The 72,089-nt window shown below is 42.4% G+C and overlaps 4 protein-coding genes across 5 annotated transcripts in view; 2 read left to right on the top strand and 2 right to left on the bottom strand.

Annotated features, from left to right (window-relative positions):
• Nucleotides 1–10,278: 10,278 nt before the first annotated feature.
• slc22a23 (solute carrier family 22 member 23) lies at nt 10,279–36,018 on the top strand. Its single transcript, XM_079504903.1, has 10 exons — nt 10,279–11,496; nt 13,947–14,050; nt 15,840–15,994; nt 28,192–28,378; nt 28,659–28,789; nt 29,839–29,941; nt 30,189–30,415; nt 31,242–31,274; nt 31,785–31,908; nt 33,451–36,018. The coding sequence occupies exons 1-10, from the start codon at nt 11,065–11,067 to the stop codon at nt 33,881–33,883; spliced, it is 1,929 nt and encodes a 642-aa protein (XP_079361029.1). The 5' UTR covers nt 10,279–11,064; the 3' UTR covers nt 33,884–36,018.
• psmg4 (proteasome (prosome, macropain) assembly chaperone 4) lies at nt 35,945–38,125 on the bottom strand. The gene is made up of 3 exons (XM_079504904.1): nt 37,838–38,125; nt 37,587–37,662; nt 35,945–36,331 (listed from the first exon to the last, which is right to left on the bottom strand). The coding sequence occupies exons 1-3, from the start codon at nt 38,012–38,014 to the stop codon at nt 36,210–36,212; spliced, it is 375 nt and encodes a 124-aa protein (XP_079361030.1). The 5' UTR covers nt 38,015–38,125; the 3' UTR covers nt 35,945–36,209.
• A 22,191-nt stretch (nt 38,126–60,316) lies between these two features.
• mdp1 (magnesium dependent phosphatase 1) lies at nt 60,317–64,940 on the bottom strand. Its single transcript, XM_079506775.1, has 6 exons — nt 64,723–64,940; nt 64,568–64,631; nt 63,900–64,007; nt 62,699–62,806; nt 61,217–61,302; nt 60,317–61,023 (listed from the first exon to the last, which is right to left on the bottom strand). The coding sequence occupies exons 1-6, from the start codon at nt 64,754–64,756 to the stop codon at nt 60,935–60,937; spliced, it is 489 nt and encodes a 162-aa protein (XP_079362901.1). The 5' UTR covers nt 64,757–64,940; the 3' UTR covers nt 60,317–60,934.
• LOC306927112 (dual specificity protein phosphatase 22-B-like) overlaps nt 64,486–72,089 on the top strand; it is a 44,825-nt gene continuing 37,221 nt past the window's right edge. The window contains exons 1-2 of one of the 2 annotated variants that reach the window (XM_079506773.1): nt 64,486–64,842; nt 65,927–66,396. In XM_079506773.1, the coding sequence (XP_079362899.1) occupies nt 66,124–66,396 (273 nt within the window). In that variant the 5' untranslated portion in view covers nt 64,486–64,842; nt 65,927–66,123. The remainder of the gene's footprint in view (nt 64,843–65,926; nt 66,397–72,089) is intronic. The other variant, XM_079506772.1, reaches the window with a different exon arrangement.

Raw genomic sequence — 72,089 nt, forward strand, 5'->3', positions numbered from 1 at the left:
TGATGTGTCATCAATGCTACAAACTCAGATTAATGTTCAGAAATATTCTGAACATGATAGTTCCTTTACTGTGTAAGACAATGTGTGTGCATTTTATGTGTTGAATTGTTGTTTTCCATTTTCTTTATGAAAAAATATAATACATGCAAAGTTGGAATATATAGCTGGAATATAATGCGTTATCAGTGTAGAGACAATAAAACGGGGGATGCAATATAGGCTACTGTAATTGCTTGAAAACATATTGTCATTAAGGGTTGTCATTAGATAAAACATGACTTGCAACTGGTTTTTAATGTAGGACTTTCTGTTCTGTGACATATCCTTTATCCTATTTGCATTTTGCTGTGACAATAGGCATCATGCCAAAACTCTGCAGTGAAATAGGCAATGCGTCATCCGTTATTGGAGCCAATAAAACATTTGCAACAGAAATGTCTATTGTGAAAATTGGGTAGGCTATATTTGACAGATATGAATTAAGTTTTGGTTAAAGTCTGAGCTTTTGAAATAACTTTCGAAATAGCTTTTGAAACACTTAAATAAGAATATGGTGATAGTTTATTGGCTGTAATAGCCTACGGTCATAACCTGGACAACGGAAAGTCTGGTTAATATTGCATGGGAGCGAATTTGCGTGTTTCCTACAGGTAACTATGAGCAACAGGTGGCACTGAATACAAACAAAAACAATCAAAAATACAGATAGCAACAATAAACTGAACAACAGTTCTGGGACAGTAGAGCTCTTCTTGATCCAAATTAAAAAAGTAATCCTACCCTCCTCCGAATCCGCCTCCCCCAGATGTCTTTGAAAAGTTAAAGGCGTATCCTTCGGAGTAGGGGTCCGGAGGTCCGTATCCATTACCGCCGCCCTGGAAGTCACTCCGGGCATAGTAGCCTCCCCCTCCCGCAGTCAGATCTCCCCTGGATCCGGATCTGCGACCGGTGTTCACCGGTCTACCCAAGGAATGGGAACTCATTTTGGGTTCAAAACGGTGATGGCAGCTGTTTAGAAAATAAAGTAAACTACATTTAGGAAAAGCGATGCAACGCGAAGCAGCTCGTGTTTTGACGCTCTCCCCACCTGCGGCCTGCCTGCCTCGAGCGTCCCGGTGCAGACTGGTACTCACAAAGAGGAGAATGTCAGTTTGGGGAATACAAAACCACACCTCTCTCGTCTCGGACCTGCTCGGCAAATGGGATTTTCTTAAAAATGGCCCTCCCCTTCCAAGTTCCAACTCATCTTCGTGTCACTGTGTGTGTGTGTGTGTGTGTGTGTGTGTGTGTGTGTGTGTGTGTGTGTGTGTGTGTGTGTGTTCTTAGTCTAGAATAGGCTTGTTCAGTGTAGTTCTATACATTTGTAGCAGGTTTGCTCAGTTTTTTAAAAGACTTACCGGTAGCTATTCATTTTGATTCCCTTTTAAATAATATGTATTTATTGGTCATTTGTCACTGGTGTCATTCAAAAAAAGTCAGAAAAAGCATTGTGCAATTAAAAACTCAATCAACAAAATATCACCCTAAATACTATAGCTTATATCATATTAAATGAAATTATGAAGGCCATTTCCCGTGATTTCAGTACGTATAAAAATGTCATTTTAGTTTAGTTTTGTGAACACTCCAGAAGACTTGCTCCTGGTCCTGTGTGCATATCGGTCTGAAGTCCAGATATCAACATGTTGCATGATGCATCACGGCTGCCCTGATATTCGGTACACTGCCAGAGCCAGAACTAAAGCAGGGTTTAATTGGACTACTTCAGCTCCAAGAGACTAGTGGACTGACCCAGGGGGTTATGCAGCTCTTGCTGAGGCTGGGGACCTGCATGGGGTTCACCAAAAGTGTGCAGATGATTGCCAATGCGTAGGAGAGGACTTGTGGACTGTGTTCAACCCATCACAAAATAAAGCAGTCTCTCCAAAACTCCATAGAAAATGGACTAGGCCATGCACTGTGCTGCAAATTCTCTGTCGTGGTCTATTAGGGTCTCCAGGGGGTCTGACTCCTTGGGGGGGTTCCACGGGATCCTAAGCAAAAATAGCTAATATTGCATCAAAACCATGATACTGTCATTTTATATACAGTACCTGCTGCATTATTAAACGATGTATATGTTTTCCTGTCTTTATGTAGTTTAAAAGACATGGCACTACATTGTAGTGCCATGTCTTTTAATTCTTCTAACTGGACATTATATTCGTATTTGATTTTATTTATCTCCTATTCTGTGTTCCTTTCTTCTCTTTCTTTCCCTATTCTAACTGGCAGCCATAGCTGAATGGATATAGGGAGGCCACCTGGAAAACAGAAGGTGTCATGCAGGTAAGGGCCCTGGCTATATCAAGGTGTCCATAAGCAATGCACTTTGACCTGCTCCACCCTGATCACTCACCAGAACCATCTGAGCAGCCATGAGAAGGGTGAAGCTGAAAAATGAATTTCCCAAGTCTCCCCTTTCCTAATTCCACCTGAGTCCTGTAACTGGAATGTAGCAACCTTGAACAGAAAAGCATTAATATATAGTTAATAAACTATAAATACACCCGTGTGAATTATGTTGATCCAGATTCTTTGTGGGTGTGGGTTAACAGTTAAACCCCTCAGGATCCGTGTAGTGTCCTGGGGTGTGTCAACTCAGCTTTGAAGGATTTCCCAGCATGCCCACACTTATGTTTTAGTGTTGCATTATACTAATTGGGCTTGTTATTTGAGTTAGAGAGTGGTTTTGTTTAATGTTCGTTCCATTTGGAGGCATGGGCGATGGGGGTGGCTGCAGTGGGCTCCTCTTTTTCTGTTGCTGCTGGGCTGAGCTTTGTTGGAGACATATTTTCCTCATATCAAGACGTTGCCATGTCTGTTCCTGATCATCTTCTCTTAACTTCATGGTAATGGTGATGGCTACAGTTGCTAGTTGACTGGTAATGCATGGGCCTTTAAGGCCATATATGTTTTGTATTACTGTTGCAGTCACTTAGACGTGTCATTATTATTAGACTGGAAAATTAAAACTTGCACTCCTCTCACAATGTCTGGACTGTATTTGAAATGCAAAGTGCCACACGCGTGTGCGCACACAGCGCACACAGCGCGCACGCACGCACGCACGCACGTACGTACGTACGCACGCACGCACGCACGCACGCACGCACGCACGCACGCACGCACGCACGCATGCACGCACGCATGCACGCACGCACGCACACACGCATGCATGCACGCACGCACACATGCACACATGCACACATGCACACACACACACACAGTAAACAAATAGTAAAGTTGTACACACATTTACAGTATAGAAATATCAACCATGTGCCTCCAGCCAAGATTGTGGGAGGTGTTCACAGGAAAAAACACGTTTGACAGAACATCTTTGCCCGTTGCAAAACTTTAACTTACTATCACTCTCTCATACATGCTACTGTAGTATTTTCTTTGACTATGCAATAAAAAAGAAAAGAAAATGTGACCAATTTACAGTCTTTTGTGAAATGTAATGTCTCACACACAATTTAAAATTTAAATTCACACACACACACACACACACACACACACACACATGCGCGCGCGCCTGTATGTAGCCTACGTTAAATATACAGTGCTGTTAATTAGCTAAACAGTGATCAATTACAGTATAGGCCTACAGTAGCCTTATATGCACCACGAGTTGAAGTCAAGAGTTAATCCTTTGGTATTTTTCATTTTCTGGGGTCAAAACAAGTTGTGTCTTTACAAGCATACCACAATGTAAGAACTGCACATCCATGGTAATGCTTTCCCAGCTTGACACTGACTTAATGGAATGTATCTGCACAAACTCAGCCGCTGTGGAATCTAATCTCTGTGTGTGTGTGCGTGCTTGCATGCATGTGTACATGCACGCGCGCGCGTGTGTGTGTGTGTGTGTGTGTGTGTGTGTGTGTGTGTGTGTGTGTGTGTGTGTGTGTGTGTGTGTGTGTGTGTGTGTGTGTGTGTGTGTGTGTGTGTGTGTGTGTGTGTGTGTTTGAGAGAGAGAGAGAGAGAGAGAGAGAGAGAGAGAGAGATGCCATCAAGTGAGACAAAGGAACAGAAAGTGGTTAGAAGGGGTTTAGGGGTTTATCTGTGTCTTTGTAATTTATCATTTCTGTGCAGCTGTTATCCATTTGCTCAAACTGAAATTGCAGGCTTGCTCTCCACTGTCAATAACAGTGGCCCATGAGTGGAGGTTATGTTAATGATTATGATTCCAGTTTATATACTCCATGCACTGCATGTGTGTTAACTCATGAGCGGGAAAAGAGTCAACATTTTAGCCTTGGGAATAAATGTGAGATTGCAATGATTTATGAATGATAAGGGCGCCTTATTCGTTCCCAAACAGTTTTTCTCACCCCCCAAAAAAGCGTTGGTCCCACCCTTACTTCATAGATATGCCCTGCAGCGTACAACGTACTTGTCATTCATTTTAGATACACGCCCGTACCTGTTAGAATTCACAAATGCTGTAGAAAGCACACCGATACCCACCTTTTGCCAACCTGGCATTCCAGTGCTGCTCTCCACTCTGTGATGTGTTGGCATGCTCTGTGGTGGTGTGATGAGTGCAATGCATTGACAGAGCAGTGACTCCTCTATGACCAGTGACACTTTTATGATGATGCTCTGCAGAACTTGAACTTAACATGTCCCGTGTATGCCTCAGGTGAGGTACTGTATGCAACAGATTATCAGGCAGACTGGTACAATCGCTGTGCTTACAGTATGTATTGTATATACAGTATCTGTCAGAAGAACCATACCCACCAATTACCGCATGCAACATCATTTTGCACTCGCGTGTGTGTGTGTGTGTGTGTGTGTGTGTGTGTGTGTGTGTGTGTGTGTGTGTGTGTGTGTGTGTGTGTGTGTGTGTGTGTGTGTGTGTGTGTGTGTGTGTGTGAGAGAGAGTTTTGGGTGTATATGTATGTACCTTGGCTGAACCAGGTGTGTGCTCAGTACTATGCCTTGAGGTATGGGTGTGTATTTCAGACATGAAGGTGGAGTGACCCCCACAGCCACACCTCTCTCTCTCTTTCTCTCTCTCTCGCTCTCTCTCTCTCTCTCTGTCTGTCAAAGAGACACGATGAGGCATGCAGACTTTAATGAGAATCTGGAGTCTCACAAATCGTACTGTATGTTCTCAATCTACTGTACTTCTATACTATACCCAGACATGTTGTACAGCACTTTGGTTAACATTGGTTGTTTTAAAATGTGCTTTATAAAGAAAATTGACTTGACTTGATGTAAGGACACTGTTTTTATTTTGTATAGGCTTTCAAATGTGGAGCTATTCTATGGCTAACACCAGGCTTATACAAAATGTATTTGGTATTTATTTTATTTTATAGATATTGCATGCATGCGTGAGTGAATGAATGTGTGTGAATGCATGAATAAATACAGTGTATTACAGTGTTCGTCAACCATGGGCCTGTCATGACACATTTCAAACCTGATAGATACACTATCTTCTTGCACTTTACTGCACTTTCTCATGGTGTTTGACAGGACCGGTCCGGTCCCCCATGCAGTCACCGTGCCAACAGGCTCCTCCCTGCTAGACCTCCTCAAGCCTGACTGTCCCGAAAGCTGAGGTGAGACCATGGAAGAATAGGCCTGTGCTCGTCACAGATAAACATCCTCAAGGGTTTGATCTTTGAAGTGAAAGTTAATCATCCCACTGTACACATACAGAGAGAGAGAGAGAGAGAGAGAACTGCATCTTTTTCCCCACTTTGCTGTGCTGACTCAGAGAGTTGTGAGAGATTAAAAACTTAGCTTAATTATTTTCAGGGAGTGGAACTGTTTGTTCTGTCTTTGAATGCTCTAGGCCTGTCATCATCCTGTCAATTGAAATGGTCATGAACCATGACCATTTCATGGTCATGAAATGGTCATGAACACACATGCATGTGCAGTTGTTGCAAATTGCAATATAGTTGCAAGTATTTGCACATGTGTGCATGAATGTATACTGTACACAAATGTATACATGCATGATTGTGAATGCATAAAGTGTTTGTATGTGTTTGCATGTGTCGAAAGGGAAAGTTGTGTGTGGATTGTAAGTGAGGATTAGGTATGCATTTAACGACTGTCTGTCAGGGTGTGTCTGTCTTTTGGCAGACACATACACAGTCTATCCATAGTGGTTCTCATGGTCTGAAGCCATCACAGGAAATCAGAAGCATGCAGACTGACTGTTATGCTGTGCATGTGTCAAGTTACAACTGCGGTAATACTATTTGAGTCACATTGGAAGAAACCCTGAACCTTTTTGAATAGTTTTTATATACTCTCATACAGGTGTGGTCCTGTAGTGCCTGTGCAAAAAAAGAAGAAAAAACACCCTAAGGCTATTGGCACTTTGATCGAACATCCATGCCTGCACATGCGTGAATGAGTCAGTGTGTGTGTGTGTGTGTGTGTGTGTGTGCGTGCGTGCGTGCGTGCGTGCGTGCGTGCGTGCGTGCGTGCGTGCGTGCGTGCGTGCGTGCGTGCGTGCGTGCGTGCGATAGTGGGTGGGGGTGCATAAGAGAAGCAGAGTGAGAGGTATAGACAACAGTGGAATGACAGACAGTAACAGAGACAGTATTATTGTTTGTGGGAACCTGTTAATTGGTGTGAGAAATAAAACGCTTTGAGCCTGTGACGGGAATCAATGAGCTATAGTGTGACTATCACACTATGCACTATCGACACCATACAATAGCTGTGTCTCTTCAAGTCCTCTTCATATGTCCCTCCTCGTTCCTATACAGGTGCTGAGTTGTCAAGATCTTGTTGTATTTGAAGAGACCTATAGTGGGTGTTATATTGTATACAGTACATGTCAAATGTATAGAACATAGAGGATGCAGCTAGCCATCATGCAGGTGCATGGAGGTGAGGAGGTAGAAGGCTGCAGTTTGTGTCTCAATGATCATGTGACAGTAGCCTACCTGTGTGAGAGCAGCAGTGTGACATGGATATGTCCCCTGGGGGGAGAGAGAGAGAGAGAGAGGAGGGAGGGGTTATAGTTGTCACTTGAAACCTTGAACAGATCTGGGTCATTGTTCATTGTGATAAGTGAAGCTATCTTGCAGTCAAATACACCTGATAAATTCTTTGACAATATAAGGGGCTGTGTCATTGCAGATGCTGCAGTGCTTTTGTTCAGAACAATTTATGGTATGGTAAGAAGAAAATCAATAGACTTTGGTTTTGCTTGCCATATGTTTGTTCAAATATAGCTACTACAAACAACCCATGGTGGTAAATTTCATTATTATTTATAATTATGCAACGTTATTGGAAAACGATTTGATATATAGGCCTATGATAATGTGTTACATAAGACAACCCTGGAGGTTTGGGAGGTGATGGTATGTGTGGGCTAACCTGTACCTGCGCTCATCCCCGCGCAAGTGTGTGTCTTTTGGGTGTGATGACACATGACAGGGGTGTGGTCGGTAGACGTTGATTTATCACACTGTTTCTCAACGTCAGGTCCATGGACCACCAGGGGTCCAAATGGACCTTTACGAGTCTGTTACTCTGAGAGATTGGGGTCTGTAGATTGGGCTCCCAGCTATAAAAAAAATCAATTATCAAATGGGAATCCATGGCTTCATGCATATCAACCCGGGGGTGAATGAAAGGAAAAATGTTGACAATCACTGCTACAACACACCTATCCACTTTCTCCACTACCCCTCCTTCCTCTTTCTCCTGTATCTTTTTAAAGATAGGCTATATCTTTTTTTGGCTTTTTCTGCCTTTATTGATAGTAGACTGACAGGAAATGGGGAGAGAGATAGGTGGGAAGACACGCGGCAGAGACCATCGGGATCAGGAGTCGAACCCGCGGCACGCCGTCAGGCTGGCTCGGCAGCCTAGGTGCCCAGACGGTTGAGCTAACCGCCCGGGCCCTTTCTCCTGTATCTTTAATTAGAATGTCTGGCAGTGGCAGTGACAGGGCAGAGGCAGAAGGTGTCGTGTACGTGAGAGATGGGCGAGAGCACAGCACATGTTCTCGCTTCTCTGTTACAGACTCGTCAACTGCACCCCGAATAATCAGCCTGTGTTATTCTAGGAGCAACTGCCATCCTACCAATAATATCAGTAATACATTGTCATAAATGTCACCAGACTCACACGTGGCACACACTCTCTCTCTCTGTCTCTGCATCTCTCTGTCCCTGTCGCTGTTTCTCTCTGTCTGTTACTGTCTAAATTCAATTCAATTCAATTCAATTGGACTAAATTGGCATGAGAAAACATAGGCCTACATTTTCATTGCCAAAACAAAAGTGTAACAAAACAGTCAAAACAAAATATTGTATGTACAATTGAAAGGGAATATAGAAAGGTGTAAACACAGGTGTTACATTGCAAATTGAGGAAGCTATATATAGCTTACACAACCATACATTTGCTGTCAGAAATAGTAGTTTTATATAGACACGTACTGTAGGTAAGGTTAGCTTGGAAACAATTGACAGCAATATGTAAATGTTTTGCATCCTCTTGGTATAAAACCTGAGGGACAAATAGCAGCAACATTTTCAAACGTATTTAGAATTGTGCAAAAGTAATGGTAGTTTGTCGGTACAGTAAGATATATGTTGAGGTCACTTGATGCAGACAGTGCAGGAACACACATGATTAACTTCTCGTTGCCTACGAGCCACACCAACCAACCAACTGCTGGTCCTTGCTGGAATCGCCCCAGCAGAGGTCAGGCGAGAAGCAGCCACGCTGGCCCTCGCTCGGAAGGCAAAGTTGAGCGAATCTCACCTCCTCCACAAGGCCGTCACGGAGACACCACAGCGTACACGTCTCCACACAGTCTTGCCACACAGGCCCAGGAACTGCTCCGCACAACACCAGCCGACACCTCCAAGGCTTCCTGGGTGAAGGGAAGATGGAGGGACCAGTGGAAGGCAGCAGAACCTTCCAGGCTTCACCACTACATCGAGGATCCCACAGATGTTCCTGGCCAGCACCTCCCCCGCAGGGAGTGGACAATCCTGGATGGCTGTGGGACGCTTTGGTGCATCCATGCAGAAGTGGGGTCTCACAGAAAGTGCCCACTGCGAATGTGGGGATCCATTACAGACTGTGGAACACGTGCTGACCAGCTGCCCCATATACCGGCTACCAAATGGTGATCAAGGCTTAATTGACCTCCTAGACAATGACACACTGGACTGGCTTGCTGCAACGGAGCTGAAGGTCTAAGGACATACGACAGACGAAGAATCTCATTTCACGTTGCAGAAGTCTGTGTGCACTGTGCAGGATCTGTGTTTATCCCATTTCTCAAGATCTTGGTTGGCAAGTGCATGGTCACCAGATCTGCAACTACAGAGGGAAATTGGTTCTATCAGAGTCCAATATTTTTGGGTTTGATGTTTTATATTTTGATGTCTCTCTCTCACACACTGACACACACGGGCAGTCGGGCACGTGCACACACACACACACACACACATGCACGCGCGCACGCACGCACGCACGCACACACGCACACACACACACACACACACACACACACACACACACACACACACACACACACACAATCTGTAGGAAAAGAGACCAGAGAACCAGTCCGTCCGTACATTGTGTTTCATTTCAAGGTCATATAGTCGTATAGTACTCTATAGATATAGTAGGGTAGCCAACCCGTAGGCTATACAGAAACATGGTCTATAGCAGCCTGTCAGATCTCAATTCCAGCCATGCTAATCTGTGAATTCCGCGCGACTATAGTCTAATCTACAGTAACATTTATGATGAAATATGTCAAAATGGGAGACTGTAAAATGAGACAGACTGATGAGAAAGCCTAAAGTGTGATCACTTTGCGCCCCCTGGAGGCTGAAAGGGCTTCACATTATTGGTGCTCGCCTCTGTTCCCCATTCCCATTGTCTCCAGCAAAAGGAAAAACTAATCTCCGGCTTTAGGCCTATTTATGTGGTCATGAAAATCTGATGTGAGGTGAAATAGATTAGGAATGCATTGCATTGCGGGACCTCCGGTAAAGGCATTGGCACAAATCCGCCGAACGCTTCGAAAGAACAATGTTATGTTCTAAATTAATCTCTCTAAATCTCCCTTAATCGAGAGAAAGGCATATAGTATTTCTGGTCGACCCTATTATTCTTTCGAGTCGAGAGGGCAGAGGGTGCACAAAGGAGATCTTTGTTGCCTACAGATGCCCATCAGTGGTGCAGTAGTCGCCCTTTGAACGCGCTCTCCAATCACAGCGCATCGCACGGCCGACGGAGGGCGGGGTCTGCTCTCCCTCAGCCTCTGTGTTCGAAGCGCATCTTTGGAAGGAACGGTGTTCCATTGATTACCCAGCCGGCGGAAAAAACGAACATGATTTTAACCGAGCTACACGGAGGACTCTTCTAATGGAACCATGGATTTATAAATAATAATACTGCATGACTTGTTGTACGATGAGCATCTCGCCTTTGACAGGTCAAAATTTGGACAGGTATAATACCTGTGGCGCGCACGAATGGAGGGATAATTGATTGTTTTAGTGGCCTCCCGGTGTATCGGATTGTAATGCAATCAGATTTATTAGGCATGTTATTATTTTTTTCCACGCACGCATATTGCCAGGGCTTGATTCAATCACAGGTGAATGGATTCCGCAATAGGACATTTATCCATGGAACACAAAATCCACGCTGGTGATCGTGCCCGTCTATCTGAGCCCACGTCTCTCTGGGAGCATTGCACGAGCCCCCCTCTCCTGACTGAACCCCACCTGGACATCACTCAGTCTCGGTCACATCCAACTCGTCATGAGGGCCACTACGCGGTGATCCCCGGCACGTCTGCACGCGTTCTCAGTCTATAGGACCCCTAGTACCCCCTGTTCTGCTTTGTTGACTACCCAAAGGGGTTTAGTGCGCTCTGGGTTTCCTTTGTGTCAACGGGTTTTACGCTGAGTGGACGGCAGCAGCAGGACTGGGGCTTTGCGGAGCTCACAGCTATTGCGCCCAGAAGCTTTCTTTGAGGCCGGGGTCGTAATGGCAGCCGGTCGTCCGGAGCCGCAGGATCACCCGCCCGAGAACGGCTTTACGCCGCTGGAGCACACTGCATCAGCACCCAAGCTCCTGCCACACATCGACGGCTCGGTCCTGCCGTCTCTCGGCGGATTTGGGAGACACCAGAAGCAGCTCGTGGTGCTGACTTGGATCCCGGCGTTATTCATAGGATTCAGCCAGTTCTCGGATTATTTTCTACTCGCGCAACCCCGCGGCACGTGCATACAGCCCATCGGGAATGGGAGCAACTGGACCGAGGCTTCCCTGCCCGTGGCCGGTGGCACGGCCGCGTTTCACCTCCAAGCCGACAATGACAGCTACTACAACGGGGTAGACGCCAGCAGTTTGCTGTGCGCCTGCAAGGAGTGGAAGCTAGAGCTGCAGACGGGACTTAGTCAGAATGTGGTTACCAAGGTAACGCGTGTGCACCAGATAAGCCAATAGAGTACATATCCCAGAGTGTTCATCTAACGCAGTGACAGTGATTATCACCCCTTTTCAGTGTACAAATGGAACAAAATGGAGCCATACGGGTTCCACAAGGCTCCATTTGTACGCTTATATAGAGTTACAAACCTGCAAGGGTCCATTTGATTCCTAACTGCCAGTCATTTAGCTGGGGACCCCCTGGAACCCCCTCAAGGACCCCATGGGGGTCCCTGGACCCCACGTTGAGAACCAGTGATCAAACTCATTATCCTCATCAGTCATCATCATCATCATCACCTCCACCATCATCATCTCCCCACCCCACTAATGTGTGTGTATTTTTTTCTAAGTCTGTTCTCTCTGCTCTGTCAGACAGTTGGACAAAAACACAGTGGCAGTAAAGCACTGTGACTGACCTCATTATAAGAAGTAGCTTACTAACTATAGCTACTAACCAACTAACTGTGTATTTGTCTGTGGTTGCTGACAGGCAAGTGTGTAGTGCTTAGGGGTAACTAGAAATTTGGGAGCTGTAGACCTCCCCGGGGGGTGGGGGTGGGTGGCACACTCAGTCAGTAGACAAGTAGAGTGACGTCTGTACTGTGCCAGGTATCTGTTTTTGTCAGAAAGGATAATGCTGGTCATTCACTTTTTACCAGAGGCCATTCCACCACTAAAACAGATCAATCATAACCAATAAGCATGTTCCCCTTTTCTCTGTGTCTGTCTCTCTCTCTCCTCACTCTCCTCTCACTCTCTCGCCCTATGTTCTAGTACACAGTTGGATGCACAGTGGGGTGTACTGTAATTCATGGTGGAACAATGATACTATTTCACACACACGCACAACAGCTGCATCAGGGATCTGGAATCCTTTTCTGTGTGCACACAAGTGTAGTAATACAAGTGCACACACAGGGACATTTGGCCCTCACAAGTATTCAAGCGTGCGCACACACATGTCCTTGATTGAGAGCTGTGGAGAACTGCGGTACTCTGTGCACTGACCCATGGGCTGTGAGGAAAGGGTGACAAACTATTGATTTCATGACAGACATAGCCACGATCACACAAAACCACACACACACATTCTGCTTGCTCTCATTCTCTCCTTCTTTCCCTCATCATGTACATTGTGAATATTTCACAAGTGAGTCGAGCATGTTCGCACACTCAACCTTCATGAATTATCAAAGTAGCACACACATGCAAGATTTCTTTCAGGAGTTGTTTTCTCTTGTAGTCGTGTGTGTGTGTGTGTCTTTAATATTGACCTGGAATTAGGTCAATGCATAGTTGGTCTGTGCATAGCTCTGGTCCATAGCCTTACTGCTTCTATGATTCTGCCCTGCATTAAGGCTCTGTTACTTTCGCTTTTAAATCTCACATGGAACTCAGACCAGCCTCTCCTCTTTAGCGTAAATAAAAATAACGTTTTTGCTACTCACCAAAACAAAGGTGGGTTGTGTCATTAGAAAGCCTACTTTCCTTAGTGGGAGCACTCTGAGCCCCCCAGCACACGTATAAACGGTACTTTTGGGCCAAAAAGGGATTTTGTTTCCACCGGGAAAAAAACACTTTGTTACTCCAATGCGCCCTCTACCGATATTGCCCAGAGAATTGCCTCATAGAGAATATCTTTCCTCCGGTGAAAAAAAATCCCTTTCTGGCCAAAAAGTACCGTTTATACGTGTGGTGGGGGGCTCAGAGTGCGTCCACTAAGGAAAGTAGGCTTTCTAATGACACAACCCGTCTTTGTATTAGTGAGTAAGTCAAACGTTCTTGAGATTTCCACTAAAGAGGAGAGGCTGGTCTGAGTTCCATGTGAGATTTAAAAGCGAAAGTAGCAGAGCCTTACTGCAGCAGTAAGGCTATGGACCAGAGCTAGTCTGTGCATAGTAGTGCTGCCAGAATCAGCCAAAAATGATATTCGAATATTCCACTTACACCACATGTATTCAAACAATTTTCGAATGATTTCGAATGTCGAATGTATATGATTTTAATATGAATATGATATGAATATTGCAGAATAATATGCTGTAAAAACTTTCTCTTTCTTTATCTATATGGTCCAGTCCTGTATGGGCTGCGGTTTGTGCTGAGAAATGCACTCTCTTGAGTCTTGCAAGATCAAATGAATGATTCATAAGTATCTTAATAGCCTAATTTTTCTATAATGTTTTAGTTTACGTGGCACAGTCTCGCCAGAACTCACACAGCAATTTTATTGTTATTTTTTTTTTATTCGAATCTTAATTTAAAATATTTGATTATTCTTTAATTTTTTACATTCAAATATTCATTCGAATATGGAATATTCGTTGGCAGCACTAGTGCATAGTTTCTACAAAAGAAACTCTTTCTTACTGATGGTGAATTTTGATCTTTGCTTTTCCTCTGTGTGTCTGTTGCTCTGTCTTTGTCTCTTACAGTGGAATTTGGTGTGTGACTCTGCCTGGAAGGTGCACATCGCCAAGTTCTCATTGTTGGTGGGCTCCATTTTTGGGTACCTAGTGATGGGTGTCATGGCCGACTGGTATGCTACTTCCCCCTTTTCATTGTGTGTGTGTTTGTGTGTGTGTGTGACTGTGTACCTGAGTAGTGTCCTCTTAAAATTTCAGACACTCAAGTCACCTTCAAATGCAGTTCCCCGATACAGTGTACTTGTACTGTATGTAGTATTTATATTATAATTGTACCGGTATATTCCCAATCTTTCCCACAAGCTTTGTCACATCAGTTGATCCTTGTTTGGATTTATCACATACCCATAGGCGCCTCATTTATTAACAAAGTCAATGAGAAAATAGCATTGAGCATTCGATCAATACTTTAATGGAATACATAGATTAATATGACTTTGAATGTACTGCCCCTGTGGGAGGTGATGGAGCTCTAATAATGGCCATCCAATCTCTGTACGGCCAAAGAGCTGTTGCCCGTGTCCTCGGCAGCAAGTCTGACTCGTTCTCGGTGGGCGTTCGCCTCCACAAGTGCTGCGCCTTGTCACCTGTCCTGTGTGGGATATTCATGGCCAGGATCTCGAGGCACAGTTGTGGAGGAGAGAGTTTACAGTTCAGTGAGCTGAGATTGCATCACTGCTTTTATATAGCCCTGATGGGCAGTGATGGCATCGTGTGTGTGTGTGTGTGTGTGTGTGTGTGTGTGTGTGTGTGTGTGTGTGTGTGTGTGTGTGTGTGTGTGTGTGTGTGTGTGTGTGTGTGTGTGTGTGTGTGTGTGTGTGTGTGTGTGTGTGTGTGTGTGTGTGTGTGTGTGTGTGTGTGTGTGTGTGTGTGTGTGTGTGTGTGTGTGTGTGTGTGTGTGTGTGTGTGTGTGACTTGTAGCCTACATGATATCAAATCAGTTAGAACTACAACTACAGAACAAAAACAACTTGCATAGGTAAATTCACCCAGACATGGTTGAGTGCAGCCTATTTGATAAACATATTGGTTGTTATTGATTGGACAGATTGCATATTGTGCAGCAAGCATCCAGGCTCGTTACCATAATTCATCTGATATTCATGGCCAGCCATCCACGGGTCAGGTGTAATAATAATTCAAATTACTTCAATCATTGAAAGAATGGGGGGGGGGGGGGGGGCAAAGGTCCCCTGGTCTCCACTGGTGTGAAGTAGCTATGATGATGATTGGCATCTCTAAATGGTTCTCAGCAGGAAACCGGTGGATTATCCACTCCAGGTAGGGAAATGACTCCTTACCCCAAAGTGAAGTAGTTTGAGTATCAAGGCGAGGATGGCGGGGAGATCAGCTGGAGAATAGGAACAGCATGAGTGGTATTGTGTTTGCTATAAACGTTCCCCCGGCTGGCTAATGTGGCCAGGGAAATGTGTATATTGACAAACAGCGCGCACTGCTCCTAATAGTTAGGATAGGTCAAATGCAGAGGGTAAATTTCACCTATGTACAGTCACAAAAATACCCCAAAGGTAATAATTATTATAATATGTATATGTAGACACATTAAAGTAGTATACATTCCTGGGCCTACATTGCTTTTTATAATTGAGCGGCTGACCAGTGAAAAAGAACAATGATACGTTGATGTGGTGGGATCAGTGCTAGCTATGGAAACAATGTGAAGAAAAGTGCAGGCTAGTGAGGCGACAGCTGTGACGTGACCCCAGTGACCTACTCCCCCTGAAACCAGGAAGTGCAAAGAATGGGACGGAAACGATAAGAAAATGATCAGTGGTCTTCTCCACTACAGCAAAGGCGCCATCTCCTTTTGTTTGACAATATATTTTCCGTTGTATGACCCCTTACCAACCCACCCTGACCTCTTTCTCTGTCCCTGCTCAGGTTTGGCCGGCACCCAGTGATGATTCTGTCGGCGCTGTTTGTGCTGGTGTTTGGTCTGAGTGTGGCCTTCTCCGACAACATCACCACGTTCAGCACCTTGCGTTTCTTCGAGGGCTGCTGCCTCGCAGGTCTCACTCTCTCCCTCTACGTGCTCAGTAAGTAGTAGATATCTCCTTGTATACATGGCTGTTCTCCTCCCAGCTGAAATCCGTGTTTAGCTGTCGCACACGCTCTCCCCTATAGCCTGTTTTTTCCCACGCTCCCTGTTGTAAATTATATCCCTTTATTTGTCGATTTTCTCCTCTGTAAATCTCTCTGCTTTCTCTCTCCCTGTCCTGCAACTCTTTGCCCTGTGGGTTCGTCCCCAGGCAGCCCTCTCTTGCTCTCTGTGTCTGTGTTGTTAGTGCTGTGGTGACAGTATTGTCCCCGCTGCCCTGTCCTTTTGTTGTCACAGCATCAGGCAGCAACCCCCAAAACCCCACCCCCAGCCTACACTAGCACTGTGTTGTCACCGATCTAATCAGCGAGGACCGGAAGAGACGGGGCAAAGTTTGGTTTGGCCAGGCCATGGGGGTTGACAGTGACACTCCAACAAGCCCTGCCTGGAAGGTCGTACCGCCTCCCGATCTCTCTCTGTCCCCTCCTCCTCCGCTGGCCTCCTCTTTAGGACCCCTCTCTTTCACCATGCCTAGTAGAGATTAGTCATACATTATGTGAAGTCCAGGGGCAGAATTTGTGGTTGGGTGGAGGGGGGCTCTTTTGTTCCTCCCAGCAGGGGGTCTCCTGATACAGTAAATCTCTGCTGGGAAGAGAAAAAACTAAACTAAACCAAATGAATGCCTCTTATCTGGCGAGAGATGAGAGAGTTGAACTATCCCCAGGCTAGGGCAGCGGCAGAGAAAGTACAAATGTTAGTGTAAATGTGTAAGTGTGTCAACTATCAAAGTGGGGATTTATTTCTTTGGCGCTGTTCTTAAGAAGCAGACAATACTCATGGCAAGACAGTCAGATGTTAGGAATGTCCAGGCTCATGTCTCTGTATATCATCTGTGGGTATGTTGATGAGCTGAGACTGCGTGAGTGGTGGTAGCCATGATGCAATCATGTGTTCAGAAAACATTTGTTCCATAACATGCATTTCTGTCATATTTTGCACATGTTTATGTGCGTAAAAGTTTTTGTCTGTCTGCCTGGCTGGCTGGCTGTAATGTACGTGTGTTTGTGTGTGTGCATGTTTGGACATTGCTTCCCTTCCTCCAAGGGGAAGCTGACAAAGCCGTTCCATTTCATTTCCAGTGGTGGTACTTGAGGGGGGAAATAGTTTTGCTAGCCGTTTTTTCGCTCGATTGCGTTCAGACTGCATCAGCATTTTACAGGCTTCACTCGGCTTTAACACAAGCTCTCTCTCCTCTTGGCTTCTCTCTCTTTCTCTCCCTCACCTGCACATTCTATCTTTCTAGCTTTCTTGCTCTCATTTCTTTCTTTTCATCTATTTTTTCCCTCTTGTTGGCTCACACACATTCATAGTACTCACTCACAGAAATGGCGCTTGGCAAATTCTGTTTTGAAAAATGGGGAGAAGTTTTGATTGTTTATGTGTACTCTTTGTCAGACAGAGACACATTTGTATGTTTATACTGTCATACCTGTATGTGTATGTATGTTAGAGACCACAGTAGACGGTATTATGCTTGTTATTATGTTGTATCACATGGCTTTCCTCTGAGCGGAGGGAGTGTGTGTAGATTTGTAGAATGACCGGCTCACCTCACTTTGAAGCTCATACTGTGACAGGTAACACCAGACAGTAAAGCCAATGCTGTCCTATTTACAGTATGGGAAGTATTGAGCCATACACCCTATAATGGGAACATGCTCAAAGCTTCCAGTCCACAGATGAAAGACATGATACATTACATTGTAAATGGTCAGGGAAATATAATTGTTTCTGTCACACAGTGGATAAAATAATCACACCTGTGTGAAATGAGGGGTGCTCTTTTTATCATACATTATCATACATCATCACATTCCGTGCTCAGCCAATCAAATCATCACAAATGTGGTACACATTCCGTGCTCAGCCAATCAAATCATCACAAATGTGGTACACACAAAGCTGGGAATAGGAAGGGATAGTGCCCCTCAAAAACATATGTGTGTGTGTCAGTTTAGAGATAATGGGTTCTGGTCAAAGTGGCAATAATGTTCAGAATCCTAGTCTAGAGCTTGCTGTACAGTCCCGTTGATCTCCTCATCAGGTTAGGGGTCATGACCCTGTTGAATATAGACTCCAACAGAGTTGTGTTCATTAAGACACATATTGATATGCTGACTGGTTGTAGTCAGCCTGCTGTGTGCTAATAAAATCTGTAGTGAGAACCACGAACCAGTAGTTGAAATTCTTCCCCACATCGATCCCAACGCCCCACAGTCCCACACACACACTGGATTAATGTTTGTCTGTCCACATGATTCGATTTTTATTTGGATCTCTTTTAGCCTTTCGGCTAATCTTCCAAGAGTCCAGAAATAAATTAAAACATTACAGAATACATTATATTACATTACAAACTAGTACATTGCATTTCAAAAATACATTACAAATTACACTGATGCTAAAAGACAACAGTGAGTCAAGTATTACAGCATAACAAAAGTACCTATAGGCTACCTCTAATCCTCTACTCATACAACCGCACCCACACACAGGCACAGAATATGCCTGCCCACAGACAGATACAGTACATTCACCTATCTATAGTGGACTATGCATGGCAGGGTCGTCCTCTTCCCTGAGCCAGCTGAAAACCTGACCGCATACCAACACAGAAACTAAAACAAAGCTAAACACAAATCACAACATAGCAATGAATCAATAGAAGCAATCCCAGCTATAATGACGAGTTCCATAATTGAACTGCCCTAAAAATAAAAGATGGGCTTTCCATACTAGTTTTTATTTTTGGTAGAACATTTATCTTTGTGTCTTGATCTTGTGTTGACCTGATGTTTCTCGCAAACTAATGTTAATTTATTCTTTGTTTACTGGTTTATTAGATGTTTTTATTTTAGAAATCAATGCAAGAGACTGTTTTCTCACGCACTCAAGTGCTGTGGGCAATCCCATTCTGTTATGCAGTTCACCCGTGTCTGTTTCATACCCACATCTTAAGACCATTCTAGCTGCCTTGTTTAGTGTGATCTGCAGTCTTCTCATATCGGTCTGAGCTGCGTTGCCCCATACTGCACAGTAATAGTTTACGTGACTATAAATCAGACTACGGGATATTGGCCTCAACGTCTCTTATTTTAGAAGCCCTGCAATTCGCCCAACCATTCCTGCCATTTGCATTACCGTTTTAGAGATGAGCTGTCCATGATAAATTGTTTTGTATTTTAATTCCTAGTAGTATGACTTCTGTGACCTCATTTATCTGTAGGCCTACCCCTCCATAAGATAAGTTCCATGGCCCTAACCTATTCCTTTTTCTGTTGGTGCATATGACCATATTCTTAGTTTTATCAGTATATTCAATTCAGTACTAATTTGTTATTCTCTACCCTAACGTGTTTAAAATCATTCGCCAGGTGTTTGTGCAACTGAGTTTGTGATTCAGCTACTGCAGTGATGGTTGTGTCGTCAGCAAACATGTGTGCATTTGAGTTGGTTAGTACATATACAGACTGCTTTCTGCCATACAGATAGGATTTCATCCAATTGATAGAATTCCGACTGAAGCCATAATGATTAATTTTTTTTAGAAGAATTGTGTGGTCAATCAGATCGAAAGCGGCAGTGAAATCTAGAAGTAAAATGGATGCAAGTTTACCTTGGTCGAGAGCATTCAGCCAGGTATCCATCATATCAATGATTTTTACGGTATGCATGTTGGGCATGAGTTAATAGGTTATTTGTTTCCATGTATTTCCATATATAGTCACTAACTACTTTCTCCAAGATTTTACTTAGGGAGGAAAGTAGGCTGATTGGTCGGCTATTTGGGGCAGTAAAAGCGGATTTACTATCCTTAGGAATAGGGCAAATGTTTGCATATTGTCGGAAACTTGCCTTGTTGCAGAGAAATATCAAATGAGTATTTCACAGGACTAGCGATAAATGGGGCAGCATATTTTAGTAATTTATTGTCAATGAGGTCATGCCCTGGAGATTTGTTTTCAGGGAGCAACAACAACATTTTCTCAATTTCATCAAAAGGTATGTCTGGTGGTAAAACAAAACATTGCATTCTTTCCCCTGCATAATCTGTGCATCTATATGTCCCACCAGTTCTTTCTTTGAGGCATTTACATGCATATTGGACCTGAGATTGTTTACCTTTATCAGCAAAATGATTGGCAATGTCTATTGGTTTTGTCTTGATCTTTCCATCAACCTCCACACTAACAGGATTTGTATTATTTGATCTACCCAGCAAACCATGTACTGTGTTCCATGTCTGTTGTCTGTTTTGGGTCGTTTTTACATTTCTCAAATGCTGCTTTATAATAAAGTGATTTAATTTTACAACAAAGTTTCTGCTTTTCCTGTATAGCATAAGGTCAGAAACCAGACATGACCTGGATGCAGTAGCTTTTGCCTCATCCCTCTGAGACATTGCTTCTCTTAATTGTTGATCAATCCAGGGGGATGGTTTAGCTTGTACCTTTCCTTATAGGGGCATGGTGGTCAACGACCTCAGTTAGCAGCTTATTAAAAAGTCTAAGTCATTCTCAAGATACACAAGATCCCATGGAACAATGCCCAGATCTCTTCTGTAATCCTCTAGTTTAAAATGTTTAAGACTACTCCTTATAGTCACTCTAGGTGGCCTTTTTGGAACATTAGTATGTTTTGTAATGCTCACAATATTTTGATCTGTCCAGGATACAGGAGTAGATTTAGCCTTTGAGCATTTCTTCTGCACATTACACAATATAAAGTCAATAGTACTTTCTGTTCTATGCCCATACTTATTTATTGAGGATCGTGTGATATCTTGTATCTTGTATCTTATTTACATCAGAGTTAGTATGTTTCCAGTCCAAGTTAAAATCTCCAAGACAGTACTATAAATCAAACCTTTCTTCCAGAGCCAAATCAATGCTTTCCAAGATTTTGTCCATATACAGGATATTTGATTTTGGGGGCCTATAAACGCATCCAATTAATGTTGGTTGTTGAAAGGGTAGGTGAACTAGAGATCCATAGGATCTCTAGTCCATTCACACACAGATCCTCCCTCACCTTAAACAGCAAGTGCTCTTGTAAATATAGGGCAACTCTTCCCCCATTCCTATTCCTATCCTATCTTCCTATTAATTAAGATGAGTCTCAGTAATGGCCAGCACATGCAAATAATTTCCCTGTACAACATTCAATATATCATTCATCTTGTTCACCAAACTATTGATATTAACATGGGCTATATGCAATCCCTTCCTTGACAGGTGTAAATTCATAATCTGTATGACTGTTTCATTTCATAGATCATCATCATACACAACAGGATAGATTAGAACAGCCATGGAGTGATCTCTGAATCCCTGGCCATCAATGTATAGACTGTCCACCGCTATGACAGCTTTGTGATCTTTGGCTCTATATTCTTTGAGGATGGGAGTTGGCTTCCGTCTCCTGTCATTAATCTCTTGTCGGGAATTGATCGTTCATCCAGAAGTTAGTAGTAGTACCTTTGAGAAACTTCCATCGGGATTTCACAAGTTCCTTCTGTTTGAAGTGTTCAAAACGAGCAATGATGGGCATGATGCACGTTTTATTTAACCCTGCCCATTCTGTGGACTCTTACAAAGGGAATGCCCTGAACGGATTCCAGGGGTAGTTCTAATTTCTGGCATATGAAATCCCGTATGATCTGCTCAGGCTGCTCTGGGCTTTCATTATCACTCTCAGGGAGCCCAGACAAAATCACGTTCTCCCGCATAGACCTACTTTGCATATCAAGTAATGTTTCCTTGAACTGTCTGTTTTCTCTCACGACATTCTTCATGTACTGTGTGTGTGTGTGTGTGTGTGTGTGTGTGTGTGTGTGTGTGTGTGTGTGTGTGTGTGTGTGTGTGTGTGTGTGTGTGTGTGTGTGTGTGTGTGTGTGTGTGTGTGTGTGTGTGTGTGTGTGTGTGTGTGAGAGAAGCAGCGACTGAGTGTGTGTGAGAAGCAGCGACTGAGTGTGTGTGAGAAGCAGCGACTGAGTGTGTGTAAGAAGCAGCGACTGAGGTGTGTAAGAAGCAGCGACCAAGAACTTTTAAAGAAAATTCCTAAATCGCAAGCATGCCTTAATAATCCCTTTTGTCAAGTACTGCACATACACTCGGTTAGACACTCACAATGTCAGCAGAGACACCCCCCCCCCCCTCCACGCACGAACGCACAAAATGGAACTAGTTAAAATAGACCACAATAGATCCACAATTATGCAAAACAGACTGAATCACCTGTCTATTATGTCCATTGAAAGTAATTTTCTGTGCAAATTAGATGTTCCAGCCTCATTAAGGACATCTGTCAGAAAAACAAGGAAGGTAGGAACAATAGGCCTGTGTATAATTGGGCTTCTGTTGAATTATTACTGTTATATGCTGCTCCGCTGTTTATTGTATTTCTATGGGGTTGTCTTTGCACAGCAGTTTGTTTTATATCTCTGTAAGGGTAGCCTCGGTCTTTATACTTTTTTAAATATTTAACTTACATTTTATAATGGATGCCAAAGGGGCTTTGATCAGGATGAAACCCACATTTGGAGTCATATGTTATACTAAATACTCCACAGCTGACTGACGTCATAGATGACTGATTTGATGACACATGAAGTCCCAAATCGACATGATTATGAAAGGCATGTTGAGTAGGGGACCTAGGGAACCATGACCACCTTAATCCACCACTGATGACAATGGTGCCTAGACGACTAGAAAATGTGTTATTTTCAGGGAGTCGGGCATCTGTAGGATAAATTAGGCTACACTCTCAGCTCGCATAGAGTCCTCTATTTGAACCACTCTCTGACCACTTTTGCTATTCACTCGTCCTTCTCTCGACTTCTCTTCCCCTACTCTTACCCCCTTCCCTTCTTCTCTCTCATCTCCCTCTCTCCATTTCTGCTTGTATTTCCACATGCACTCATGCCTTCTCTTGCTCATTATTCCGACTATAGACTATATCAAATCTCTCTCATCGACATTGTTCTGTTATCTCACTGCTGCACACAGTGCGGCAAATAATTTAACTCCACAGGAGATGACCAGCGCTTGTTTGTCATTCTAAATGAGATGCTGTTTATTTATGTGTGGATGTTTGTGTATATTTCGCTGTTGTGCGAACATACTTACTTAATCCAGAAGCCACTTATGATTCCATGTAAAATGGCATTTTAAATTGAAAACCATCATCTCTGTCTGCACAAGTGTTTTAGCACCTTTTCTGTAATAATATCTGTCCATACTACAAGGCAAGGCAGAACACGCATATGACATGATCAATCATTCAGGTACACTGGCATGCGCATGCTTGGCATATCATTAAAACATTCACATACAAATGGCACACACGTGCTGTGCATATCACATGATCATCCATGTACACATGCATGTGCTGGTGTACCTTGGAAGCATTCAAGTCTGTTAGTTGCAGAATTTACCACAGATGAAGAATGGCGAAATTAACAAAGAGATAGGATATTTCTAGCCTGGGCAGCATTCCTTTTCAGGTTTATGATCCGGTATCATTACATCATGTTGTAGTCATTGTTTTATAGTCATCAGACCGGAAACCTCAAACCAGAACTTCCTTTCCCTCAAACCGGAAGAATAATACCTTCCCAATAAAAGCGTGACTCGCTCTCTAGAAATTCCCTGTGGGATAACAAAGGTATACAGACGCTAAATAGTCTCTGAGTCTGACTGTAGTACATTCATATTTTAGAAATCAGTGAAACTACGCCGCATCAAGGCTTCTATTGGGGAGGCATTATTCCGGTTTGAGGGAAAGGAAGTTCTGGTTTGAGGGTTCCGGCCTGATGACTACAAAACAATGACTACAACATTATGTAACAATATCATCCGCTCCCGACCGGATCACACGGCAATTTAGTAACACAGACCAGACGTTCCTCCATGGTGGAAAGCCTGGTGACGTTCTGTATTACTTTTCTCATAGGGAGCATCCAATACATTGATCCAGCATGTAATGTAAGCCTATTGCCATTCTGTCCGTGTACTGTTCTCATACGTCTCAGCTTGGATAGTGCAGTGGTTCTCAACATGTTTTTGTGGTGGGGGTCCCCAGAAGTAAAGTAACAATTTAAGGACTTTTAAGACCTTTTTAATACCTAAACATGAAATGAAATAAAGACCATGCAGTCAAAAGTAATCAAACTGTACTAGTATAGAAACTGGTCAAACATTTGCCAAATTGTCAAATAATATAAGAAAGAGGCAAACATTTTGAAAATAGCTGACCTATGCTGCGAGGCGTTAGATCTGCTATTTTCACAACATGCATCTGTGGAACAGAGTCAAACTAAATGCAGCGCCTCAACTCATACAATTCCAAGTGCTTGTCGGGGTGGAGGGTCCCCAGTTCAAATATGATTATTTTTGGAGGTCGCAGCCTGGAAAGGTTGAGAACCACTGCAGTGGTTCCCAAACTACTTTATGCCAAGGACCCCCAAATGAATATATATTTATTTGGCCGTGGACCCCATCATAAAATATTTTGTGCCAGCGATCCCCATACAAGATTTTTAAATAAATTTTAAAATGTTTTACCCCTGGGGGTCCCCGGATCAGAACACTATCCACGCTGAAAACCATAATTCTGAACAGATCTTTTGTTATTTTAGTTTTGTGTGTGAGCTTCAGTTTGGGTGCAGAACGGTGCGTGATGCAGGTAAAACCTGACTGTGGGTCACAGGGTTTAGTGGCGAGGCCCCAATGGGGATTGGTCTCTTCTCTCTGTGGGCTCTCAAGCAGCGATGCAGGGGTCATGTCTCCTGTTTCCTATTCTCCTCAGAGATTATTAGGTAATCGCACAAACATGCAGCGTGTGTGTGTGTGGGGGAGGGGGGGCGGGTTGGCTCATGCTGACTCAGCTGGGAAACAGAACTATCATCCCACGTCCTCCCCCCCGCAGCTCGTTCTTCAAACCCAGAGGAGGAGTACAGTGTATACTGTATACCATCCCCGACGGCAGCTGTTATCACACCAGCTCCTCCTTGTCGCCTCAGAAAACACACACACACACACACACACACACACACACACACACACACACACACACACACACACACACACACACACACGCGCGCACACATACACACACACACATACACACACACACATAAATAAACACTTGTGCGTGCGCATACTGTATGCAACGTGCACGCGCTTCCACTCTTAAGCCCCAGGCAAGGTTACCCAGAGAGCATTAGGACACGCTGAGATGGTCGCTGTGGTGTAAACTGTAAAGTAACTAATTTACACTTACTCAAGTACTGTACTTAAGTACAATGCTGAGGTAGCTTTACTTTACTTGAGCGTGTCCATTTTTCAATACTTTAGACTTCTACTCCGCTACATCTCAGAGGACAATATTGTACTGCAGATGTCAAATATAAATTTCAACACGAACACAATATGAACAAGCACTGTTTTGTACTTCGGCTATTTGAAAATAGCTGATCTACAAGCTCACATTCGTACTTTTATTCAAGGACATTTTTGAATGCAGGCCTTTTACTTAAAAAAATAATAATAAAAAAACCTTCACGTGTGTGTGTGTGTGTGTGTGTGTGTGTGTGTGTGTGTGCGTGTGTGCATGCGTGTGTCCGTGTGTGCGGTGTCAGCCCTTTGTTATGACAGATTGAGTTGGCCAAAATGGATACATTCCTCCCAGTGTCTTTCTCAGCACCATTGTTTTCTTCTTGGTGGTCCCCCCCCCCCCATCTTTCCCGTCACCCACAACTGTTCACTTGCAGCTATAACAAGACGGCAGAGAAGGTTCCTCTTGACAGCAAAGAACAAGAGAGAGGGAGGAGTAGGAGGGGAGAGATGTGTTGTGGGCACGTTGGCTTTGGGGGGATGGGGATGGGAGAGAAATAGAGTGAGAGAGAGGGAGGGTACTGACTGAGAGCCACTTCAGCGGGGGAACGCAGATGCAGCAAGGAGACGGGATGGGAGAGGAGAGAGGGGGTGGTCAGTACAGGGAGGGCAGAAGAGTTGGTGGAGGTGAAGGGGGGGCAGTGAGATAATCAACACAAGAGAGGAGCCATTCTCTCCCACTCAGCTGCAACAAAAGCCCCCCCCCCCCCCCCCCCCCCCCCGTGTGTGTGTGTGTGTGTGTGTGTGTGTGTGTGTGTGTGTGTGTGTGTGTGTGTGTGTGTGTGTGTGTGTGTGTGTGTGTGTGTGTGTGTGTGTGTGTGTGTGTGTGTGTGTGTGTGTGTGTGTGTGTGTGTGTGTGTGTGTGTGTGTGTGTGTGTGTGTGTGTGTGTGTGTGTGTGTGTGTGTGTGTGCGCGCGCTCTGAGTGTGCTTGTGTGTATGCTCTGAGTGTGCTTGTGTGTGTGTGCTCTGAGTGTGCTTGTGTGTGTGTGCTCTGAGTGTGCTTGTGCTTGTGTGTGTGTGACTGTGTACTCCAGGAGAGGATGTGAATGTCCCAGTAGACACCTCCCTAAAGGGTTGGCGTGGGGTTTTGTTTTTTCCAGGGATTGCTTGCCACTGCCACGGTTCTTTGTCAAGGAGGGTGGGGCAGTTTCACAACAAGCTGGTTAATGCTGTCTCATACATAAAGTACTGCACAAAAATCAATTTACAATTTAGGCATTTAGCAGATATTTGTATCCAGAACATCTAACAAAGTACAAGATGAGAGAAAGCGGCATGAATCCTCACCAAATGCCGTCCATGGAATACAGTGTAACCACTTAAACCCATATACTGTGTTGATGCAGAAAAGGCCAATCTACAAGATAGACAGAGATCTGCTATTTTCACTGAATACTCGCTCTGTTTATCTGTAGATCTGCCGAATCAGAATAGGGATGCTAGGATTCATGTGGTTAATTCTATTCTGCCAGGATCTTCCTCTGGGATCTGTCTGAACCGTCATGTCGACTGGAGACTTGGGAACGCACACACACACGCACGCACGCACACGCACGCACGCGCGCACACATGCACAAACCAAAGCATGAAGACATTGGAGACAGAGACAGGAGAGACTTAAGGATGAGCCAAACTGGGGGGTCAGTTTAATTTCCTTCTGCATGGGATCCTGGGGGGAGGATTTGCAGGGAGCTGTGCAGTACAGTACAGTACACCAGGGATGAGGGGGGAAGGGAATCACACTCATGCCTTCAGGTTTTTTCTTTTTTTTGTATTCATACCTTCTCAATCCTCCTGTTCTCTGTCACTGCTTCAGTGGACCTCTTACCATCTCTGCTGCACCAAAGACAGTTCTATCTGTATGTCTCTCTTTTGGGTACTGTAGCAGTGACAGTCCCAGATGGCATTTACTTTGATACCACATCTGTAGTCTGTAGCCTCTCTCTTTCTATCCTTTTCTCTGTGCATGCATCTTACTCTCTTTTTCTCTCTAACACTCTCTCTCCCTCTCGTCGTAGGCTTCATTATCATTCCACCGTCATTCCACAAACTGATGAATGGAGGGAGTTCTCGGCTTTCTCTCATTTGTATTCTGCTCCTCTCCTTACTTTCCTGTAGGACATTCCCCAACCCCTCCCAACTCCATCCTGGCTCTCGCGCTCTCGTTTCTCTAGCCTCCACAACAAGAAGTGACAGTATAAGCCATGCAGCCCCTTTAGCGAGTAAACCGCCAACCCCCTACCTACCTTCTCCATTGGTCACCTTCTAAAGACCTTGCCATCTGCACCAAGCCATCTGGACTGTACCAACTTACTGGCAGCAGGGAGAGGAGGAGACAGGAGGCCAGGCGGAGAAATTAAGCCAGGGCACACTGAAACTTTCACAGACTGTCCGAACCCAGTGAACCTTGTGACAAGTAGTTTGTGCAATGTGTCCATGTGGCCCTGTGTAGCCTTCTCACAGTTAATGTTCAGCAATGGAGAGGGTGCTAAATTATTTATGGAGGAAATTCGATGTTGGCTTCACCATTAAACACTAAACAGACACATCTCATCACATTATTCCTGACCACTGAGTTTGTTGTTTAGTTTAACAACGTAAATAACGCACGCACGCACGCACGCACGCACGCACGCACGCACGCACGCACGCACGCCCTCTCTCTCTCTCTCTATTCTCTTTTCTTCAAACATCATGGTTTTCACCCTCTCCCTCTTTCTCCCTGTGTTGCTGTAGGGATCGAGCTGTGTACGCCAGGCTGGCGCTTCTCCATGACCATGGTGTCCAGTTTTGTGATGGTAGGCGGGCAGCTCTTGATGCCCGGTGTGGCGTCTCTGTGTCGCCATTGGCCAGACAGGGATGATTGGCAGGTCCTCCAGATCGTCATAATCAGCCCCTTCGTTCTGATGCTGCCTTACGTCTGGTGAGTCGATCCCGCCTCCTGAGGAACTCTACTAAGCCAGTTTTGTGGTGGTTGCTGTCAGGACCAGGCCACGGCTTGTACAGTACACGCATTTGTACTACGCAGTGGCACGCAGTACACAGCACGCTGTGTTTAGACCAATGCACAATACTCTCTTTCTTCCATTGTCTTCATGTCTTTTCCCTTTCTGTCTGTTTCCCCTTCTCGCACTTAACATATTCTGTTCTCATCTTCCTTCTGGTGTCTTTCTTTGCTCTCTCGGCCTCTTGTCTCTCTCCAGGATTTTTCCAGAGTCCCTACGCTGGCTGCTGGCCACCCAGCACTACCGCAGGTCAAAAGCCATGATGCTGTGCATCGCCCGGAAGAACCAGGTCGACATGTTGTCAACCGAGCCCAGTGGAGTTCTGACAGGTGAGGAAGGCTGGGCTTTGAGGGGGAAGGATTCCGGATCAGACACCCTGACCATTAAAGATAGAGATGCACGGAATGCGGTTATATCCACAGATGCCCAGCATATCCGTGTGGCAGGCAGATATGCATCATAGATATTTACATTCATTAATTAACAGCGGATCGGTATTGGGTGGATGAAATATTTTAATTGGTCTCTTCTTCCCATTCTGTGAATTCCAAATCCACCAGCTTGTTTATGCTCATCCGCTGTCATCATGTGAACATTACATGTCTACAACAGGGAAGGCTCATTACAGTGCATAATGTGTGTGAGGCACAGCACCATAACATCCCACAGATGTCATGTCCTTCTCCAACAGGAGAGCCCACGAAAAATGCAAGACAACGTACCATAACTTCATTGATTTTTTTCAATCTCCCACTCGCACCCTGCGGAACGGAATCAGTCATGATCATGATTAATTCATTATTGTGTGCTCGTTCATCCAAAGTTTCAGTTGTTACACAAGTTCATACAGGGAAATTGTTTGCAGGAAGCAGTACTAACACAGTCGCCAGGACAGATGATTGCTTAATAAATAATTTGGTTGTGATTGTGGATAAAATGTATATCTGCTTTATCATCATTCCCCCTCTTTCATCCCCAACCATGCATAAGACACAAATGTAATTTGTCACAAGCTTCATAAGCGATTGATCCCAATGACTCAGAAAATACTGTCATCACAAAAACGCTAGCAGATATGTATTTGCACTGCTTATTTATTTATGTGTGTATGTTCCTCCCCTCATATTATGTCGTCTCTCTGCCGCCAGCCTCAGCCCCCACTGTGATTGTGTGAGGTATTGTTTTCTCCTGCCCCAAGAGTCTAGGATGACAACACTGTAACCGATATATGTGATTTGGAAATCACAGATGTTGCACCGTGGGGCTAGCTACCTTCCCAAATGTCCTGTAATGCATTCCTTGCTGTGTACTGAAGGTGTGAGGATTCATACTAGGAAAGGTCTCAGTGTGTGTCTGCGTTCATGTGTTTTGTTATCAGAACTGGAGCAGGAACTGCACAAGAAACCCAAGAGGACCTGCATTGTGAAGATGATGAGCACCAGGAACCTATGGAAGAACATTGTGGTGCTCTGTGTCAACTCGTAAGTGTGGGTGTGCGTCTGTGTGTTTGTAATACAGTATGTGTGTGTTCGTGACTGAACACAGTCCATTCTGCTAATGAACATACGTTATGTTAAGTGGCTATGAATGGATTACACATGAGCCCCCCCCCCCCCTCCCTAGAGAAATGTAAAGGTAGTTTTATCTGTAGTAAGCATTTCACTGATGACACTTGCCTGAGATGACAGTTTTTCGTGTGTGTGTGTGTGTGTGTGTGTGTGTGTGTAGTCTGACAGGGTACGGGATTCACCACTGCTTTGCCCGCAGTATGATGGACCCTGAGGCACAGCCCACCGCCATGTGCCATACCGACTATTTCACCATGGCCGGTATCGCTGTGGCCACCTGCCTGGCACTGTGCCCAGCGGTGGGGTTGATGGGCCGTCGCGGAGGCCTACTCACCTTCATGATCATCACTGCTCTTGCGTCCTTACTTCAGCTGGGCTTGCTCAACTGTGAGTGACCACTTAAAGAGAAAGATGATATTCAGATGTTCAGCATGCGAGAGAAAATCATCTTGGATGAAAGGGCAGCTAAACCGAAAAACAGTCTATATATGTGTGATTATAATTTTCAACTTCGGCATTTAGAAGACAATCTTATCCAGAGTTACTTACAAAGTGCAAGAACAGAGTGAATGGCATGAACCCTAGTCAACAAATGACAGGGTAAATAGTTACTTAAAGCTGGCCCCACACTAGAGGCTAATTGGTCAGATTTGGGATCTGAATCGCCATACTTTCGCATAACTGTAGTTTTATCAATTATTAAATATGTTTGATATGTACGACTTGAAATGGTGGAATATTGAGCAGAAACCTGCAAAAACCAACGAGAGCGAGCTGACCAGGAAGCGTTATTATTCTTTATTTATTATTATTATTCTCCCTATTCTGGGATGAACGTTTATGAAAATAAATAGCAGATCTACGAGCTCAGAACATGTCGCTACGCTATTTTATAGTATGGTTATGTTCAGCAAGGATATTTAAAGTGTAGGGCGAAAACAGGGTGGGGCCTTGAAAAGAGCACTGGGGGACTACAGGGTTTAAGTGGTTACGGACTGCCTATGAACTTTCGGTTTAACTGGAGCATCCCTTGTCTTGACCTACCTATCTGCTGTATGTGGTCGTTATTCCAGGCTTTCATTGTGAACATTTCAGGGTTATCCTAATGACTGTTCTCATTGTTCTTTGCTTCTACTTCAAAACCCCTTATTTGTGCTCTCTAATGTCATCCTCATTTATCTCCTCTCATTCAATGCTCGCTAATGGAATCCAGTGATTGGGAAGTACAGCCTCCGCGACGACATAGGTACATTTGGGAGTATGGGAAGGGATCGGAGCTTGTTACCCATCTTTGATGGTTGCAAAAAGCCTGATGTTGTGATGGTTGCAAAAGTTTGCCTGATGTTGTGATATCTAATTCAATACTTTTTATTTTAGGCATATCATTTCTTTTTTTTGCAGAAACAAAATGCAGATCCAGAAGCTCACAGACCTTGTAGATAGCTATTTTCGCTATTCATCATACTTAAGTGGTTAAAACATAACTGATTGAATACAAATTTTATTTTTCAAAGTTGAAACGCAAATTTTAAATGCTTCCCAAGGTACCATGATTACATTACATTTTATTGTGTTATCCCATTTACCCTATTGGCCTGAATATAAGACTACGTTTTTTTTTTCAATGGAAATATCCTAAAAAATGGGGTCGTATTATAATCGCGGACTAGACTATTTGACATTCAATGTTATTTTTCCACAAATGAGTCTTGAAAAATACGGACATACTGACGTTTTGTTTTCCTTGTCTGTGTAGTGTTGAGAGATACTCTGAACAGGAGATTCTCTGTGGCATTCTCCATTATCGGAATGTTCTCCTCTTCTGCTGTCAGCACACTCAGCATTTTCTTCTGTGCCGAGATCACCCCTACGGTCATCAGGTGAGCTTACAAGCTGTATTTGTTGTTCCGCAGGGGTTTAGTATACTGTACAATTGGTCCTTCTTTATGTTGCTATTAACTACTGAACCACAGCCCTTTTTCACCATGTTAAGAAGAATTCCCTAGTGACAGCCATTACATCAATCTGATCTTTCCACAGCCACTGAGAGTAGCGGCAAAACAATTGGGAAGTAAAGGCTCAATCTCCGTTTAAAAACAAATCCTGTCCACACAACCTTTGTTTTAAGAAAAGAGATCTCCGTATCAGATCAGGGAGATACTTCTGTGTTCAATTTGGCACAAGGTGACGACAAAAAAAAAGAGTTAAAAGGTTGTTTCATAGATGTTTATCATTCCTCCTTTACTAAAGATGAGGAGGATTCAGGATTTTTGATTCAAACCAGGAGTCCTGAAACCATCGTACCTGGCAGGCATTAAACCATGGACGCTGTGGACTAAATATTTGTTGCAGCAGACATCTTTGCTTGCTGGTGAAGTGATGCAGTTGATGCAACAGTGCCATCGTTTTCACATCCTCTCCATTTTACATGGTTACACGATTCTACGTTAGATAAATTCAATCTTCACTTTTAAAACATCTCCATTTAAGTGACTGAAAACTGCTGTTTGTGTATGGATGAGAGGCCGAAGCGTAGAGGGAAATGCATGAAGTTTCCATATAATTGCACTGCCAAATAAACATTCATGTTTATTGCTCTCAAATGACGGGCCAGTTCAATAACAGCAAAAATATGTTTATTTACACACACACACACACACACACACACACACACACACACACACACACACACACACACACACACACACACACACAGGATCTCCATATGTGGAGCTGACTAACATCACCTGGATCTCCATATATGAAGATCACAACACTGACCTCATCAAACCATGGATAGCCATACATGGTTTGACACATCTGACCTCACTGACACCAGATTAATAGTTTAACTCCTGCTTCTCAACTGTGCCGTATTAAGAAGCTCTGTTGTTTCAGCGCAACGCTTCTCGCCCTCAGGGCGTCTTACTGGTAATTATGACTATATATAAATATTGGAATTGTTATATTTGATTAAAGTCAAAGTAACGTTATCGTCAGTCATCAATGACAATCATTGAATAAAGAAGAAAATGATCAGTGGATTCCATTGTCTTAAATGGCACACTAAAGCAAGTCCAGTTTAATACCATACAAATGGTGGTCTCCACTCATACATAGACATGGATGTTGTGCCTCAAACCGCTAATCACTGGTCAAGAAAATGGAGCAACTCTAGCTCTTGTTCTAGAGTTGCTTATTGGCGCCATCTTGTGGGGAAATAGTTGACTTTTGCAACAAGAAACCCTTGTTCAGTCAGATCATCCATTAAAGGGCAGGTTATTATATAACATAATTATGCTGTGTTGTTTTTGAGAATGTAAAATTATAACATAGGTATCGCTTTTAACATTATTTTAATTTCCAGCATTTAAAACTGGTCATCTTGCTGTGAGTGACATTGCCTCTTCATGTGTGTGCAGGGGTGGGGGGCTGGGCCTGGTGCTGGCCAGTGCTGGCTTCGGCATGCTCACGGCCCCAATCATGGACCTCCACAACCAGAAGGGCTACTTCCTGCATCACGTGATCTTCGCCTGCTGCACGCTGTTGTGCATCATCTGTTTGCTGTTGCTACCCGAGACGAGGGGTCAACCTTTGCCGGAGAGCCTGGCGGACGGAGAAATCTTCACCCGCCAGACCCTGCTCCGGCCTGGAGAGCAGCATCTCCTCCTCACAAAGACTGACCGGGACTACTCCCGCGTCCACGACACACCACTACACCTCTCCGCTACCGGGGGCGCCACGGTGGCAGTGGCCACCGCTCTGGCAGCGGTGCCGGCCTCGTACGCCCTAGCAACTGGAGGAGAGGTGCTTGGCAACTGTGCTGCTGTAGCCAACGGGGTGCGAGCGTCATAGCAGTGGTCCTTTGTTAAGTGATCTGATATTAGACGTACGGGGTCAACAAGTCTCTGAAAAAACCAGAGGAGTCTTTTCAATGTATAACCAAAACAAAACCCAATGAATTATTTAACTGACCCAAGTTGGACATTTGACCCTTTTTGCATAAAAATATATGTTAATGACGTTTAGAACACTTTCCTGGGGGTCTTTATGTGTGTGCTATGTGGTTTTAGATATTTTAGATTTTAGCAGTGAGCCCAGTGTCTCTGATGTCATGGACACGGGCTCACTTACTTCCTGGACTACAATTGGATAGGGGGAGGGCTGTCTTACTGAGAACATGTAGTCCAGGAAGTAAGTGAGCCCAGTGTCCATGACATCAGAGACACTGGGCTCACTGCTACAATCTAAAATATCTAAAACCACATATTACACACACAAAGACCCCCAGGAAAGTGTTCTAAATCTTCTAAACGTCATTAACATATAATTTTGCGAAAAAGGGTGAAATGTCCCTTTAAGGGCCAGGATGAGGTGGTGGGGACAGCGGTAACATATTTAAGACTATGATTCAGGGTACATTCAGGAGCTACCCCAAAAATATTGTACTATGCTGAGTTTCTCTCAAGTGAATGTGTGTTCTTGATATAGACTTAAGTTTTCAATGGTGCTCAAGTGAATTGATTTCACTGCATTAGTTGTATGTACACATGATTTGCAAGCAAAAGCAGAGAAAACAAATTAACAGGCAAAGACTGAAGAACGGTCAGACAGGCTTTCAATGGTGTGCTCTATGAATTTTCAGAGGATTTCAGTGTTCTATAAATTATATAAAATGTAGGGGTTCTTTTGCACTAAATGTCAAAGACACAATCAGGTGTTTATGATTTCTCAGCCAACATGTTAGAAATCCAGGGATTGGCTTAACTACTACCACTCTGAATTGCATGAAAGGGCACAAATGGATTTATATCTTTACTGATTTGTGGTCCCTGTACCAGAAGTCCAATTTGGCACTTTATTCTCAGAGGTGGTCAGTGTAAACGCGTCTTTAAATTGTAAGCATTACTTCTGTTCAGTGTGGGTTGTATGATGGTTGTTTGATATGATTTACAGCCGGAGACCTTTGCAGACTGTGGGGACAGTCTGAGGAGACTGGTTAATGCTAAATGATTCTGAGAGTTGAATGGATGCTATACTGAACAGCTTGCATGTCTTATGACACATCTCAGCATTGAAATGGCTTTATCATAAAGGTTGTGTTCTTTTACAAAACAAAGAACATGTGGCGTAAATTAAGAAAAACAGTATTTATTTTGTCCTGTTAACAAGGACATTTCTGTTGCTTGTATTTCAGTCCACCTTTCACTCCTTCTCTGTTCTGTGGTAATGTTATTGGTTGTAATCCTGTTCTTAGGATGTGTAACTCTAGCCTGACATAATGGTGGGCTATGCCAGAAAGCACAATATTTATAGAGGTTTTCAAATAAACTTTTGTGGAGAATAGAATAGAGCAGCTTTAGGACTGACCTACTATAGATGTGGGGTGCATACGTACGTTGGTTAGACATACTAACAGTCCGAGGGGCATTAGTTCGACAACACCGTCGCTCCCGAGTGCGCTGCCGGTTAACTAACCTGTGACTCAAGACTAAGTACGTCGGACCAAACGCATGCACCCTATAGATGTTACTAGTGTACATTTGTACAAGATCACTTTACCTTGTTTAGGACTCGCTGCAAAGGTACTGTATGTATTTGTGCCATTCACTGATTCTATGTACTTAATCAACTTGAAGTTTTCTTATACACAAAAGCACAGCAAATAGTTTTGCATATTTCTTTCCCAGTAATACCTGGAGCCAAAACGCCATGCACAGGTATGCATCCTCCACATTTTTATCAAACGTGAAACACATGGGACATATTTGGAGCATCTTGTATAGTTTGCTAGTTTGTATATATCCAGGAATTTAAGTACTTGAGAGAGTGGAAAAGAAAAAGCCCAAAGTAACTCAAACCACTAATTTTGATTTTTAAGTGTTATTTTTTTAATACAACACATTTGTACAAAAAGCCATAGGCATACATGTTTTGATAATAAACCACTTAATTTATTGATTATGTCAATAAATGAACACTTGATGTGATCATTTGGTGTCTGTGTATGACTTCAGAACATAGATCAATCAAGTTAAGAAATAAAGGGGCTAGTGGAATCAACTTTCATCTGCAAGAAATAAGGGGTTAGGCTAGGGGAATCAGTCAACCCTCATCTTTAAATTCACAGTTTACAGACATTGAGAACATGAGACCTTCCTGAATTAAGGACTTTAAAGGGTTAAAAGAATTCTGGGTGAAGCTCCATCTCCTTTTTGATCCTTTCCTCCACCAGAAGTGAAAGGTTTGAATTTGTCGCTGAAATGCTGTAACTGACAAACACCTGCTTCATGGTCTTCTTGGCTGCAAAGCAAACAAAAGACAGTATTCATTCGCCTTTATTTTATATAGGGACAGACAGTAGGCTGACAGGAAATGGGAGAGAGTGGGGGAGTGACATGCAGTAAAGGCCGTCGGGATATTGGTAGTTGCGGGTTGTATTTTTTTGGGCGTGTGTTGGAAATAAAGATGTATTACTATTTGTGCCAGGGAGCCCCGTACCAAATTTGTGGTACGTTTTTTTTTATATCTCAAATATTCCAGATTTTCTTTTAAATAGCAGATCTACAAGATCACAAAGCGTCAGCTCACGAGGCATGACGTGTTGAGCTTGTAGATTTTCAAATAGCCAATGTCTATACCTGTAGGTTTAAGGTGCTTACGTGGCCTATAGTCGCTTCTTTTGGTCTCATTTTCCTAGTAGACCTGGAGCAAAATCTGTCTCACTGGCATGCACCCAGAAATCTGTCCAGTGCAACTAAAAATGTTCATTGGTCATCGCCATGCTGGCTTGGACATTTGACAAAATGATTAGGTCCATTTGTACACTGGCAGAGTTATGGGGGTGAGGGGGTCCATGAAAATAAAACGTTTGAAAACCACTGTCCTAGTGGACTACTAATGTGCCATACATAGTGTCATATATATTCTGAAAACCTAGAGACTTATTTTCCTTTCGGCTTTTCCCTTCAGGGGTCGCCACAGCGAATCATCGGCCTCCATCAGACCCTGTCCTCTGCCTCCTCTTCTCTCACGTCACCAACTAACTTCAAGTCCTCTTTCACTACATACATAAATCTTTTTTGATTGAAATATTTATTAACCAAGTGAATTACAGTACATTTCAAGCACAAACACAAAGACTTAACTGTGAGTGGACGACCCAATTAAGCATTACACTTGTTTACAAGAGGGTCCACCGTCCAAAACATTTAGAGGCGTAGGCTACAAATAGGAACAGAACAGGAATTCATCATATCTTCTCTTTGGTCTTCCAACCTCAACAGTACCTCTCTGGCTTTATCCTGAATCCTGATATGATAAAAAAAAACACATTATAATGTGTGTGGATTTTATTCTCTTTCTATACGTATTCCCTGAATCTTCACCCGGCATACCTGAACCCTCAGACTTGAGTCAACTTGAGTTGAGCGAGCCTTTGCCTTGAAGTGAGTAAAGAGTTAGGCGCACCGTCATCAAGACGAGCATGGGCCATATAATTGACAGTCTTGAAAGATAAAGTTGGCATCATTTGGCTTTTGAGGATTTTGCACGTTACCTAATCTCTGTGCCAGTGAATTTGGAGAGGTGTCAGATGGCTCCCCGAGGAGTAACGACGATAATGGCATTGAGTCCTGCAAATAAAGGTTTGTTATTGTTATCAAAATGTGATTTGTTTAACAACGTTAAGAATCTTTAGTTTAAAGCTGGCTCTTTTAACACATTTAAATCTACATTGTCCAGTATATAAATACGTCTCAAGCGATTAATTTCCAAACGTGTTTGATATTAAGACAGAGTTTTACTTACATATTTGCTATTCATTGAAACTGCCAAGTTGGACAGGACTGGACTCGTACCGACCCAAAGGAAGAACCCACCGCTCAGCTTCATGACATGAAAGTGTACTACTTGTTCCAAAATCTTCTCGGAGAAATTATGCACTGTAATTGCATCAACTCCCGTTCCATTTTCTGTTGCATTCATGTTGTTTAAAGGAAGCTATGCACATCAACACACACCAGCGTGGGGCTCATGCACACAGAGACAACTCTATGCTAGTGTAAATATTATAATCCACTTCCTGGTATGACGTACTCTTCTTCTTCTTCTTTCGAGTTTTATGGCGGTTGGCATACCATTCAATGGTACATTGCCGCCACCAACTGAACTAGAGTGTTCAAATTATACGGTACAAAAATCAACTACAAAAGATCCCTTCTTTAGTTCTACGAAGACCCCGTGGTCTGAGTTGGTGCAAACCCTTCTCACAGTCAACTAATTAATTAATCGGGTTGGAGAAAGGGCCATTAGGTGCAGCCTGGGAGGAGTGTGCCACCCCGCACCCCCTGTACATTTGTCCCTATTTGCTTTTGTGAATATTTAAATGGCTTTATGCCTGATTCAAACTAGTATTAAGCAAGAACAAAAACATGGCAATACATCATATAGGCCTACATAAAAAATAGTTATCATGAATCATACGTAACAGTGGAATATCTATATAATGAAACTATGCATATATACTACTGTATATAGTGCTATGTCTACATAAAATGCTATCTAAGTTATAGCAGATCTACAAGCCACCAGGCTCAACTTTGCATACGCCTGTAAGGTCGTCGGGGCTAGGGCAAGTGCTACGGGCCAAGATGGTTTTCAGACTATGGCGGAAGATTGGGAGTGAGTCTGCAGTTCTCATTGTAATGGGAAGTGCATTCCATAGTTTTGGAGCCAGAATTAAGGGAGAAGAGTTTGACGTATGGAGCATTGTCCCAGCGTTTTTAGTGAATACTTTCAGCTTCCCTGCGTTGGATCTGAGTGTGTGGGAGGGTTTGTAGGGTTCGATCAGACTTGCAAGATATGGGGGTGCCATACCTTTGGTTGCTTTGAATGCCAGCATCAGAGTTTTGTGGTAACCCTTCATTTTACGGTACGGTAATTACCAGGTAACTACCAGGTAATTACCTGGTAATAATAGGTAAGTACCTGGTATTACCTGGTAACAACCAGGTAGTAGTTATAAGTATTTGCCCATTAATTACCTGGTAATTACATGGTAACTTCCAGATACATTACTCAGTAATTACTATGTAATTACCAAGTATTACCCATTATGTATAACTATTTACTGTATAATCTCCTGGTAATTATATGGAACTTACCATGGTAAATGACACACTGGTTGCCAGGTAATTACCAAGTATGTTCCTGACAATTACCAGGTATTTATACGTTTTTAGTATGTAATTACTAGCTAACTACCCGGTATTTATAAGTATTTACTCTGCAACCAGGCACGATACCCTGGTTGCAGGTACTATAGGTATGTAGGTACTATAGGTATACCAAGTGGGTACGTGGGTAGTAGCCTACCAGGAAATTACCAGTTGTTACTAGGTAATTTCCTGACAACTACCATGTAATTACCTGATAGGTACCCAGTAAGGAAGGAGGAACTGTACTGTAAAAGGAAGCGTGCTCTATTTCCATGATATTACCATGTACCTACCTGGCAATTGTAGATTATAATCCTCCCCATTACCCATCAGGGTGTATTTTGAACTTTGAACTTTGAATTTTGAACTGGCAATAACTGTTAATTACCAGGTATTTACTGTGTAAATTAACAGGTAAAACCAAGCAAGTTACCGTGTAAGAAAGGTGGAATTGTACTGTGAAAGGAAGCGTGGTTTGTTACAGTGAAAGTACAGGGTAATATTATGGAAACCAACCACGCTTCCTTTCACAGTACAGTTCCACCTTTCTTACACGGTAACTTGCAAGGTTTTACCTGTTAATTTACACAGTAAATACCTGGTAATTAACAGTTATTGCCATGGGTAGTACCCATGTAAACATATTTTTTGTATTTTGAACTTTGAACTTTGAACTGGCAATAACTGTTAATTACCAAGTATTTACTGTGTAAATTAACAGGTAAAACCAAGCAAGGTAACGTGTAAGAAAGGTGGAACTGTACTGTGAAAGGAAGCGTGGTTTGTTTCCATAATTTTACCCTGTACTTTCACTGTAACAAACCACGCTTCCTTTCACAGTACAGTTCCACCTTTCTTACACGGTAACTTGCAAGGTTTTACCTGTTAATTTACACAGTAAATACCTGGTAATTAACAGTTATTGCCAGTTCAAAATTCAAAGTTCAAAATTCAAAATACACCCTCATGGGTAATGGGGAGGATTATAATCTACAATTACCAGGTAGGTACATGGTAATATCATGGCAATAGAGCACACTTCCTTTCACAGTACAGTTCCTCCTTTCTTACTGGATACGTATCAGGTAATTACATGGTAGTTGTCAGGAAATTACCTAGTAACAACTGGTAATTTTCCTGACAACTACCAGGTAATTACATGGTAACTGTAATCACTGTGTTTACATGGGTACTACCCATGGGTACTACCCATGTAAACGCATGGGTAGCCTACCAGGAAATTACCAGTTGTTACTAGGTAATTTCCTGACAACTACCATGTAATTACCTGATAGGTATCCAGTAAGAAAGGAGGCACTGTACTGTGAAAGGAAGTGTGCTCTATTGCCATGATATTACCATGTACCTACCTGGTAATTGTAGATTATAATCCACCCCATTACCCATCAGGGTGTATTTTGAATTTTGAACTTTGAACTTTGAATTTTGAACTGGCAATAACTGTTAATTACCAGGTATTTACTGTGTAAATTAACAGGTAAAACCAAGCAAGTTACAGTGTAAGAAAGGTGTAATTGTACTGTGAAAGGAAGCGTGGTTTGTTACAGTGAAAGTACAGGGTATTATTATGGAAACAAACCACGCTTCCTTTCACAGTACAGTTCCACCTTTCTTACACGTTAACTTGCTTGGTTTTACCTGTTAATTTACACAGTAAATACTTGGTAATTAACAGTTATTGCCAGTTCAAAATTCAAAGTTCAAAGTTCAAAGTTCAAAATACAAAAAATATGTTTACATGGGTACTACCCATGGCAATAACTGTTAATTACCAGGTATTTACTGTGTAAATTAACAGGTAAAACCTTGCAAGTTACCGTGTAAGAAAGGTGGAACTGTACTGTGAAAGGAAGCGTGGTTTGTTACAGTGAAAGTACAGGGTAATATTATGGAAACAAACCACGCTTCCTTTCACAGTACAGTTCCACCTTTCTTACACGTTAACTTGCTTGGTTTTACCTGTTAATTTACACAGTAAATACTTGGTAATTAACAGTTATTGCCAGTTCAAAATTCAAAGTTCAAAGTTCAAAGTTCAAAATACAAAGAATACGTTTACATGGGTACTACCCATGGCAATAACTGTTAATTACCAGGTATTTACTGTGTAAAAGTTCAAAGTTCAAAGTTCAAAATACACCCTGATGGGTAATGGGGAGGATTATAATCTACAATTGCCAGGTAGGTACATGGTAATATCATGGAAATAGAGCACACTTCCTTTTACAGTACAGTTCCTCCTTCCTTACTGGGTACCTATCAGGTAATTACATGGTAGTTGTCAGGAAATTACCTAGTAACAACTGGTAATTTCCTGGTAGGCTACTACCCACGTTTTTCATGGGTAGTACCCATGTAAACACAGTGAATACAGTTACCATGTTATTACCTGGTAGTTGTCAGGAAAATACTTGGTAATGACCTAGTACCTACTGGGTAACTTGCCTGGTAGCAGAGTAAATACCTGGTAGTTGTTGAAAATACTTGGTATACCTATAGTACCTACATACCTATAGTACCTGCAACCAGGGTATCGTGCCTGGTTGCAGAGTACATACTTATAAATACCGGGTAGTTAGCTGGTAATTACATACTAAAAACGTATAAATACCTGGTAATTGTCAGGAACATACTTGGTAATTACCTGGCAACCAGTGTGTCATTTACCATGGTAAATTCCATATAATTACCAGGAGATTATACAGTAAATAGTTATACATACTGGGTAATACTTGGTAATTACTGAGTAATTACTGAGTAATGTATCTGGAAGTTACCATGTAATTACCAGGTAATTCATGGGTAAATACTTATAACTACTACCTGGTTGTTACCAGGTAATACCAGGCACTTACCTATTATTACCAGGTAATTACCTGGTAGTTACCTGGTAATTACCGTACCGTAAAATGAAGGGTTACCAGTTTGGTTTCTGTGCGGGCAGCGACCGGGAGCCAATGGAGGGAGCGGAGAAGGGGGGAGACATGTGAGAATTTTGCCTGGTTGAAGACCAAGCGAGCTGCTGCATTTTGGATCAATTGGAGAGGCTTAAGTGAGCATGCCGGTAGGCCAGTAAGGAGGGAGTTACAATAGTCAAGTTTTGACATGACTGATGTCTGGTTAAGGATCTGGGTGAGGAAGGGTCTAATTTGTCGAATGTTATAGACTATAGTGTAAATCTACAGGGTCGAGTGACAGCTGTAATGTGTGCTTTGAACAAGAGCTGACTGTCCAGGACAACACCAAGGTTTTTGGCTGTTGGGGACAACACCAAGGTTTTTGGCTGTTGGGGCCAAAGTTACCAAGGCGTTGTCTATGTAAATAGTTAGCTCCCGCATGGGGCAGGACTTAGCTGGGAAGAAGAGAAGCTCTCTTAAAAATGGGCCAGGTTGAATGCCCTGTGGTCTTTATAAAGGATTTGGACAGGAAATTGACTCCAGACAACAAAGTACTATCCTTTTTCTTGTCCTTCATGGTTAGCAAAAAATGCCGTCTTAGGAAAAAAGTACACTCTGCTACCTCCCACTTGTAGGCCTACATTAAATAAAATCCCTATCTTAATTGTACATGTGTAGGGCTGTGACGGTATGCAATTCTTTTTACAATGAAACGGTGAAAAAAGCAATGTTCCCCGGTGGTTCGTCATTTAAACGCATGCAGACAAAAACGTTTTAAATTGGTGTTATTGGACTTGCCCTGTGGTTCCTAAATTAAGTACTTATATCCCAATTATATTAACTGTAAACCCAACTTTTCATATCAGGCTGTACAGGGTCTAAAATGTAAAAATGTTTTGTTTGTTTTTTATGATCTGTCGTCTGGTGGTTGTATAACAGGGCAATAAAAATATAACACGTAACAGTGTATTCATAATGTGTAGTAGTGCGCATACAAAATTGTACACAGATCGGTGCAGGTGTAAACATTTAAGTTGCATTTCTTCCTCTGCCTAGTGGGAATGTGTGTGCATAATTTCACGGAAATCACACGCTTTGAGGCATTGTGTTCAAAATGGACCAATCTTGCAAACTTTGGAAGGCGATCTTAGCCAATCAGGATGGAATATGGGAGAGCGGACAGATGCATATTGATCACATGACTATGGAGATAGTGCATACCGATTTGTGTGATGTATGGATAAAATGTGTAAGAGGCGCTATAATCGGCAGATGTGGCATTTCGTCCTCTGCCTAGTGGGAATGTGTGTGTGCATAATTTCACAGAAATCGCATGCTGTGTTAATGATTTGAGGCATTTTGTTGGAAATGGACAAATCCTACAAACTTTGGAAGGCAATCTTAGCCACTGGGGATTGAATATGGGGAAGTGGACAGGTCCGTATTGAATGCCTGTAGAGATGATGTATACCAATTTGCGTGATAAAATCTGTACGAGTAATATAAAGAAATGTGTTTCCTCATGGTGGCGCTTTAACAGGCCATTGTGGAAAAAATCGGGGCAGAGGTTCGTCGTTGGCATCCAGGGAGTGTGTGTGCACAGTTTGGCATCGACCGGGCCAACGGTGCCGGAGATTAGCTGTACGCAGACGGACGGACACACACACACACGGACAGAGTGCAAAACATACTCTCCCCATGCCTTCAGCTGGTGGAGACAAAAACGCTTGGCTAGCATGTTGACTTCATGTGGTCAGTGTCATCTATGACATCTGTGATACATGACTGGACAATGTTTCAGGCTGACCACTTCTATAAATAAACTATAAAAAAATATGAATAGGCTAAAACAAAAAATAAAACAAAAACAAACAAAAAGTACAGTGGTTTGCAAGATAAGCCTGATGGTAATGATGCCTAAACAAATGTTTATGGTAAGCGTACATTTCATGTCACACACCATATGCATTCCTGTAACTATAACCGGCAAAAAAAAACTAGGAAGTACACGCATGTGCACCCATCATAGTCAACTGTGATAGATTGGGGAGATAGTCAGAGTGTCTTCCTTGACCTACTAGCAGTGTGCACAAAAGGTGAAAAGGTAGGTGCGATCTCCTACGGGAGGGTGTGGTGGGGCATTGCGTCTGTCCTAGGCACAATGTCATACAGTGTAGGGATGGAGGTTGGACGTGAATAATAGAAAATATACATTCTTCTCCTTTCTTCCTCATCTTTCTTCTTCTTTCTAATAGCCCCGCCACCACATACATTATCTCATCATTATCTCATTCATAACAATTAATTTGTCGTAATGTGTGTTATTTGTTTTATAATCTTAAACATTGCATATTGATTGAATTGCCCTTAAAATAGATTAACAATTACTTTAATTTTTAATTTTGGGGGGCAGATATGGGATTGGGAATACGCTAATGAGGTAGAGTAGTGGGGCTCAGGGGGTGGCCATCTTGAAATCGGAAGGTTGTCGGTTCTAATCCTAGCTGCATTTAAGATTTTGAAGTGTCCTTGAACAAGACACTGAACTCTTCTCCCGATTAAGCCTTTAATCGTCTCCTCTGGCTGTCTGTGTGTGAACGTGAAATACATCGTAAAGCGATTTGGCAAAAGGCGCTATATAAGCAGTCCATTTACCATTTACAGCTCTGCCTGTATGCCAGAAGCTGACTTGGCCACCAGTGTCTGTGAGGAGGTTTGAAGGTCATTTTCTCTATCTAACAGAGACACATAGGAGTCATTACCAAGCCAGAACCCAGGGTAGAGAGGTTCAGTGAATGTGGACAAGAAGGTGTGCAGTTGGGTCCGTGTGTCAGAGACTCTGTAGAAAGATAGAATGCCAGCATGATAGTCCAGATACATTCCTACTCTATTGGAGCCAGAAGGACGGACAGCGAGGACAGTTTTCTTCTTATTGTGACAGACAGTGTACCTTTCCAGAGTGCATTCCAGACTCCAGGACTTGTCATTGTTTCCAAACAGACCATCATCATGCCATCCTGTCCTCTTGATTCCTTTGTATGTCACTGCTATAGAAACCTTTCCCCCCCATTCTACCACGCAGTAACAGCGTTCAGTCAGACCCTCTCTGCACATAACCTGCTGCCAATAGTTAAAACTGGCAAAACTGTCTGAACGATACAACTTAATCTCTTTCACAGGTGTCACCTTTCGTATAACCTTTCTGTTGTTCTCTGACAGATACAGGTATCTGTTTGCTGTTTTTACATCCATTGTGAGTTCACACACATTTGAGAACTGATTTGTCCACTTTTGAACATCCTCCATCTCTTCCATTTCATGGACCTCTGTTGTCTTCATCTTGTTTGTCACGTCTTCACTTTCCTGCTCTGCAGAGATCTGGAAGCGTAGATACAATGACTCTCTTTCTCCAATCAGTTGGAGTATCTCTTCCTGTTTCTTCTCCTCCCTCCATTCCTCCTCTGTGTATTTAATCTTCTCATCCATATTCTTGGATGAGAGTTCTCTGGTCTTCATGTCATCCTCTACGACTACGTCTTCATTCTTCTCTCCTGGCAAAAGGACATTTTCAAGCAGTTTGTCTTTCGCCTCCTCCTCCCATTCATTCTTCTCAATGGGGGTCTTGTTCTCTTGAACGTTCTCCATCTCTTCCATTTTCTGGACAAACTTCTCTGTCTTCATCTCATTCATCACGTCTTCATCTTTCTCTGCAGAGAGGAACGTTTGAGACAGTGCATCCGTTTCTCTAATGAGTTGGAGTCTATCATCCTCCCTTTCATTCTTCTTGATGGGGGTTTGGTTCACGTCTTCATCCTTCTCTGCAGACAGAATCTTCTGAGACAGTGTATCCGTTTCTCTAATGAGTTGGAGTCTATCGTCCTCCCTTTCATTCTTCTCGATGAGGGTCTGACGGTTCAGGTCTTCATCCTTCTCTGCAGACAGAATCTTCTGAGACAGTGCATCCGTTTCTCTAATGAGTTGGAGTCTATCGTTCTCCCTTTCATTCTTCTCGATGAGGGTCTGACGGTTCAGGTCTTCATCCTTCTCTGCAGGCAGGCACTTTTGAGACGGTGCATCCTTGTCTCTAATCAGTTGGAGTCTATCCTCATCCCTTTCATTCTTCTTGATGGGGGTCTGGTTCACATCAGCATCGTTGTCTGCATAGAGGAACCTTTGAGACAGTTCCGCCTTTACTCTAATCAGCTGGAGTCGATCCTCCTCCCATTCCTGCCTCTCCTGCTCCCTCTCTTGCGCCATTTCCTTAATCTTCTCTTCTGTTTTCAGGATATTGAGATCTCTGGTCTTCCTCTCTTCCTCCATGTCTTTAATCTTCTCTTCTTGTGAGAAGAGACTTTCAATCAGTTTTTCCTTTGACTCTTCCCATTCATTTTTCATCCTGAAGAAGGTCTGGTTCAATTCCTCAAAGGCCTTCTCCTTCTGCATGTAAGAGTAACCAAACATAGAGGCAGCGGCGGCCATAAAACCAACACCAAACACTTTATCGTGTAACATTGTTGTAATTAGGTTTCAGTTATTCAGCTTCTCTTCTTATGTAAATATATATAGACATATACTGTAATCTGAGAGGAATCTGAGAGGCTGCAATGTGTGCAGTTTTATTGCTCGGCTGCTGTTTGAGTGCTCCTTTGGTATAATATGTGTAATATGGCGTACTTATACACCAAACATTCCCAAGATGTTGCGTCACAGTTACAGTCATGTAGTTGATGTCGTAGTTGCCATGGCAACACAAATGTTTTTAGGCCTCCACTGGAAAATGCCGTGACCGGAGTAGAGTAGACCGGGTAGAGCCACACATGTGTCTGAAGGAGAGTAGCCTGCCCCAGCCTGTATGATTTCAGGTCTAGAGGGAGGACGATAGACTCCAACTCATTAGAGAAACGGATACACTGTCTCAGAAGATTCTGTCTGCAGAGAAGTGAATACCGACACAAAGTGGAATCCGGGGGAGGAATGCACTGAACACTGTTTCTGTGAAATAATGCTGCCATCAAATGCAAAATAATAATTTGTTGAATAATTAGGCTAATCACTAAAAGCATATACTCAAACTTTAATTATACAGAACATGAGCATGTATAAAGATTGAGTTTGGATATTATTAGTGTGAAGGGCAACCAGACTATAGTACTTGTAACACTTTATTCCGTGTTATTCCACTAGAGTAACCTTTTTTTGTATTCACTACCCCTCCCACAGATTTGACTGTACGCACTTGAGCCATATGTCAAATTGACCGGCTTCATCGGGAAGGATGTGCTTGTATTTTGTTAAGAGAAATGTTGTATAGTTTAATTGATATTAATGTATTAGTGAATTAAATTTCCCCATTGACATGAATGGGACAATGCAAAAAATCACATTCAAGTATTTTTTCCTCAGAGACTGTAAGCACTATAGTTACAAAACTTGGAGGGTAGGTTCATAATAATTACTAAAATTAATTAATTTATAATGATATCGGTCGGCCTCATGGTGGCGCTATAACAGCCCAGTTTACGTTTTGGCTTATAACTCTTGAACCGTAGGTCGTAAAATCAAAATATAATATATATTTTTCCCTGGCTTCCTTGGGTCATGACGCATCTCCCCATATAGGCCACGCCCATTTGCGTCATGATAGATTTTCCGAATTTTTTTGAATTTTTTTGAATTTGATCCAAAACACACTTTCTGCTCCTCCTCCTACAGATTTTGTCCAAATCTCACAACAATTGGTACACATGATCTCTGGACCTTTCCGATGAAATCACCACAGGCGGAATTTTGATAGTGCATATCGTTCGGCCGTAATCGGCTTCTGAAGTTAGTGGGAGGGGCCTATTTTACAAAAAACGCCACAAATCACGAACCAAACGTCCAATCAACTCCAAATTTGAATCAAATGTCGTGGGTGGTTTAATCAACCAGAAGCCAAAAGCAATTCCATTTTCATCCATAAGGGGCGCCGCAAATGCAAAAAATGTAACCGTTTGTCGCAAAAAACATTTTTGGGGGGCATAAATCCCCTCCGAATTACTTACACATGATCACAGGGGTGACGCGACATTGTAATTGGCTGGCAATATTAGTGGGAGGGGCCTATGTAAGCGACTGCGGCAACCACACTTTGCAATTTTTAAAAATTGCGACCTTTCTAGTGTTTCTTTTGCAGTTGTTAGGGTTATCTCTTAGACGTTCAAATGTTTATGAACCATAATGGAAACAAGTCTCTGGCTCTTCTGTCATTATCTATTCGGCCTTTTGTGAACAGCATGCACAGTGGCTCACTGGGTACAGAGCCTGCCTGGGAATCAGGAGGCCGCAGGTTCAAGTCCTGGCTCTGACATAGTGTCCCAAAATCATGAAAAAATAACATACATAGGCTACATAGTATGCTGTCTGAAATGATCTATAGTAGGCCAATTTCATGATTTTCAAATCCTCCAAAATCACAAAAAACGACATACTTCTGTCGTATCTTATGACACGAGACCATACAAACATAACCAAAATACTGGGAGAGCATTGAGATAATTGTGAGACGGCAGCAGACAGAGTAAGATGTTCCTTGATGTTTATTTCGAAGTACACAGCATAGCATAGCCCTGGCTGGCCTTGACCAGCCACCAGGTAGTGACTGGCCAACTGACTGAACTGGTTACATTCAATTGCATGACATTAAGTACAATCCCACAGACAAGAGGTGAGAATAGAGGCGTGTTCACTGTTCCCCTGAAGTCAACCCCAGCTTACGCATTGATCAACCACTCCAACAGTGACCACTTTGAACCCATGTTTAGCATTTGGTTGCCCTAGGTGTGAATCAGGATCTCAGACTATAGTATAAACAGGCCATCGACACCTCTGATCTTGAATATCAAAGACAGCTGCCTGCAGACGAAATGACTAGGGCCATTAACTATACCTACTGAATAAACAGGATCACCCATATGCTATGAGCACAGTAGCACACATTATGGATAGAATTATGATTTCCAGATTCCACATAACCCCCCTTATGACATATATGTCATATAAAAAAATATGGAACCATAATTCTTACCAGTTACCACCCCCCTTGATCCTCAGTTTAACAATACATTTAAGACACCAGAATAACAGCTTTACCCCAACATGGTTTTCAAACAGACATTCAAGATTACAAAACTCGACATAAATGATTTCATTTACAGTAAGTACAAATACAATTTTGGGATCAGTGGAGAATTCTCTTCGTGTTATTTCAAACTCTTATGGCTAAAAATTTTACAGAACAATGAACATGAAAACTGCCGTCACCTCGTCAACTTCGACAAAAGCAAAGACCAATATCTCAGTTTGTACGTCTGCGCACAAACAAAGAAAATCGCATTTTAAGCCCTAGAGAACCACAGAGTAAAATTAAACCCTCTTTAAACACTGTACATATTAGCCAATTGCCCTGTAATTGAATCACTATCCTGACAAGTATCTTAAACAATGAATAATGGAAAATGATTAGTAAGTTACAATTAGCTGACGTTTAAACAAGACATTGCCGCTTTCAGGAAATTTAGGACGTGCCATAACATATCTATACGTTTATAATGCTTTAAATAAAACTCTGCTCCACTAAGGTATATAGAACATACACACCAAATCACATGAAACTCTCTCTTTGGAGTTTCACAGGACCAAAATCAAAATAAGTCTCCAGACCTATCCTGACCATAAACAAATACATTAACAGGCCAGAGTTTAAGCAATATTTAACTAATTAATACTCTCTTCACGTCTCGAGGAAAACACCTATTTGATTCACAATTAGGCTACTTATGAACCAACTTACCTAATTATACGACAAAACATACCAACATGAGGCCTATTTTTTCACGTTGAAACAAACACGACGCACAATTTTGAAACCAGAGAGAAGGAAAGTCCATCTTTTCTCTGTACGGACAAAGGAAATTCTTCTGTATTCTGCATTCCGTTACCTCAAAGTTCGCTTCAGCCACGGATCAAGTTGAGAAAATGTTCACCGCTGTTTTCGCTGAAAGTTCTCATAATCATCTCATCATCATCTCCCCCCCTCCCAGCTCTGAAACAACAGAGATGGGAAAACGAAGAGAAAAGCAACATCTTCATCACAGACCCCGTAGGCCCGTGAAGGCCCTCAGCTCGTTTCGTCAGTCGGCCATGGAAAGTGGAAACCGCCGCCGCGCCAAGCGTCGAGTGGCCGCCTCTCCCCGTCGGGATGAGCGAACCCCTCTCCCCCTGGAACGCTGGTGCCCCCGCCGCGCTGCATCGCCGCATCGCTCCCCTGCTCGCCGTCCCCTGCGTAGAGTTGATGATCGAAGGCCCCCGTGAAGGCTGCTGCTCCTCGTCGACCGCTCCTCTGTCCACTGGCCAGTTGGAAAGAGACGCACGTCGCCGCCGCGCAACACTCCTCATCGCGGTGGTCCGCCGCCATCCTCGTCCTCGTTCCGCCGGAACACGCCGTCGTCGTTCACAAAAACTCGCTGATTAGACTGAATAAAAAAGCCAACTGGTTCTTCTCCTAACTGGCGTAAACACCATGAAGGTCGGGATCGCGCACCATCTGTCGTATCTTATGACACGAGACCATACAAACATAACCAAAATACTGGGAGAGCATTGAGATAATTGTGAGACGGCAGCAGACAGAGTAAGATGTTCCTTGATGTTTATTTCGAAGTACACAGCATAGCATAGCCTAGCCCAAACATTTAGACTCTCGTAGAGGTTTTTTTTCGATTCTGACGAATCTCTCGTTGAGAGATTCGTCAGAATCGAAAAAAAACCTCTACGAGAGTCTAAATGTTTGGGCTAAGCATAGCCCTGGCTGGCCTTGACCAGCCATCAGGTAGTGACTGGCCAACTGACTGAACTGGTTACATTCAATTGCATGACATTAAGTACAATCCCACAGACAAGAGGTGAGAATAGAGGCGTGTTCACTGTTCCCCTGAAGTCAACCCCAGCTTACGCATTGATCAACCACTCCAACAGTGACCACTTTGAACCCATGTTTAGCATTTGGTTGCCCTAGGTGTGAATCAGGATCTCAGACTATAGTATAAACAGGCCATCGACACCTCTGATCTTGAATATCAAAGACAGCTGCCTGCAGACGAAATGACTAGGGCCATTAACTATACCTACTGAATAAACAGGATCACCCATATGCTATGAGCACAGTAGCACACATTATGGATAGAATTATGATTTCCAGATTCCACACTACCTAATATGCCGTCCGAAACCATGAACTATAGTATGTCGTTTTTTCATGATTTTCATCTTTTTTTCAAATCCTCCAAAATCACGAAAAACGACGTATGCCGTCCAAAACCATGAACTATAGTATGTCGTTTTTTCATGATTTTCATATTTTTTTCAAATCCTCCAAAATCACGAAAAACGACGATGTTATAGTATGCCGTCCGAAATCAAATATGAGAAATGTATAACTTTGGCATGCTACTAGTCCTACATACTTACACCTAGAAACCACATTCAAACCTATTTAGGTTCGTCTTACGGTGGACATGTTTGCCTGAAAAGGAATCTTTTAAATGTTTCATAGTATTAGAAATATATTGCTTTCAAATTTGAGAAATGTATAATGGCAGATAGTGGCACGTCAACAAATCACTTTCACCTAGAAACTCCATTCACACTTTTTATTATTCAGCTTAGACACATGCTGGAACTTTTTACTTTGAAATGTTTTGTAGTTTCTGAGTTATTTAACTTAAACGCCCAATGCATTCTCTATGGCAATAGCACAAACTTTGGCATGCTACTAGTCCTACATACTTACACATAGCAACCCCATTCTAGCCTACTTAGGTTCATCTTACGGTGGACATGTTTGCCTGAAAAGGAATCTTTGAAATGTTTCATAGTTCTAGAAATATAGTGCTTTCAAATTTGAGACATTTACAATGGGGCTCAATGGCAGACATTGGCACGTCAAAAAAGCACTTTCACCTAGAAACTCCATTCACACTTTTTATTATTCAGCTTACTGTGGAGACACATGCTGGAACTTTTTACTTTGAAATGTTTTGTAGTTTCTGAGTTATTTAACTTAAATGCCCAATGCATTCTCTATGGCAATAGCACAAACGTTGGCATGCTACTAGTCTTACATACTTACACCTAGCAACCCCATTCTAGCCTACTTAGGTTCATCTTACGGTGGACATGTTTGCCTGAAAAGGAATCTTTGAAATGTTTCATAGTTTTAGAAATATAGTGCTTTCAAATTTGAGACATTTACAATGGGGCTCAATGGCAGACATTGGCACGTCAAAAAATCACTTTCACCTAGAAACTCCATTCACACATTTTATAATTCAGCTTACTGTGGAGACACATGCTGGAACTTTTTACTTTGAATTTTTTTGTAGTTTCTGAGTTATTTAACTTAAACGCCCAATGCATCCTCAATGGCAATAGCACAAACTTTGGCATGCTACTAGTCCTACATACTTACACCTAGAAACCCCATTCAAACCTATTTAGGTTCATCTTACGGTGGACATGTTTGCCTGAAAAGGAAAGTTTTAGAAATATAGTGCTTTCAAATTTGAGAAATTCAGAATGGGGGTCAATGGCTGATTTTGGCAAGTAAAGATTTGAGTGGGGTTTGAACCCACAACCACCAGATCATGCAGCCAGTGTGCTAAGTCCCTACCCTACTTGCTACCTGCCACAATGCAGTCTGCTGTTCCCTTTGAGTAACAACATTGATACAAAAATAAAATACAAAAAATAAAATAACAGGAGATTTGTCTATTGTTTCTTTTGCTGTTGTTAGGGTTATCTCTTAGACGTTCAAATGTTTATGAACAACAATGGAAACAAGTCTCTGGCTCTTCTGTCATTATCTATTCGGCCTTTTGTGAACAGCATGCACAGTGGCTCACTGGGTACAGAGCCTGCCTGGGAATCAGGAGGCTGCAGTTTCAAGTCGTGGCTCTGACATAGTGTCCCAAAATCATGAAAAAATAACATACTATAGTATGCTGTCTGAAACTATGATCTATAGTAGGCCAATTTCATGATTTTCAAATCCTCCAAAATCACGAAAAACGACACACTACCTAATATGCCGTCCGAAACCATGAACTTTAGTATGTTGTTCGTTCATGATTTTCATCATTTTTTAAAAACCTGTGACGAAAAAGTGTGACGAAAAGGTGTGACGAAAAAGTGTGACCATGGGCTATAGTCCATTGTCTCGAGTGATTTTCGTCTTTTTTTCAAATCCTCAAAAATGTAGATAAATGGCGTGCTATAGTATTCTGTCCGATATGGGCTATAGCCCATGGTCAAAAATGATAATCACTCCGAGACCATGGGCAGAAATCATTATGTAATAAATAGACTTGTGTACAAACACAGTAGGGAACCTGGGGGTTATCTATGAAAAGGCAACACAATGAGCAGAAAATTAAAATAAACCATGTAAATACAACAAATTGAGCAGAGCACTCCAGGGACTTGAACCCCGTTCTGGTAAACCAGAAGTACCACACAAGTGCCTTAGTTTGTTTTGTTGTAGTTTACAGGTAAATTTTTTTAATTTTTTCTCAAATCCTGCAAAATCATGAAAAACGGCATACGGTCCGAAACCATGGACTATAGTATGCCCTTTTTTAGTGATTTTCATCTTTTTTTCAAATCCTCCAAGATCACGAAAAACGACATGCTATAGTATGCCGTCCGAAATCAAATATGAGAAATGTATAACTTTGGCATGCTACTAGTCCTACATACTTACACCTAGAAACCCCATTCAAACCTATTTAGGTTCGTCTTACGGTGGACATGTTTGCCTCAAAAGGAATCTTTGAAATGTTTCATAGTTTTAGAAATATAGTGCTTTCAAATTTGAGACATTTACAATGGGGCTCAATGGCAGACATTGGCACGTCAAAAAAGCACTTTCACCTAGAAACTCCATTCACACTTTTTATTATTCAGTCTACTGTGGAGACACATGCTGGAACTTTTTACTTTGAAATGTTTTGTAGTTTCTGAGTTATTTAACTTAAACGCCCAATGCATTCTCTATGGCAATAGCACAAACTTTGGCATGCTACTAGTCCTACATACTTACACCTAGCAACCCCATTCTAGCCTACTTAGGTTCATCTTACGGTGGACATGTTTGCCTGAAAAGGAATCTTTGAAATATTTCATAGTTTTAGAAATATAGTGTTTTCAAATTTGAGACATTTACAATGGGGCTCAATGGCAGACATTGGCACGTCAAAAAAGCACTTTCACCTAGAAACTCCATTCACACTTTTTATTATTCAGCCTACTGTGGAGACACATGCTGGAACTTTTTACTTTGAAATGTTTTGTAGTTTCTGAGTTATTTAACTTAAACGCCCAATGCATTCTCTATGGCAATAGCACAAACTTTGGCATGCTACTAGTCCGACATACTTACACCTAGCAACCCCATTCTAGCCTACTTAGGTTCATCTTACGGTGGACATGTTTGCCTGAAAAGGAATCTTTGAAATGTTTCAAAGTTTTAGAAATATAGTGCTTTCAAATTTGAGAAATTCAGAATGGGGGTCAATGGCAGATTTTGGCAAGTATAGATTTGAGCGGGGTTGGCGGCGCGCGGCCGTCGCGTATTGTTTAGCTAAACGGCCCTAAACGAGGTCCCATTCATTCTCTACGGTAGTGAATTTTCACTACGGGCGCAGTACCGCTTCCGGCCGCAACGTGGGTGCGGACGGCGGCCGCGGCGCTGTCCTAAACTTCGGTACCGATGTAATATATGTCTGGCCACAGAGTGGGTGTGGATGGGCTGGCTGTGGCGCTGTCCTAATCTCACTGCCGATGTAATATACGTCTGGCCACAGAGTGGGTGTGGATGGGCTGGCTGTGGCGCTGTTCTGAATGTCACTGCCAAATGCCTCTGTTCTTCTTCTCTCGAGTTATGTTTATCCTCTGGTCTCGTTGTATTTTTTCCTTACTCATCATCATCATCACCTTTGTGTTACTTTATCACAGCGAACAATCACATCAAGGTCTGTGAAATATTTTGTAATGAATAGCTGACTCTCTCGCGATTTTGGCGTTTACGTTTTATATATTTTTGGACGAGATTAATGCCTGGATTCATATATGTCTCTCTGCCTGTTTAATGTTTACGTCATATACATGAAGTCCCGAGCAGCAGCAGAAACTGACAGGTCGGTACAATGCATTGTCTCGACCACAGAAACGCCGATAAAGACGTGTAACATAATGTGTATACATTGACAGATTTTTTATTTTGCACGTCTTTGACAAAGGAAGGGATGCTAATCGAATTAGCGTGTTAGCATCATCGTAACGTAAACAGACGTTGTATGGCTCAATGGGGCACGAACAGATCACTCTCTGACTTGTCAAAGGAAACGTTTTAATGCTTATATGTCTTGGTGATTTGGTGAATGTAGTGGATTCGTTTTTAGATCGATCAGGGATCTGTTAATAAGAGTACTGTGCTGAGCTGTTACTGTACATGGGGCTGAACTCGTGCAACCAGCAGACAAAATAATAACTCACTGTATCAGTGTTTACTCCTTAGACCCTACACAAGACCCGATGTTATATTTCATGATTTAACATTTATTTGACTGAGTTTAATGGTCTGATTTGTTGAAAATAGCTGATCAACAAGCTCGTAGATCGCCTAGTTTCAAATAGGCTTTATAGTGGCTTTAGCTGATGTTGATGCTATTTACAAAATCTGGGGGTCCCCGGACCCCTCGCTGTGCTATTGGAGGCTATATTGTTATTATAGGTCAGTCAGTAAACACTGAAGTTGGTGCTTTCATTTAAGTACATTGATTCACAATACCAGAATGCACTTTTAATTATAATACATGAAGCAGACAGCCCTGTGATTACATCGTTAGCATTACACTGCAACCACACTGTGGTTAATATGTTTTATTCACAATGCAAAGTTATTGTACTCCTATCATGGTGTCATCAATAATTCACATGCAAGTAAAGGCATGGTGTTGCAAAGCAAAAAAAGCACTGGTAGAGTACTATCCGAGCTTCTGCTGGATATAGGGTTCGAAGCCCTACAGCGCTGTGACCTGCTGACTGCCTCACCTTAGTCCTCTTTGTATGTTTACATTAAATATGAAATGCACTATTTCACTAGAGTGTAAAGACGCTGTGTTCAGATGACCACACTTGAAACCCAAATATATTGTCTACCATACAACAGTAATACAACATAATTTGTGTGATATAGCAATACAATTTTAATTGTCATATCAATATGTATAACACCCAGACAGCTAATGCAGTGTTTTCCAAACTGTGGGTCTCTCACTCAACAGTAAACAAGCCAACATACAGTTTAAGTGTACACTTGAGTTTTGGTGTTTAGTAAGAGTCATGACTGTACTTTTCAAGGTGTATAGCTTGCTGCAAGTCGTCTTCCCCCGTAAGCAAAGATTGGAGTTTAAAACGTTCGCTCTGAAAGAATATATATTCTAATATTTGCGCCACATTTTCAAGGTTTTCCAAACATAGCAGATCTACAAGCTCGTAGTGCAGCACTGCGCTATGAGCTTGTAGATCTGCTATTTTTCAATAGCTAAAGTATAACATAATCCTTAAAACACCAGTCCCTGTGCCCCTTTGCCACACAGGCTCAGGAACTGCTTCACACAACACCAGCTGACACCTCCAAGGCTTCCTGGGTGATGGCGAGATGGAGGGATCAGTGCAAGGCAGCAGAACATCCAGGCTTCACCACTACATCAAGGATCCCACAGATGTTCCTGGCCAGCCAGCACCTGCCCTGCATGGAGTGGACAACCCTCAATCGTCTGAGGACAGGTGTGACGTTCAGTACAGCAATGCAGAAGTGGGGTCTGACAGATGTGTAGCCTGTATAGTACACACACTGCCCACGCTTGATGAGTTGAATACATAGAACCAGAATGGAAACAAGGCCTGTGTTATCCTTTTAGCATTATCTGTATCTCTGTACTTCTTTGCAAGCTGTTATTAAAGTATTCAATCAATAAATCAAACAAACCATTAGAAGAATCCATTCTGTATCTCTACTCAGCCGACACGTTTTGTGATTTGATGCATGAGTTATAGGGACAATGCAGAACTTTCTAATCAAACTAACCGGTCATTTAAAAAACAATATGCTTTCCCTGCCTGTTTTAGGTGTTTTAGTTAACGAGTGAGTGAGCGGCAGACCTTGGCGACGCAGTGCAGGCGTTGGGCGCTGCCTTCATGGACGCACAGGTCAAAGTCTCCTTCTGGAGGCGAGGAGGAGGGCTGCCACATCACCTCACAGTCCAACTGTCTGTCTTTGATGAATTGAACATGGTGGACCCTGTTGTAAACAAGTGTAATGCTTAATTGGGTCGTCCACTCACAGTTAACAGCCTTTGTATTGAGTTTGTGCTTGAAATGTACTGTAATTCTGCAAACTGTTAATACAATTTTCAATCAATCAATCAAACGCCTCTACTGTGCCTGAGGAACACACACACGCATGCACACACGCACTCACACACATACAAGTGTTGATAAAAACAAATGACTAAAACTTTTTTCATAGAGAGAGAATGCACTCTGAAAAGAATGGAATGGAAGCACCTTAAGGAATACAAATCATTGTGTGTACACTGTTTATACCCCTACACTGCTTACAGCAAATTACATCTGTATAAAGAAATTCTGTTACATAAACAGAGCAATACATTCAATACGTTTTATTTTTAGGATGGGATTTCAACTGCTGCTAGCCGATACATTTGCACTATATATTGTATCCCACAGTTTTTTGATATTTTATCTATTTTCTAATACTATTTATCTTTATCTTTGTATGTATATAAGAGTTGTGTAATTTCACAGAGTTCAACAGAAATGTTTTGTTGCTAATACAAAATAATAATAAAACTTTATTTGTATAGCACCTTTCATGACATGAAATGCAGCTCAAAGTGCTTTACACAAAAAAGAAAGAACGGCAGGGCATAAACAATACAGTGAGGACATGAATAACATTTTTTTTAAAAAGACAAATAAATCAATTAAAAGCAAGGGTGTAGAAGTGGGTCTTGAGCTGAGCTTTAAAAATGTCTACAGAGGCTGCCTTCCATTTGCTGTGCTATGATTTATAACAGCCACTAGATGGCAATGATGATGAGTACTACTGCTATCTACCAATGGTTCCCAAACCTTTTCATGTCAAGGACCCCCAAATTGACACTAATTAGCCCGCAGACCCCCATTTGAAAACATATGCCAGGGACCCCCCATAAGAGATATTCTTTCCTTTTTTCCCCGGCTATAGCAGTGATTCTCAACCCGTTTAATTTCAAGGACCCCCCCAGTTTGACATGCATTAGTCTACGGACCCCCATTTCTGGTATTTCTATCTCTGGGTCCCCCAATTTATGTTTTTAAATCAATGTTAATTTAACTATGAGTGTACAAATGGAACCATTTGGTTCCATTTGTACACTCTGAGTTACAGAACCATAACGGCCCATTTGGTTACTAACTATCATTTAGCTGCATGGGGACCCCCTGGAACTCCCTCAAGGACCCCTGAGGGTCCCCGGACCCAACTTGGTCATCTAGATGGAAAGAATTATCCAAATTCATCAATTCAATCATAACTACTGACAATGTAAATTTACAGCAGTATAGAAAATCAAGGGCAGAGAAATAAGTCACAGACACAGTGGTACAATTACAACTCAACATATTTTATTATTATTTTACATCCAGGTATGCAATTACCAGGCAGTTAACTGGTCAATAACTAACTTTAACTATGGATCTATCTTCCATGAGGGGGAATCGAACTCCAGTCTCCAAATCCCTACAAAGAAAAGTGAAAAATTCTGATTGGGTGAAAAAGATGGCAAAACTGCCTGGCAACAAAGGCAAGCCTTCGTTTCATTGGCTGTCCGGCTGTGCCGACTATACACGACCGGCCGGCGCGTGCAGCCAGTGTGCTAAGTCCCTAACCTACTTGCTACCTGCCACATTGCAGTCTGCTGTTCCCTTTGAGTAACAACATTGATACAAAAATAAAATACAAAAAATAAAACAGGAGATTTGTCTATTGTTTCTTTTGCTGTTGTTAGGGTTATCTCTTAGACGTTCAAATGTTTATGAACCACAATGGAAACAAGTCTCTGGCTCTTCTGTCATTATCTATTCGGCCTTTTGTGAACAGCATGCACAGTGGCTCACTGGGTACAGAGCCTGCCTGGGAATCAGGAGGCTGCAGGTTCAAGTCCTGGCTCTGACATAGTGTCCCAAAATCATGAAAAAATAACATACTATAGTATGCTGACTGAAACTATGATCTATAGTAGTTTAGTGTAGTATTATAGGACATTTTGGATCCAAAATGACCTTGAGCTTTGACACGTGAAACTGCACTTGAATTGCTTCAGTCACCTCATAAATCAATTCAGCACCCCTGAAAACCTATACTTTGATGGCAGAATCATCCAAATCAGCCCATTATTTGCTGAATTATGCCATTCACTATATACCAATTCTTTCATCATATATCAGATATAAGGGCCGAAAACAAGTAATCAGCTGCCATTTTGACATTGCTATCACATTGTCAAAAAAATTGCGCAAATCACAAACGGAATGTCCAATCCATCCCAAATTTGAATCATATATCGCGGGTGGGTTAATCAATCCAGAGTCAAAAGCAATTCCATTTTCATCCCTAGGGGGTGCCGCAAATGCGAAAAATTTAACCATTTGTTGCAAAAACATTTTTGTGGGATAAATCCCCCCCCCAAATTACTTAGCATGTTCACAGGGGTGACGTGACATTGTTATTGGCTGGCAATATTAGTGGGAGGGGCCTATGTAAGCGACTGCGGCAACCACACTTTTTCAAAATTGCGATTTTTCTAGTTACAATATGATATCACCTGCAAAGTTTATATAATATGTCCTTTAAAATGTATTAAAAACCAAAACTATACTCTTTGTGAAGATTAGTCATAGATGTGCAACAGTCCTTTTAATGCAACAGTGTCACTCTGCCACCTAGTGTTGAAACGTGATTGATTGATTGATTTATTAACAGTTTGCAGAATTACAGTACATTTCAAGTACAACTCAATACAAAAACTGTTAACTGTGAGTGGACGACACCATAAAGCATTACACTTGTTTACAATAGGGCCCACCATTTTCAATTCATCAAAACATTTAGAAACGTACGAATATACACTTCTATATAGCCAAAAACAGGAAATCGTCATAGAGGAGGTAAAAAGGGGGGAAAAAAGGGATTTGTACAACCATAGACATAAATGTGGACGTTTCATTGGTCACTGGCCCACACGTTAATGGTACCCCTATATTTAGTAGGGCAGCTTGCCATAACTCCACTGCAAGAAAGATGCATAGTTGGAAAGAACTACCTGAGACTGAAACTGTTATTTTTTTTAACCATTACGGTTATTATCTATGACCTTATATTATTAAATCAAGTATCCTATAATAATATAGGTTTTCAAAAGACCATAACATAAGTACAAGTTTGACATTTGTAACAAACCAAACAAGATATGGTTCGCCGATGAACAGCATCGGCCAATGAGGCATCTACATTTATATATCTATTGGGTACAACAGCATAGCAGCATTTTAGTAAAGAACAAAAAGACCTGGAACTATGGAAGAAGAATGGTATCCATGTCAAGCCTTTATGTGGGTTTTTTGGAGGAGAAGCTCATTAGCTCTTCATTGACTTGCTTCATGGTGACGCCATCACGCACCAGGACACAGTAGACACCTGGACAGGGAGAGATACCCAAATGAAGTTAGCACAGCTTGAATTTGATGATTCCCATCCCAACAACTATAGGCCAAAAGTATTCTCAAAATAGTGTCAAACCCCAAGGGGAGACAGTGTCTTCCACACAGCACATACTGTCAGAGACACATGAGACTGCAATGCTTCGAGGTTGGAAAGTAGGCTACAGTACCTAATTTACCGACATCTAAGATGTTCCTCGACTCGTCATCAAAGAACATCATGTCACTGTATTGGAAACCACTGTCTGCTTGCAACCTGGAGAAGACAAAATGCCACATGAGGGGGTGCTAAGTGGATTTACAGACTAAAACAAAAACATTTTAATCAGACCTTGCATGTACTGTACTTCCCTGTGCTTGTCCATTCAAACTGTTAACTATTCAATCAATCAATGTTAGTTACATATCACTCTGTAAACGCTTATTTTTGGTTACTAAAGCCAATAAAAATGTTTAATTTGATGCACAGCCGCATGCTCACAGTGCATTGTGATGTGAATTGGTACTTTTTCAACCTCTGTGAAAAAAAAATAATATATATATTATGTGCCTATAGACAAATTCAGAAACAGGTCTCATGGTCGCAGCTTATGTATTTCCTGTAGGCAGAGCCGACATAGCTGCGGTTAAACCTGCACCTCTTCTACTACATTGAATGGTAGAGTGACTGATGTTAGTCTGCTCAAACGTTACTCTTTTACCTGCTTTTTACTAACACTAACTTTACAAAGATCAGAATGAACCTGTGTAGTTTATGGCTGCTCCAACAGTAGTGGCAACATTCAACTTTGGAGAAAAGCGGAATGTCAAAAAATACACTGCGGTGGCTGAGACCAGAGCCATAGAGTAATGGTTGAGACGAGACGAAGCAGTGAAAGGTCCTGAAAGATACATAACCTCAGTCTTACCCAATACCCAATCTTTCTGTTGTATGAACACAAGGCTGCTGTACTTTATACCTCATACTAAAGTATGAGGTATAAAGCCGCAGCTATGTCGGCTCCACCTACAGGAAATATGTAAGCTGCGACCATGAGACCCGTTTCTGAATTTGGATATGATGACATGCCCAAAGTAGGGATGCCAGGATGAAAGAGGTTAACATATTTTTGTGGGTATAGAATTTGCATCTGGAAAATGACAAATGTGTAAATGTTGTAGAAATTTATTTGATACTATAGGCCTACTGTATTTGGTGTATGCAGTGTTTGTACTGCTGTAGATGTTGCACGTGGATTGTAGATGCAATGCATTTACACTTTGTTACCTTGTGCTTGTGCAGCTCAAACCACCTCCTGAGGTGGGTTCTAACCACTTTCACCCTGGGGTCCCTACTCCCTATTTTGGGCATGTATTAGGTGAACATTTTGAATTTCTTTCCAAAAATGACACACACAAAAATGTATTGATTTGAACCATTTTTAACATCTTCAAAAATAATGATGCAGATCTAGAAACGCACCACAATGCAGCTTGTACAAGCTAGTGTCCCTATTCGTAGTACGAGAGATTAAGTGGTTAAGCAATCAGAGTACGATCTGTACCGAAAGTATCGTAAATGCAATTAAATCATTTGTTTTTTTACACAACCTTCTCTTCAGCTATCAGTGGGAAGGTCACCAAATGGGAATGCATTTTTAACAATTACTTACTTTTTAAAGTGAGTGACCTTTGACCCAGGGTATATTTCCTTGAAGGAGATGTACTGGTTGAGATTGTAGAGCGACAACAGCTGATTGGCTCCATCTACTTCCCCGGTGCTGACAGACAGAGAGGAGCCATTACTTTTCAGAAGGAGTTTGTAGCTACAGTAGTAATTAAGAGATCAACTAATCCATGTATTCGCATAATACAAAAACAATCACACTTGTGTGAAGTGAGGGGCTGTCATACACTAGGGGATGTATGACAAAACAAGAGAGTCCATACAAGAGTATGAACGTTTTAAAGTATATTTATTAAATTAAATTAAGGAGCCTCTATGTTTCCTCTATGTTTGTTAAAAGTGCTCTGAACAGATAGACTTGGCTGTTTACTCTGGTGCTCTAAACAAACATTAGAAAGTCCATAGACTTGGCTGTCACATGACCCCACAACACGTGGGGTGCTTTCTTTAGGGGCGCTAGCCCCTCCTATGGCACATCTTTGTGTGTGTGTGTGTGTGTGTGTGTGCGTGTGTGTGTGTGTTTTTAGCACAGAATGTGATGATTTGATTGGCTGATGTACGATGATAAGAGTGCCTCTCACTTCACACGAGTGTGATTCTTTTTACATCATCAAATGTCCATATGGCTGCCATATGACGTAATTTCCCGAAAGCGAGACGGGAGGGCTAACGCACCTCAATTATCACTTTTATTGTTGTCATTGTAAAGCCCGGGATTCGAACTCCTCCACCTCCACACCTCCAAAAGACCAAAGGGATATCCCCATGGACCAGGGGAGATATTATACTTTTGAGGTCATCAGGCTGAGGCTCTGAGCCACTCTGCTACACTCACGCCCCTTGTTTTGACCTCCTCCCATGGGAAACCCCGATCCGGGTCAAGGCACCAATGTAACGCCCGGGATTCAAATTTGGGTCTCCCATGTGAAAGTCCAATATCTTAACCACTTGACCAAAGGGATATCAGCATGGACTGGGGGAGATATTATACGTTTGGCTGAGGCTCTGAGCCACTCTGCTACATCATTATAGAAAACATTTTCCCAAAGTAATGAAAATAGCAGATATTTTATACTGTAGATCAACACACATTATTAATTGAAAGTGTAAATAGGCCTATAAAAACATAATTTATAGTTACAGCCCTGGTAGTAATTTTAAGGGATAACAATTTCTTGATAACTCACCGTGATGCTATTCCTATTGTGATGCCCTGGTTGTGGAGAGTTTTCAGGATCTCTACGGTGTCCATATAAAGAGAGACTAACTTGCAGCCTGCATCTCGCACCACTCCCCTTTACACAGAAACACAGATATAATATTATAGATGAAATATTGGAGCACACAGATGTTCTTATCAATTTCGTTAGGCGGAGTGGAACACACAATGCAAGAATCTGCATAATAGAGAAAAGAAACAACAAAAGAACTAACGTACAGTTTCAAAAGCATAGTTATTTTACACAAAATTCTGTTTAGCCTATATGTTCATGATAGACTGGCTGTGTTATTCCCTCTCCAAGTAGTTATAACTACTTGTATGTGAGGCATTGAGTTAGTATCAACTAAACTTTATCTGAGGGTGAGGGACAGAAACATAATTAAAATGTTGAGGTTGGTTGTATGAGGTTGACGTCAGTCAGTGGTTATTAAAGGACTGACTCATTGGATGGTGTACTCCAGTTAAGTACCTCAATAAGATGTTCACCTTTCAGCCACATGGGGGACATGTACGGGACTTGTTAAATTATTAGGCCATGCTATTTTAAAATATTTAAATTCTCTGCGTGTATATAGGCTAGTCAACATTTAGTGTGTGCAGCACATCTCATTCATTCCAAACAGTTTAACTTACTCTTTGTCTTTGTGAAAAGGTGCATCTACGTGCGTATCTACCCAGAAGGGCCAGAGGGTGTAATCTGAAACAAGTAAAGCACGGACTCCAGTCCAGAATAGCTCATTTCCACAGAAATACAAATACAAGAGCTATTGTTAGCTTAGCTTACTTACCGAGGTCGAACACTACAAACTTTGGGTTTGGCATAATAACTCAACACCTGCGATTTGGGGATCGAATCACCGTCTGCCGGGTTCCAGTTTCTGATGACAGTGCAGTGGCGGAAGTCAAAAGTATGAAATTGTGACTTTTGTTTATCAAGCTAAACGTTAGCTATAGCATTAATAGCACCATTTACAAAACATGTACAACATAACTATAGGCAGGGCAGGACGTAACATACACCAGGTAGTAAGCGCTGGGTCAGTGTAAAGTACATATTATATATATTGGCTATGTCATACTCATAAATGTCATATTTTAATCTGATCTTTCTGGTTGCTACACTCTTCCATGTTGAGAACATTGGATGCCATGCATCCACCAGCCAGCAGATGTCGCTAGCTCATTCATACCTGATAGATGTTGACCCTTTCTTCAGCTTTTTGAGGATTTGGCAGCCTTATGTTATATGGAAACTCTGTAGGCCTACTGTACCTGTATCAGATATGTTACACGTCCGTATATTATTCCGGTCCAGCTCTGATATATTTCTTGGACAAAATGTCTATAAACGTATGCCACTTATTTTCTCTTCCTTATTGCTTGCTTTCTTCTCTACTATTTATTTTTTCTTTGTTTTTTTCATTTCATTTTATATATGTTTATTCATTGCTATAAAATGTATAGGCTATTAAATAAAGGACGTAGTGGAGAGAAGGAGGAGAGAGATGGTAGCGCAGAGGACAGAGGGCAGGCCAGAGAGGATGGGGAGTCTAGAGTCTGGGTGGACACCTCAGCCAGGAAAAAGGCCAGAGTACAGGCGAGTCAGAAAGCAAGACATACACCAGTGCACAGCCATTCATTCCATTTATCAGACTGAACTGACATCTTGTGTGTTGGCGGGCTGTCTGCGGGGTCAGAAAGGTCATACCTGCAGCAGCCTATATCTCTTTCAGACTGATGGGGGTTTCGCTCCCTGCACAAAGCTATCACCTTTCCTCCCAACACATTGTTGTGGCCATTTCCAGGTGGCATGCCTCGGAAGCCGTTTTGTTTGATATCAGAAGCAGCACAAAACCTCAGTCAACCTCAGAGAACGTCACAGGAAGCGCTGATGCCTCACTCACACCAGACTGCTACAGGGGATCAATGATGCCGTGTCATATTTGTAAAGAAATCTTTACCTGTGTGATGCATTGTGTTTGTGTTCCACAGGGGTGCTGATCAGGTGTCACCCATACGATCCTCGGCGTGCAGAGTGCAGTTTCCAGCTGACACCGCAGGGCCCTCGAAAGACCTCAGGCTGCTGTTACCTGGAGACTTTCATCACTAATTCAGCAGCCAAGGCTCCAGAGCAGCACACCACCAGAACGGCTCCCAGTAGAGCAAGACCATATCAGAGCTGGGGCCAGATGCAGAACGGAGAGGCTATGAGCCCACAGGACTCCAAGGCGGCAGCCACCGTGGACCCACCGGAGGAACAGAGGGCCAACATCCACAGCCAGACTCCTGGGAGTGCAGAGCCCTCGGGCCCACTACTGCCACCTCCTTCGCCGCCTCCACCCGGGCCGGTCTTCCTCACCCAACTGGCCCACGGCAGCCCCACGGGCCGTATCCACGGATGGACTAACGTCAAGGAGCTCTATGCCAAGATAGCCAAGGTTTTCAACATCCCCGCCTCAGAGGTACAGTCACAGTGTTAGGTCAATTCACTTATTAATATCATTTACATCATTTCTTTCAAGGAAATGGGCTAACATGATCTTTTCTTCTTTCTGTTATAGTCAGTGAGGCCTTTGTGAAATGGGTGTTAAGATTTCTATTGAGGCTAGTTTCCATGATGCACTGTAAAAGATTGTTTGGCCTTAATTGTTACTGTTTGCCAGACTTTGTTCCGTGTGAGCCTTGATCCTGATGAATAATAGCAACAAAATCACCAGATAATGATCTACTGTCGGTAATCACCAAATAGATGACATAGATGAGTCATGTAGAAAGAGTCAACCAGACCTTTAGAAGATGTTAAATTGCGCTTTTAAGCAAAGCATAATATAATGTGCGTTACATCACCCGTTCACACACACTTTCCCAGAACAAAGGCACCAACATGCTCGATCAGGAGTCTTCCATGCCTGATTCCAAGCACCTGAGCCAGTGCCACCCATAAGGGTGTGTGCACTCACGACCTCTGCATCCACGGGATGCACTACTGTACTGTTTTTTATTCTAGTTTATTTTGCTAGCTTTAGTTATATAATAATCATTTCTTCTTCTGTTTTCTACATGAATATATAACCACATTATAACCATATAAAATTAAATGGGAGTTAAATGCTGCGATTTGTAAAAATGGCAAAATATGTTGAAGTGGGACTCATAAAATGTCCCTGGGACTCATCTAAAAGACCATCCCTTCATCCCGGGACTCATTACATTGAAAACCTATTTACATCACTGCAGGACAATTATTAAATACAATTATAATTCACGGCGATCTTGCCGTCCACCTGTCACATTATTTTCTGTATTTCAATAGCATTGCCTAAGTGACATCATGAATAGATCAATAAATGCCAGTATGCGTTGTGACACCACATACTAACATGATGTGTGTGTGTGTGTGTGTGTGTGTGTGTGTGTGTGTGTGTGTGTGTGTGTGTGTGTGTGTGTGTGTGTGTGTGTGTGTGTGTGTGTGTGTGTGTGTGTGTGTGCGTGTGCGTACCGATCCTTTTCTTATGTCACCAAAAGCAATATTGTGAAACCGTGTGTGTTCCTTAATTGGAATGACAAATAAGTCGATGTCAATCATTGTCAGAACATGAAATATCTTCAATACAGCCTTGCGGTATAGCGAGATGGGCCAATTACTTTTACTTGGTTTGTAATGGATGGTTTGTGACATGCACTAGTCTAGTCTCAATTAAATGCTAACATAATGTTGTATCTATCTATCCCCCCCCCCCACACACACACACACACATGTTGATCTGACCCCCCATGCCAAGGCACCAGCGTTCGCCCAGCAGTCTGCCGCCCAGCAGTCTGTCGTCACCCAGGCGGATGCATGCGTTCTCGCCCAGTCGCCCTCAGGGCTTCGTCACCCAGGCGGATGCGTGCGTGCGTTCTCGCCCTCAGGGCTTCTTACTGGTTATGATCTGTACACATTATTGTTTTAAGATATATATGCTGTATTAAATGAATACATGTGCATTACATTCATCTATTCACACACACATTCATACACCGATGGTGGAGGAAACCATGCAAGGCACCAACCTGCACATCAGGAGCAATTAGAGGTTCAGCGCCAATATTGCTCAAGGACACTTCGACACTAACTCTTTGGGGATTCCGGGATCGAACTGGGAACCTCTCGTTCCCTTCTGGCCTCTTTACCGGCCACTCTACCCCTGAACCACTGCCACCCTGTTTAGTTGCGCAGTTTTGTAGCAAAGGTTTTCCACATCTAACGTTGGGAATGCCCTTTCTTTTTTTTCCGCTGGGAACTTTTTACTTGTGATGTGACCAGTGTTGTTTTCGTCGACTAAAACTAAGACCAAAAATGTTCGTCGACTACCTTTTTCCACTGATGAAAACTAAATGGAAACTAAATAAAAACTAAGCTATGATGACTAAAACTAAGACTAAATATATTGACAATTTCATCAACAAATAAAAACTAAAATGTTAGGAAGGGACTAGTGGACAAGAGATCCAGTATACGTTATTTAAATTTTACAATCGGTTGCATGCTGAAAATAACAGATCTACAAGCTCACAACGTAGATCTGCTATTTTCAGCAAATATAAAATCAGTCATTACTATGGCATCAAGGCCCGCCAAAATACATTTTAGTCGACTAAAATCTTACGATATTTAGTCGACTAAAACTAGACTAACACTAAAACATTCCAGGTGACTAAAACTAAATGAAAACTATTCAAGAAACTAACTAAAATCGAAATTTGCTGCCAAAAACAACACTGGATGTGACAAAGTTGATTTCGATACATTGATTTCATACTTTATTAGTCAGAAACAGCACGAGGTACAGTCAGACGTAAAGGATAACACATGCAGTTGCATTGTGACATGTTTGTTCAAACATACACGTAATGTATGCTGCTCCAAATTTATGTATTTATCTCCATACGGGTGGAGATTAGCACAAAGTAAAAAATCACGCCTGTGTGAAGTGAGGGGCACTAATACAATAAAGTCTGAAATGAAATTAAATGATTACTATATTTACCCAGGGTATCTGGGCTAAGCTCAAGAACTTGTTTCCAGCCAGGCCCTGCTCATAGAACATTTCATCGTAGTGGTTCAATGCCTTGTTCAAGGGTACTTCAGCGGTGGTAATTTTAAAGTGTCGGACACGTGATTCGAACTGGCGACCTTCCGGTATCAAGACCGCTCCGCAATCCGTTCGGCCACAGCTGCCACCGCTGTCTAACTCAAGTTGCTATGATTAGGGGATGTAATGTTGATGTAAAACAAACATGGACAAAACAAACTCTCTCTATTGTCAAGTAAGGGATAATATCTGGCTAGGCGGTCATTGTCGGGAGATAATTCACCGACAGGGAGTTTAACCACAGAGGCGAAGTCTTGGTGGTTAAACTCCCTCTCTGGTGCTCAGAGGGTTTGATTAGGCAGAGATCTGTTATACAGCGGAGCGGTCATTATCGACACATAATTCACCGCTGAATTAAGCGATTGACCAATCAGAATCAAGCATTCAACCAAGCCATGTAATAATGGCATTTAATATTTGTGTTAGGGACAAGTTTGTTTAAGGACAAAACAAACATTAAACCTGTATAGAGGAGGGGCTAGCGACCCTCAAAAATGGAAACTGTAAGCACAATAACCGCAATTTCCAGATGTTTTAGAGACGTGTTTGCTGTGCTTCTGTCAATCACAATGGAGTATTGTTGTTTATCTCACCGGTTTCCCAGTGGAGTTCTTTGAACATGGTGCATTTTGAGTTCCTTATGACATTTTTAGATCCAATTAATTGTGAGTGTGACAGACAGGCTACGTAGGCTGCTACCTCCCGTCACAATTAGCCTGATTGCAATTATTTGAGATAATCACAATTATTTAATTGCCATAAGTGTCCTATTCGTGTCCATAATCAATCATAATCATTATTATTCATACATTTTTTAACAGTTTTTTTAACAAATAGCATATTACAAGCTCACAGCATACCGCGACGGTCCCCGTTGTGAGTGTGTGGAAATTAAGCCAGGAAACTATGCACACCATTTGATGCAATATATATTGTATCTACTGTATGTATTTTCGTCTTTATTTTATTATATAACAATATCCTTAAAGATGCCACTTGATTGCTTAACCCATTTTGACCTGAGATCAGATTCTAAAAATGTCTTCTACATCCTGACAGTTTTCTGAAAAAGCTATTACAATTTACAATTTACAATTTAGGCATTTAGCAGACGCTCTTAATCCAGAGCGACTTACATTAAGCAATAACAAAAGCAATGCATACATCACATATATAAAAAGTAGTTATCATGAATCATGCGTAAACTAAGAACGTAACAGTGGAGTATCTATGTTAACTATACATACTATACTATATAATATATTATACATGTGTACTATAAAGTGCTATGACTACATAAAGTGCAATTCTAGAGCTGTCTACGTAACAAGCTATAAGTCTGTTTAAAATACTATCTAAGTCTACATAATGTGCTATCTAAGGGGCTAGGCTAGGGCAAGTGCTACGGGCCATGGTGGAGTCTGAAGAGGTGGGTTTTCAGACTACGGCGGAAGATTGGGAGTGAGGCTGCAGTTCTGACTGTGATGGGAAGTGCATTTCATAGTTTTGGAGCCAGAAGGGAGAAGAGTTTGGGACGTGTGGAGCGCTGTCCCGGCGTTTTTAGTGAAGGTACCTCCAGCTTCCCTGCGTTGGCTGAGTGCGCGGGAGGGTTTGTAGGGTACGATCATACTTGTGAGATATGGGGGGGCCATGCCTTTGGTTGCTTTGAATGCCAGCATCAGAGTTTTGTATTCTGTGCGGGCAGCGACCGGGAGCCAATGGAGGGAGCGGAGAAGGGGGGAGACGTGTGAGAATTTTGGCTGGTTGAAGACCAAGCGGGCTGCGGCATTTTGGATCAGTTGGAGGGGCTTAAGTGCACATGCCGGTAGGCCAGTAAGGAGGGAGTTACAATAGTCAAGTTTTGACAAGACTGTTGACTGGATTAGGAGCTGGGCTGACTCCTGGGTGAGGAACGGTCTAATTCGTCGTATGTTGTAGAGTGTAAACCTACAGGATCTAGTGACAGCTGTGATGTGTGTTTTGAACGAGAGCTGACTGTCCAGGACAACACCAAGGTTCCTGGCTGTCGGGACAGACTTTACCAGGGCGTTGTCTACGGAGATAGCATAGGGCAGGACTTAGCTGGGAAGAACAGAAGCTCAGTCTTGTCTGGGTTCAGCTTGAGGTGGTTGGAAGACATCCACTGTGAGATGTCAGCCAGGCATGCAGTGAAGCGCTCTTCCACCTATGTTTCTATGTCAGTGGTTCTTCGACTTAAAATAGCAGATCTACAAGCTCGTAGCGCGCCACTCGGTGGCGCGCTATGAGCTTGTAGATCTGCTATTTTTCAATAGCTAAATTTTGCTAAAGCATAACATAATGCTAACACCAAAAGGGGTTAGAGCACTACCTTTCGTCCATATAAGGTCATGGGTACGATCCAAGACGGAAATAGCAAGACATGCCATCTCCGGTTTATACCTGTATCTGTGTGAAGTAGGCGGACGCCTATATTTAGGAGACCGGAAGCAGGCATGGAGTCTATTCATTCCAATGGAAGAGTGAACATGAACACAGCTTCTGAACCATTCTTTAGCGCCATGGTCACGGAACTAAGTATTGGACCCGATTGTCACAAGCCACACTATTATTCCCAAGATTTTCATAGAATGGCATTTCTTCAGAGACACAAATGAGGAGAAAATCTGCTTTATTGTCGACGGTAATGAACCTTTCTCTGTCCCAGCAACACACTCTTGCGGGATTTAGCACCAGCTAGTAAACATAGGACGTTCACAAGATTTTACGCCTGATTCCGACACCCAGTGGTGTCTACATATAGTGCTATGCAGACATAGCACTAGTTAGGTTCTTTTTTTTCTTTTTCTAAATTTTTATCCCAGAATTTTGCAACCCATTTTTTCACCCGTGTCAATTATTTAATGTAATCTTGGGTGCTACACTTCCTCTGCCAAGCTGGGGGGAGGGCAGCGAACTGACCTCATGCTTCCTTCTATGCATGAGGAGTCTTTTCACCTGACAGGGGAATTTCCCTGGCCGGACGTAGCGCGTGGAAGGAA

This window comes from Electrona antarctica (assembly GCF_951216825.1).
Source record: "Electrona antarctica genome assembly, chromosome: 7".
Lineage (NCBI taxonomy): Eukaryota > Metazoa > Chordata > Actinopteri > Myctophiformes > Myctophidae > Electrona > Electrona antarctica.

What these genes read in the sequence shown, in the direction of transcription:
- slc22a23 (XM_079504903.1), top strand. Translation starts at nt 11,065, where the DNA reads ATGGCAGCCGGTCGTCCGGAGCCGCAGGATCACCCGCCCGAGAACGGC. An exon ending in GTCAGAATGTGGTTACCAAG is followed by an intron (nt 11,497 to 13,946) that starts GTAACGCGTGTG and finishes TGTCTCTTACAG; the next exon opens with TGGAATTTGGTGTGTGACTC. An exon ending in GTGGTGCTCTGTGTCAACTC is followed by an intron (nt 29,942 to 30,188) that starts GTAAGTGTGGGT and finishes GTGTGTGTGTAG; the next exon opens with TCTGACAGGGTACGGGATTC.
- psmg4 (XM_079504904.1), bottom strand. Translation starts at nt 38,014, where the DNA reads ATGAATGCAACAGAAAATGGAACGGGAGTTGATGCAATTACAGTGCAT. An exon ending in TTTCAATGAATAGCAAATAT is followed by an intron (nt 37,663 to 37,837) that starts GTAAGTAAAACT and finishes CTTTATTTGCAG; the next exon opens with GACTCAATGCCATTATCGTC. An exon ending in TTCACTGGCACAGAGATTAG is followed by an intron (nt 36,332 to 37,586) that starts GTAACGTGCAAA and finishes TTTGCTTTGCAG; the next exon opens with CCAAGAAGACCATGAAGCAG.
- mdp1 (XM_079506775.1), bottom strand. Translation starts at nt 64,756, where the DNA reads ATGCCAAACCCAAAGTTTGTAGTGTTCGACCTCG. An exon ending in GTTTGTAGTGTTCGACCTCG is followed by an intron (nt 64,632 to 64,722) that starts GTAAGTAAGCTA and finishes TACTTGTTTCAG; the next exon opens with ATTACACCCTCTGGCCCTTC. An exon ending in AAGGTCACTCACTTTAAAAA is followed by an intron (nt 61,303 to 62,698) that starts GTAAGTAATTGT and finishes TGTCTTCTCCAG; the next exon opens with GTTGCAAGCAGACAGTGGTT.